Source organism: Anarhichas minor, unplaced genomic scaffold (genome assembly GCF_050575085.1).
Source record: "Anarhichas minor isolate MPS153535 unplaced genomic scaffold, ASM5057508v1 ptg000004l, whole genome shotgun sequence".
Classification (NCBI taxonomy): Eukaryota; Metazoa; Chordata; class Actinopteri; order Perciformes; family Anarhichadidae; genus Anarhichas; species Anarhichas minor.
In genome coordinates this window covers 7,786,619-7,857,287 of record NW_027466450.1, presented here as the reverse complement: position 1 = coordinate 7,857,287, position 70,669 = coordinate 7,786,619, and the positions used below count along the sequence as shown (strand labels likewise).

Below are 70,669 nucleotides of genomic sequence, written 5' to 3'. Positions count from 1 at the left end.
TCCATGTTTCAATAATCTTTTGTAATATTCTACTGTGACACATGTGTGACTTAATTGAATGTTACGCCCTATGACACACAAAGTCTGGACAGCTGGACTATATTTAGACTAGAATCCAGTCAAACCTTTTTATTTGGGGCTTAATGTGAGGATGGACAGCACAAATATTGATTTATTTACAATGTGTCTTTTTGCTTTTTCAAAGCATGCTCACAGTCAAAGCAGCTTAGACGATAATGTAATTCGGAAAGGCCTTTTATATGATATTCTAAACACCACACAATGTGTCCTCTTTCAGATAGACCTTCATTTCATGAAGAAGATCCCAGCAGGGGCCGAGGCGTGCAACGTGTTAGTGGGAGAGCTGGAATCTCTGAACAAGCCGGTGGTGGCATTTGTCCGCCTTTCACCGGCGGTCCTGCTCAGTGGGCTGGCTGAAGTCCCCATCGCCACAAGGTTACTGCAGGCTGATTCAACTAAAACCAGTTCAATGAGCTACTGCATACATATCTTTTATCTACCCAGCTGAACCCTGTTAGTTGGTTGTGATAGAGATTTGATTTGACAATGTGTTTTTGCCTTTAGGTTTCTGTTTATTCTTCTAGGGCCCTTGGGTAGAGGGGCTCAGTACCATGAGATTGGAAGGTCCATTGCAACACTGATGACAGATGAGGTAAGAATTCACTGAAAAACACCTTATTATCATGTTAGGATTCTGCAGGGGTCATTTATGTATTAATGTTTTGAAGAGTGTGGTTTGTTTTTGAATGTCAACCAGATGTCATACTCAGATTTTCTGCAGGCACTTTGCATAAATTCACAGTCCAGCAGAACTCAACAAATTCCCGAAGTGATGGAACATTTCTCAGCATGAAACACAGCTCAGAGCTTTTGTGACAAGCTTTTGGCGATTAGTCAGCCCTCATGTCCTCCTTTTTGTCTGGGATGTAGGCTGCTCTCCATCATTACTTAGGAGGAAAAGATGGGCTTTGACAAAATCCAAACTTTGTTGTATTCAGTAGATTCGATGACAATAGATCTTTTTTTTAATCTTTTTATTTTCTTAATGATTATTTTCGGTCTTTTTTGCCTTTATTAGATAGTATAGCCGAAGATAGACAGGAAAGGGCTTGTGGGCCTCTGCTAAGGACTCAGCCTTAGTTCATGGGGTGCTCACTTCTTCCATGTGAGATAACGGCCCCGGGGCTGTATATATATATATATATATATAGGGGAGAATCGTAAGTCAGTGATTAACACTAACTTGTGTCACAGTGAGCAGATCCTCTGTTTGTACCGTGTATTCTGCACATGTGCATATGTGTATATCTGTTCGGTTACAGTTAAGGTTGGCAGACATTCCTGCATTTGTATATCCATGAGTCTATAAAGTATACATATGTGTCTTGAGGGATGCCAAATACAGGGGGAGTCCTAATCAACCTTCCTTTATCTTTCTGTCTCCAGGTGTTCCATGATGTTGCTTATAAAGCTAAAGACCGAAATGATCTGATCGCTGGGATTGATGAATTCCTCGATCAAGTGACAGTCCTGCCTCCAGGAGAGTGGGACCCATCCATACGGATAGAACCGCCAAAGAATGTACCTTCTCAGGTTAGTAGGAATTGTGTTTGCAGGTTGCCTTCCTTTCCTCTCTTTCAGATTGTATGTGACTCTTAAGATTTTGTGCTTGAAAAAGAACCTAACTTGCTGTTGGTTGTTTGTTGAACAGGAGAAGAGGAAGAAAAGTAACATTTTGCCAAACGGATTAGTAGAGGGCGAAGAAGAAGTGGAGGAAGGTGGACACGGGGGTCCAGAACTGCAGCGTACTGGAAGGTAGTGTTTAAAAAAAAAGACGTGAATTCTAATCACCAGTAGAAAAGCATGAAGTCTTTATACAGAGGTGAAGAAATAACTAAGTGCCTCATACTATGCAGTGCTGTGGCAGTACAGCATGCAGCCCACTCACAACGCTCACTACTTTGTTGCAGAGAATCTATTTGCAGTTGAACTACTCAACCGCCAGAGCTTCACACAGCACTCAATTTATTTTGTTTTGTCACATATAGGGTTGTAAAGGCATACCGGTATCTAGGTATTTCACTGCATTGAAATGGACGGTTATCATACCGTGTACATTTGGTCTGTAGTTGTAGTCATAACGTGGTTTCCATAGAAACATCCTGCCTGCCTATTTGCAGCTAGACTATTGAACATTGGGAAGAAGGGAATGGAGGGAAAGCAAGTCAATAGAAAAGACAAAATAATAATAATGTTAGCACATTTTTTTAATAATACAGCTGTAATGTCAATTTCCTTTTTATATTTCCAGGTGGTTTGGTGGTCTTTTCCTAGACATCAAGCGCAAGGCACCCCACTACCTGTCCGACTACACTGATGCTTTTAGTTTACAGTGTATGGCCTCTTTCCTATTCCTCTACTGTGCCTGCATGTCTCCTGTCATCACCTTTGGAGGACTACTGGGCGAGGCAACAGAAGGACGCATAGTAACTCACACGCCCTTTCCTCTAGATGTTCACAGTGTTCTGCCAAGACTAGCTGTGCACTGCTGTGCACTGTACCAGCCTTGCATTACATGTTACTTGACGACAGTTGTAGTTCAATATGATAAAGATTTTTGAGGTAACTATCCACCAATAATCTCTCTGTCCTTTCCCATTCCCCAGAGTGCAATTGAGTCACTGTTTGGAGCCTCACTGACTGGAATAGCCTATTCCCTGTTTGCCGGGCAGCCCCTAACCATTCTGGGCAGCACTGGGCCGGTTCTTGTGTTTGAAAAGATATTGTTCAAATTCTGCAAGTATGTCTTCTATTCCTTTAACTACACACAGAAATGATCTCTTTAAATTATACTATTCATTTCATTTCGTTGTGATAACGACTTCATCAATCCACCCCATTAAAGATGATAAATAATCAATATATGATGTGGTTTGATCTCATTTCTGTCCCACAATGATTTTTTCCCCTTTATTCTGCACATAGGGAGTATGGCTTGTCCTACCTGTCTCTGAGAACCTGCATTGGTCTCTGGACAGCTATCCTCTGTATCATCCTGGTGGCTACAGATGCCAGTTCCCTCGTTTGTTACATCACACGTTTTACAGAGGAAGCCTTCGCCTCACTCATCTGCATCATCTTCATCTACGAGGCCTTGGAGAAACTTGTCCACCTGGGAGACCACTATCCCTTTAACAAGAACAACAACCTTGACAAACTCACCATGTACTCGTATGTATGGACACTTATTCTCACACACTATCCTGTGCAAAGTAATGAAAAAAAAGTAACTACTATTTACATGTCTTGGAGGTACTCTAAATCCCTGACAGATGAGGGATTATTCAGTCACCCAGATGTTCATTTGCCTCCACAGATGTTCATGCGTTGAGCCTTCTGACCCCAGCAATGCCACCCTGAAGTATTGGGAGATCACCAACGTCACTGCCTCAGAAATCTACTGGGAAGCACTGGAGACCAAGGTGATTTGGTTTAAGAAAGTAGAAATAAAGAAAGAATAAAAAAACACAAGTCTGTTGGTTATGGAGGTTTTATACGCACACTATAGCTGGAAATATTGAGTAACACAAAGACAAACTGAAAAGAATACTTTTCATTTAAGTGTTCCACCTTAAAGTGGCATTGCCCACCCATATGTAGGAAACTGAACAGAGCAGATTAAGGGCATGTTGGCTGGATTATATTGGATTACTCATTGCAAATCACTATAAAAGCAAAATTATTTGTACTCAGTTAAGTTTTTTGTTGACATGGTTGCTGATAAACCGCATTTGTGGAAACGTAGAGTCTGCTGATTCCTCTGAGTTGTTAATCAAATGATGAGTATGAATAACTCTGTCGTTGCAGGATTGTATTGAAAAGCGCGGGGAGTTTATGGGCAGCGCCTGCGGCCCTAATGGACCCTACGTTCCCGATGTCCTCTTCTGGTGTGTCCTTCTCTTCTTTTCCACCGTCCTCATGTCCGCCTTCCTCAAGGAGTTCAAGTTCAGCAATTACTTTCCCACAAAGGTACTATTTATCCCACATTATCATTACATTAGAGTGCATTATGATTCAAAACATGAGGGTAAAGCTACTACAGCTGTATAGTTACATAGTGCAGTGGTGCGCTCTAGTGGTCAAATGTAGATACTGCAAAATAGAAACAAGGACATTTGGAAATTAAGGAGTTCCATTTAATGTAACCCTTTTGTTTGCATTTATATTGAGTAAAATAGATACAACTTTCCTCTCTATTAGGTGAGGTCCATCATCAGTGACTTTGCTGTTTTCCTCACCATCCTAACCATGGTCTTAGTTGACTATGCCTTAGGGATCCCCTCTCCAAAACTAAAGGTTCCCAGTGTGTTTAAGGTGAGCTATAGTCCACAAAATAAGATTTCATCAACAAATTGCTGACAAACATCATCAAGCTACAAATTATGTCGAACCAACAACAACCTTTTTATTTTTTATTTTTCATCAGCCAACCAGAGATGATCGAGGTTGGTTCATCAACCCTCTGGGGCCCAACCCCTGGTGGACCACAATCATTACAGTGTTCCCAGCTCTGCTGTGCACCATCCTCATCTTCATGGACCAGCAGATCACAGCTGTCATCATCAACAGGAAGGAACACAAACTCAAGGTACTTTCCTGTCCCAACTTTGAACACTGGTTGCAGACCGCGTTGGTAAGATTGCTTTAACTGTACAGCAACTTGGCAACACGGTGACTTGAATTCAGCCTTTTCTGAACGTGCTTCCAAACTTCAACTTTATTTACTGGTGCTTTCCCCTGTCTCAGAAAGGCTGTGGGTACCACCTCGATCTGTTCATGGTGGGGGTGATGCTCGGCGTGTGCTCTCTGATGGGCTTGCCCTGGTTCGTAGCAGCCACCGTCCTCTCCATAAGCCACGTCAACAGCCTGAAGCTCGAGTCAGAGTGCTCCGCTCCGGGAGAGCAGCCCAAGTTCCTCGGCATCAGAGAGCAACGCTTTACTGGCCTCATGATCTTCACCCTCATGGGCTGCTCCGTCTTCATGACATCTGTGCTGAAGGTCACTGTCTTTTATTATTTGTGCATTTCCGTCTTTGTGCCATTATTCTTCCAGTATTATTCAGTGTGACTTAAAGTATCTCTCTGTAACTGTTGTACATATTTTTTGAGTGCATTATCTTCAAGATATTTAATATCTCTTGGTTAATTACTGATTGCAGTTACATTTTTCGTGTTACTGACGCAAAACTTTTGCTGTTCTTCAGTTCATTCCTATGCCTGTATTGTACGGAGTATTCCTTTACATGGGGGCATCTTCTCTCAGAGGCATTCAGGTAAAATGCTTTGAATTGCACTGTATTTAATCCATCATTTTCTGCTCACGTAATGTATCACGACATGAGGAAACGCAAGGATACGACCTACTCTGACTGGACTAAATATAACCAATGTTGAAATATAATTGTATCACACACATAACAGCACCGTTTTTTACGTTTAAGCTTTTCAGTCCTAACGCTCACACAAGGCAAGAAACAGTCGTCTGCGCTCCCAGAGTTACAATGTCATCACCATCTGAGCAGAATTTTAGTTGTGAATATGAATTTGTTTTTAGATTATCTGCATGGCTGAGATTAGACAGACAGTTGGCCAGTGTGGTTATATTTTAATTTGTAGATGCTTCTGTCGGATAATCTTTGTAGATAGTTCTCACTGAGGCACGATAGGGGAGCGCCTCCATATTGTCTGGCTGCCCAGATAAAAAGTGTTAATTGGCCTCTAGTGTGTTCCCAGCATTTACAGAACACCTGGCTGTTATTTAATTGCCCTGTTTAATTCTTACATTCTTCTCTTTGAAGTACTCTCTATTATTGGTTGTGAAAACTATATTTATATTAAGACAAACACTTTTTGAAAAAAAAAAATCTTTTGCACAGGTGTCGCTCCGTGCTTTTCAAGGGGATACAGCTTGTTGTAGTTATGCATCCAGCAGACGGAGAAACTTTTAGTTTGCTGTTTGCTGCTGGGCAGGCGGGGTATTGTCACTTTTAAAAAGCTTTTTTGTTTAAAAAGGCTGCCCAAACGATTACCTTTAAGATGCTAAACAGCTTCAGAGCTGGATGATATAATTCTCTGGGGGTTTGCCGCATTTAAGGAACCCTTACATGTGCATAGGTTGTGGTGATCCTTCTGGAATTATGCATTATTAAAATAGATTTACTATATGTATCTCTATCTATCTTATCCATCTATCTATGTCCAAGGAAATTTAAGATTTTTGTCATCATTTTCCTCTCCAGTTCTTTGATCGTCTGAGACTATTCGGCATGCCAGATAAGCACCAGCCGGACTTCATCTATCTACGTCATGTACCCTTGAGGAAGGTGCACCTCTTTACCATCATCCAGCTCAGCTGTTTGGTCCTGCTCTGGGTCATCAAGACCTCCAAAGCTGCTATTGTCTTTCCCATGATGGTGCGTAAACAATCACATTTTTGCATCTTTGCTTACTTGCATTGTTTAAAGTCACACCTTCTTCCTCTAGATCTATGACCGTACTTAAACAACATTTAAACTGATTTGTCCTTCATACATTCTGCCTTCAACAACTGCTTAGCACAGCACAGCATACTCCTTTATTAGGACACACAATTTTTGTGTGTCAATTCTGCAGGTGTTGGCTCTGGTGTTTATCAGGAAGCTGATGGACTGTTTCTTCACCAAGAGAGAGATGAGCTGGCTGGATGACCTCATGCCAGAGAGCAAGAAGAAGAAGATTGAGGACGCTGAAGAGGTTGCTATTATATACCAACAACTATCATAACATGCATGTCAATTTCATTTAATTTGATTAACATTTACATGCATTTGTCTTATTTGACCCTCAGGAGGAGGAGCAGAGTATACTGGCAGAAGATGAGGGAGTCGTGCAAGTGCCATTAGAAGAACACAAGTAAGTTATAATTTACTTGCAGTATAGGTTTTACAAGTACCATTTACACAGTTTTTTTTCTAAATGCTGTTTCATGTACAGTACATTTGAATCTGTTGAGTAAAGATGAGAGCGTAAATTGACATCTCTTTTTACAGGGGAATACCCATCATCAATATCACAGATGAAATGTCAAAAGGTTCTTTTGGAAATACTTGGACTGCCAACAGCTAAGATATTTTAGAAAGAATCAAGACCTCAAAACATTATGGTAAGACTTTTTGCATGGTTGAATATACAGTATACTTACTCATATCGTACAGTTGGTTTTGTGTTTACAGAGAAAATACATTAACAAAGTGTCTTATTACGAATTGCAGAAGACTTTTGGCTCAAATATCTTCAAAAACTAAAATAATGAAAATCTACTGTACCTTTAGATCTCAATAATAATTGTTCTACACTGTGTGGGCACTAATAAGCTCAGGTAAAAATGTTAGTAAGGACATTGTGCTACACAGTATTGTTTATCTACAATCTTGTCTGCCATCAGCTCATTAAAGGAGCTCACTACATGAGAGTATTAACAAAAGTCAGACACATCCTTTTCTTTTTACTCCAGTACGGTCTGTAGGTTAACTATTGTTTAGTTGAGTTGTTTAGGTTTTTGAATTTTAGATTTAAGGAACAGTTAGGCATTTTGGGAAATATGCATATTTACTTCCTTGTTGAGAGTTAGACAAGAAGATCGATAGCACCCTCATATCTGTACTGCAAATATGAAGCTACGACCAGCAGTCGGTTAGCTTAGCACAAAGACTGGAAACAGGGGGAACAGCTAGCCTGGCTCCTTCGAAAGGTAACAAAACCTTTTAGATTTAAAATTTTTACTCATAATATCAAATAAATTAGTCTAGTACATTCAGTATAATAATACAATGATATCTCTCTGGAAGGGGCCATTCTGCATGTAAGTTGTATTGATTATACAACTGTACTTGTATTCAAGTTTAATTTTGAATGCAGGCATTTTACTTGTAATGGAGTATTTTTACACTCTGATGTTATTACTTTTTCTTAAGTAAAGAATCGGAGTACTTGTTCCACCACTGTCGGTAACACATATTTTTTAAACGACAATATATGATTAATAAATATCTACTAATTACACATCTGTTTTTTCTTTCTTGATTTTCACAGTTACACTACTACAGTGTTTCACAGAACTGGTGTTTATGATGAGAAATGTAAGATGAAGAAAATGGAGGACAGTGCTGTGAGTCTTAGTCACTATCCCTTCTGTGCGCTCATAATCAAATCTGTATTTGTATATTGCAGTTAATCAATCCTTCACGTTTAGTCTTGTAAATCTATGTGTGTTCGGTAAGTGAATAACTGTGTTATCTGATGCTTCGGAAATATTCCGCCTCTTCGTGAACCAATGAAACCTTCCCTTTTCTCGTGCTGTCGGGTTGACTTTCTAAACCTAGAAACTGTTTTGCTACACCAAATGTTAACGACGGATGTAAAAGGTTTTGGAGGCTGTTTTCAAGTTTTTCTCGTTGAATAAATTTGTATTAATTTTGTTTGATACTTTGTATTTTGAAATATGATTATATTAACATTTATAGCGTAACATATCCTCGAATTCTTTATCTATTTGTATACGGATTCCCTGTAATTCCTAATGTTCTCTTTAGACATTGGATGTGAAAATTATTAAGATGTAGTTACTATTTCAGAAGCCGAAGGTCATTGTTGACCATTAACCATTAAAACATTCTGAAAAGCCATACATGAATACATAAATGTGTTAAAATTCCTATAACATGAAAAGCCAGTAAAATACACATTTCTGATGTCTGTTTATGGGACGGAGCCATTTTGAATCCAAATAATGGTTACGATGTACAGGAATGAGTGCTTTAATGTGATTGATAAAGGGCAATATACTCTTAAGAACCAGATGCAATAACACTTTCTGTCAGAATGTCCGTTCTGTATTTATTCGTCCATATTTATTTTGTGGACGAAAATGTTTGCCAGAGAATACCTGTATTCTTACAGAGACTTGCAGTATTTTGCCTCCAGGTGTCAGTGCATTGCTTATATTGTAAATGTAAATTAAAATTATCTCATTATTTGTTTTAATGTTTGTATAAAATTCAGTGAATCATGAATTAAAAAGCATCATCATCATAAATGCAATTTTGCTACACATCTGAGGATTACAATAAAGCTTTAATAGTGGTGTTTTAAAATAACTAGGGATGGGCTTATTTTTAAAAACACAATTTTATTATATATATATATCTTGTCAATGTTATTTTACCTTAATGAGCACTATTTGTCAGATCAGAATTGCTGGAATTCAGTGACATAGAAAAGAGCATATGAGCATGCGTTTGCTCAGTCTCTCTGAAAGCAGAATAGTATTCATACTCGCCTTCAGTGAATGTGCATTAAGTAATAATTTACTACTGGTACTCCGACTACTACTAACTAAGTAATAGTGATCTCATGTGTAAAGAACTGACGAAGACAATGATAAACACTTCTTTCAATAACAACACCACTAGCTTGTACATGTTGAGTAAAGGCTGCTGGGTCATGCAGCATGTAGATGTAGATGCACACTACCAGTTTGATGAAGCAGCTGTTGTTTTAAGAGATGCTGATCAAATGCATTGGTCTCAAATGGTAACTGTAATCTGGCTAATTTGATGGAATAAAGATTAATGCATGACGTAACTGAAGCCCCTTTCTGGATAAAAAACCCCACTAACATCTGGCTTCTGTCTGCAGTGGGAAAGTAACAGTTGGCATACAAATCTATAAATCATAATCCATTATATAATATAATATAATAATACATATATTTATAGTGACTGTAACATTGCTTAAAGGTGAGCAACGGTAATTCACAAGCCTGATGCATTAAATCATCTCTAGTTATTCAATAGTTATGCATAAGTTAAGCATGTTTTTCTCTTATTATGAAGTGCTTCAGAAACGTTTACCTTGCTCGAACAGTAACCACAAAACCTTTAACTTTAGACTCAAAGAGGATTTTTTTTATAGGCTCAAATCACATATCAGACTGTCAAATAATCGGGTAGCAGCACATGCTTGGTCACACACTGCATTGACGTAATTCCTGCATTGGGGATACCATGATAGAAACATCCAATATCATTGCTGCTAAGCATTAATGTCCAACCCTCAGAGATTTGGCCTGCAAATAGACTGAAGTGGGCAGAGGTTCTTGCAATCAGCAGCTGGTTTGAATGTGCGGTGGATGACAGCTTAGAGAGGTGGCACATCCCAAAGCATGTCAAGCTGCTGGCTCATGTGAATTCCTGTTTTTCTTCCAGGAGGAACTCAAGAGTGTCGACCCGGTCATTGTTCCCAACGAGTCTGAGCTGATTGACGTGATTTCATGTTCTTTCATTGAGCATTTAGCCCTCCTCGGTGTGCTGTCACAGCATGACTGGGTGATCCTCCTCCGGTGAACAGCTGACAGGTGACACGCATCATCCTGTTACCTGGTGGAAATCCCACAGCACATTTCTCCCAGGGTAGTGGCGTGTTTATTGATTTTTGTTCTGCCTCCACAAACAGAAAGATTAGGAGAGCATGAGTGGTGCCTGCTGTCAAAATGTAACACTGGTGGTAACTGGATAGTGACAATAGTTCATATATTCCCATTTACCAATTGAAAATGTTTTCTTTCAAATAACTATTCATTTTGAAGTTTTAGAATTATATTTTTGGTGAACATTTACAGGTGGATCCTGTGCCTAAAAGGTAATCTTCATGTATTCTCTGAGATTATATGTGTAGATGGACACGTACACAGTCAGACGTAGATCCTTGCCAAGAAGAGTGATCCTTGTCAAACCAATATTTCAAAAAGGGATTACATGTTTCTTTAAAGAGGGAACTCATAGATTGTACACATTTCTTTATTGAAAACTAAATATGACTTTTATCTGAATGATAAGAAAAGGTATCGAGATTATCTACAGATGAAATTAGCCAAGTTGCAATTCAGATCAATAATGTGATTGTAACATATTCTGACACATTTTATGTGAAAAGAAAGGGGAAAATTGCCAAAATCTGAAAAACATTATGGTTCAAATGCTTGATAAAATAAAATAGTCACACAGCATTTATGATTGAGACTTATTTCAAACATACTGTTCCTTTTGGCATTTTGACATTTCCTTCAACCACTGAAGGCCGACAGAGCTTCTTATTAGGGGAATTTAATAGCATGACCAGGGAAAAAAACTCTAGTACAGTTTGTGAGACATATAATAGCACAGAGTCAGTGTGAATCGTCGCATTATTTGGCAGCTGTTGGTTGAGTTTACTCTCTTCTGCCTCGGCCATTCTTCAACCAGGAGACAAACTCCTTGACTGCTTGGTCCTGCAGGTACGAGCTCACATCACTGGTGTAGGTGCCGTCTGCATGGCGTCTAAACAGGCTCCTGTAGAGACAGACACATCTAGATGATACAGTCACAATAACTGTTTGTACAATTGCGTTGTCTGATCCAATACCACAGGCATATAGCGATCTACAGTATTAATCAATTCAAGCAATGGTTTCCTTGTCATATTACAGACTTGAGCTATATTTGATATCATTTATGCTATGCCACCAAGTTGAAGTGATCCAGTAAGAAAAGGGCACACTCACCCATTCCTTTTTGAGTTCTTTAGCCACTGGACAAAGTCTTGTGCTCTTCTTGTCTCCAGATATTTACTGTAGTCGTTGGAAAATGTTCCCTCCGAATGTCTCTTCATGTTTGTGAGCTCAATGGGTTCGGCCAGCATGGGGTTTTCAGCCAATAGACTAGAAATGATGGAGATAATAAAGCTTTAGTTGACACAACTTCATCTCAAACACTCCCCTTCCTGTCATATAAACATCCATAAATGCTGACCATCCCTGCGCTTTTTTAGGGAGTTTAACTTGCTGGAGTTCTCACACCACAGCTGTTCATCCTGTTGCATCATTCTCATCCACCAATAACTACGCGTACATTTTAGAATCAGTAATAATATCTGTAAATTTGGATCTCGTTGATGCACTGATCCATGCTTGCGAAATGAAATGTTAAAATATTTGTCAATTAGGCTATGCGATACTTTTGTAAATTGAGTTTTGCATCAGCAACCATGACAGGGGGACACCACAATACAACTAAAATAAATACTAAATATTAAAATGCCAATACATGCTACAAGGAAGGCATTCAAATGAAACATATAAACATTATCTCACGTAACTCACCTAAAAGTTCCCCAACAGGTTATTTTAATAAAGAACAACAAATGACACATTATTTGGTCTATTTAACGCGGAGATCCTTTTCCTCTAATGTCAATAGCTGATACTTTGAAAGCAACATGTGGAGCTGTCAATGTAAAAGCAGTCTCATAGCATGAGAGTTCTTTGCCATTCTTGCTTTAGAAATGTTTGGCCCTCTTAACCAAAAAACAAAACACAAAAATAAAGATTATACAAAAAGAAAACAGATGAAATGTGGTGGTTGCTTTTCTGCTGTAACACTCTATTTTGTTCAAACCTGGTTGTTGCTCTCAAAAGATTTGGTGCATATTTTTGCAGCTCAGGATGGTGTCACCAAATACTCATGGCCAGACTTTGTAATCCTCTCGTAAAAGATCTTTGCTTTTCAGGCCAATGTGTGAGACAAAGATGAGAACATGGTCTTACATGGGGTTTTGGTCTGTGTCCTGGTCAGGCATCTGCCAGCTGCTTTGGATCACGATGAGGAGCAGGACTCCTGCCAAAGAGTGAGCGCTTTTCATCGTTTTAGCTTCTGAAAGATGAGCAGAGAAAGACACTGTGAGAATATTTCAATGCAGGATGAGAGAAATAAAATATAATGTAGACTATGTCTATATTTGAAAGGAGGAAGGTACAAATATTCTCACCTGTGCGACTTGCTGTCAAGCTTCTGCGAGAAGGATTGTAAAGTGCGCTGATTGGTGCCCTTCTTCCCTCTGAAGCTGTTTCATGGTCCCCCCCCTTGATCTGCCCAGTCTTATATAGTGGAGCTGAGGAGCATTCTCCCAGGTGACTCCCCCGTCACTGAAACATCAGCGTCCTCTATTACTCTCAACCCATTAGTCAGCTTCCCTCTCAGTCCACTGAATGTATTTGACTTTGTTTAAAGCAATCTGGGTGGTGAAAGCTGCCACTTTAGGTGTTGCAATCAAACATGACCTCCACCCTGACAAATAAAGACTGACAAATACTGGCGCCCATATGTGTTCCAATGACTTCCTCTTAAGTGTCATGAAACAAAAACTGAATATTTTGTTTTATCATGTACAGACAACAAAGCTATACATACATACTGTATACATATATACATATACATATATATAAATATTTATAATTTGTTTATTTTTATAAAAGTCATGTACTCCCCACATTAGTTGCCTGTAAGTAAGCATGCAGGAAAATGTATTGAGATAGACAAAATCTACATACCTTCATTATTTTTAGTAATGATATGCGGGAAAATAATCTGGACTAAGAATATACAAATAATGAATCAGTTTTATTTAAAACAATATTTATTTATTAGAACATGACTGCACACATTATAACACTCACACAACAAATCAGTTCCGAGCTATTTATCTATTGTATGATGTCATATTCACATAAAAGAATGTTTTCAAACATAAATGCATGCAATGGCTTTGTTTTGAATGTCCGAGATTTTGACAAAGGATCCCTAAATCCACATGAAATAAAAGTGCTCATTTGTGCGAGCATTTGAACACCCATTGCACATAAAAAACAAAAACAAATTCAAGTTCAACATGACACTTCATATCACGAAAATAAAAAAAATACACAAATTAGAAAAGGATGCTGTCACAGTCTTCACATTTATTTGGGAGGAATGAGGCATTTCTGCAGGAAGTGGCTCATGAGGGTGTATGTATGATAAAAGGCTGATCCTCTGAGAGCGTGGTCCCTGTCTGTGTACCACTGAAATGAATGCCAAATTCAGATTAGTGCATAGCTTCTACAATTCTGAATTCCAATATCAAATTATACTAATTTTAAACCATATATTTAAGACTGTGCATAATAACACATGGCCGTTCCCCCCCCCCCATTTGAAACTTTCATTAAATCAACACCATCAAGACCAATATTAGTCCCACTTCCCTGAGCCAATATTTACCATCGTCTCAAAGTCCACTTGGTTGTCCACCAGAGCTTTGGAGATCTGTGCTGCCTGCTGGAAATGGACATTGTCTACAGGAAAGACAGTGTTTTCACTACGTGAATGAACATCAAAGCTCAAGGCAAACAGGGTCCATTAGTGAAAGGCTTTACTGTGTTACCTGGTACACTGTTAAGAAACAGGGCTACCACATGCTCTAAAACGGAAAATACGAGTATTTTGATGAAACGTACCATCTGCTGTGCCGTGAACCAATAGATAGTCTACTGTTCTGAAGTTCATTGCTCTGGCGGTCACTGTGGAATTCTGTTAGATAAAATAGATATGTCACCATTAAAAACGTATGTCTCAAGATAGTATTGTGCAGTTTAAAAAGAGTATTGTGAAAGAGCTGACTTGGTAAAATGTACCTTGTAAGCGTCTGAATTCTCTGCGGGATCGCCCATGTAGCGTTCAGTGTACACTGCATCTGCAAAAAAACCCGAATTTAATATCACAATTATACAGCACATAGTATACAAATTACACGTATTCAACAGAAGAAAAGATTTATATGGAGATTTATATTGAGATTTGAATCCTTAGAGGGAAACTCTATTCTACACATCAAAGTCTGGCGACAGGTCTAGAGGAGTACTGCTGAATATGTGGAAATCTTTTATCATTCCAGAGGGAGCTCCATGAATTCTGGTAAACCGCCTCAAGTGATGTCACTTGAGTCAGTGTCAGTTGGGGCTGACGACTACGAGTTTTGGGGGGGGGGGGGGGGGGGGGGGGTCTGTTAGACTGCTTCTCATCTCAGCTTGAGGTACATTAACTAGCACTAGCAAAACACACCTAAATATCCAACCACATTGTCTGTGGTCAGGTTGCATTGCGGGTGTTTGGCAAAGGAGAAGAATGCATGGAATGAAAATGACGACATCTCTGGTGTTGTTGCATCGACTTTAATCCATTTTTTTGTGTCAACAGTGTGTCTGACGATGTTATGGAACTGCAATGGCAAATCAGTGGAGGACTCTCAAGTACACTGTAGAAATGATGTCAAATAAGGGAAATAGTTCTCTCAGAATAGATTGTAGAAATATATACTATAGTATGTATTAACACCAACCATAATATTCCCACTTGGCCACTGGGGCTACTGCTATTCCACATTTGAAGAGTCCAGTTCCAGCACCCAGGGCCATTGAGGTGACGTAGCCACCATATGACTGAAAGTCAGAATAGATTGGATTTAGTGAATGTAAAAACACTGAATAAGAACACAAGTATATGAGAAATACGAAGAGCAACAAGACAGTGCAACTCACCCAGCCCCATATTGCTATTCTGTCTTTGTCGATAAAACCCATGTTGATGAATTTCCTACAGCACGTAAATAATTTATTAGCAACAAAAACAATGAACGTATATTTGAGTGTCGGACCATCCACTACTTACTTTTAAATCTTTGTGAATAATATGACATAACTTTGCTCGTCAGAGAAGTACAGCCAACAAATGAGATCCCTTCACAGTGCATGCGATATAACATGAGGTGATTGACTGTTCAGACACACTTTACCTCACGGCTGCTATCTGATCCTCCACTTCGAACGTCCCGAGGCGTCTGTAGATTGCATGCATTATTTCATCACCTTGGTAACCGCTTCCCCTTCCATCAAAGCTGGCGACGATGATCCCGTTTGAACTGGAGAGGTACGTGTCCCAGTTCAGCTTAAAGCGGTAGTCCACCTCCTGACTGCAGGGGCCTCCGTACCTGCATAGGTCAGCAACGGCAGGTTTCTTCAAATGTTTACGAACGCTCACTGAATTATGTTGAGATGGAGCGCCCGAGGAGTATTGTTTACTTACACATCAATAAGAAGAGGATACTTTTTAGACTTCTTGAAATTTGGTGGTAACATCATTTGATACCAAAGATCTGGCGGGAAAAAAAAGTACACGCTGTACTACTCCAAAATCAGAGGGGGATCAACAACAAAACTCATATGAACCCATAAAACAAAGAACACTAAACAAGATTGAGTCATTTATACACCTTAATTTATAATATATCAAATAAATACAAAATAAATAAAAATGAAGCAGACACATAGCACTTCATTTGGGGGAACAGGGCCTAGTGAATACGGAGAAATTTAACCTTTTCACAATATGTTTTAAATATCATTATCATCAACCATTTTTGGACTCTGTAAGGTTTTCTGTTATTAATTAAATGCACTCATCTGTGTTTGGGTCCAAACCTGTTAAACCTGAAACCTGACATCTTCAAACACACTGGTAGGGATCTTTAAACATACACTGTATTGTCTCACCATATCCTGCAATCTTTAACGTGCCATGCTGCATTGTCGGCATTTGGAATTGTGACAGAATATTTTCCAGATCCTTGTTCTCTTCAAGAACGGAGAGCTCTGACAAAAAATAAAATAAAGTGAATATCAAAGATATTTCTACTTTTAAACCACAAACTGTTAATCTTTAAGATCTGCCACCTCTCTTGATACAACCTGACCAGAATCAGTGTGAAAAGTACAGAGCAGGTATCACCATAACACACTTTTGTATAACTGACACTGAAGGTTGACTTTCACTAAAAACACAAGATTTGAGAATATTTCTGTTATTTAGTTATGCTACAACAACAAAATATTAATAATAATGAAAAAAATAATCTGTGCACATTTGTACAGCACACAAAGTGAGATGATGATATGAATTGACTGTAAAATGTCTGCAATAAATAATTCAACAATGGGCTTATGGTTAGTAAGGATACGGACCTGCACCTGAGCCCCTGTTGTCCATCAGTGTGTAGAGGGGCAACCCGGGTCCTGGTAAAAACAAAAATAGAAAATGCAAACACAGTTTATCAAACATCAAGTCTTCTGTACCACTTTGGAAGTCTTTGCACAGATCATTGTTCACAGATGGTCCTTGCCACAGATGACCCCCCAACACCGTGAATGAGTTATTGCTTAAGAGAAGATGTGGATGGGTAACTGACCGTAGCAGTCCATTCGGTAGTAAGAGGCGTCAAAGCTGAAGTAAGCAGAGTTGTACTGACACCTGTCCTCACGCAGGTCACAGGTGAGACACTGAGGAGCAGAAGGGCTGCTTCCAATAATAACCCTGATAAAGAAATAACTCACGTCAGTTATGACGATCAAGTAATGCAAGTTCATCCTAATGTTGTAATGTCTATTGTGCTCTTGTTTATTCTTTATAGAATCCCAAAAATGCTTCGGCTAAAGTGTCTGCTAGTCTTCCTGGGGTCCAAGAATACATCGCAGAGATTAAAAGAATTCCTTACTTGTAAAGATTTCTCTTCACGGGGATTCCTTGGTACTCATTACTCACAAAATATCTGTAGAGAGGAATTTTACACGAGTCAGATTTACATGTATTTACTTTCTTATAAGTTTTGTGTAGTTTTGTGTACGGGATCATCACTCACATGGCATCTTTTGTTAACTTGGATATATAGATGACTTCCCACTTCCCAGAGGTGATAGGCGTCATTTTGCCCTTCACAAAAGGAGTGAATACAACCCTCAACACCAAAGACGTGATGAAAGCTACTGTGCAGTATATTTAGTATATGATATAATTGAAATATACTTACATCTTTCACAAGATGAATATGTTTGTAGCCCTGAGTGTCACTCATGATTTTGTAGAAACTGAGTTTATCATCAGCAAAGAAAAGAGGTAAGGGGACGTACTGAAAAAAAAAGGTGATATTTTACAGTCATACACCGAATCAAACAATTAATTCACAATCAATGGTGGCAACTTCCCGGAGACTTACACGGCCGACCCATCCTGTCTTGCTTGTTTGCTCAAATTTCTATAGAGAGCAGAGAAATTCATTGAAGTTAATTAGCGTTTCCTCAAGTGACCACGAAGTCAACACATTGGTCATGACAGCTACCTGTTTTTCTTGCCAGCTGCTTTCATCAAACTCATAGATCTGTACAACCACGTAATTCTGTTTCCTCGTGACCCACTGCACAGCGACGCGTTCGTCTGTAACCCAGGTCACTGAGCACAACATGTGATCTCTGCAGCAAAGGCAACAGAAAGTGACAAGGTAAGGCAGACCATGAGGATATTGTGTTTGCCTCTGTTTTCAACGACGTTTGATTTAATTGATGCTATGAAGTGAAGAATATACAGACCCAGAAGCAACAGAAGCGGGGGCGAACAGCTGTGTGCGGCGGGATGGATTTGTGGTATCAACCACAAACAGTTTCACCTTGGTAAGGGGAGATCCAGCCTGCACCCAAATACAGTAGCTTTTTTGTGAAATAATTACATGAGAGATAAATAAATTATGCACAATGTGCCCGTATAATGTGTTCAAATTAATAAAAGAAATATCGTGCCTTGCAAAAGTATTCACCTCCCATGGCGCTTTTCCTATTTTGCTGCATTACGAAGGTTCAAACTCCAGCGACACTTGTAGTATATAGAACAACGGCGGTGTTTAGCGCAACGTATTTCGACTTATGGCCTTCATCAGGGTAAATTTATTCAGAGAGGCAACAAATAGAGCAAAGATAACTCTGAAGTAGCTGGAAAGCTACACAAGAGAGATTGGAGTATCTGTCCATATAAGGACGACTGCAAAGCCTTTCGCTCTACAGAGATGGGCTTTATGGAAGAGTGGCCATAAAAAAGTAATGTCTTTGAGAAATAAACAATATGTTTGGTGTTAGCTAAAAGGCATGTGGGAACGTGTTCTCAATTCTGTTTCTTTATACAATGCTTTTTTTTCACATCTCCAATTTTTACTATTTTCTGTAGGTCTATTATTTAAAATCCAAATAACATTCATTTTAATTCCAGGTTGTAACGCAACAAAGTATGAAAAACCCCAAGGGGGGGGGGGGGGGGTGAATCCTTTTGAAAGGCACTGTAAATATTGAATCCCACCTTTGGGTATGGAACCGCCACTGTCTCCGGATACTGCTCCGCTCCATACCAAGGGAACTCAATTTTGTGAACGTTTGTATCATTAAACTCTGCATAAGCCAGACATTTTCCAGTTGTTGACCACCATATTGCCCCGTTTGACGCAAATACTTCCTCTGAAATCGTTGGAAGAAAATAAATCGGTAATCATCTTCCTTATAGAGACACAGATGCACACCTGAGGAAGAGTGAATGTTACTCACCCTCATACACCCAGTCAGGGACACCGTTGAGGATCTCATTCTTTTTCCCGTTGTGGGTTACTTGTATAGCTTCAGAAGTTACATCGGATTTGAAGAAAACATTGAAGTTTGAGACGTAAGCCTGCAAATCAAAATGTAGTTTTTGATTACATCCATGATACAAAATCCATACTCAGATTCATAACTTTACTTCATCAAGTACACTTTTTACAACAGTCTTACAGGACCTGATATTTATTTTGGAGTCCCATGTTGCGTCACATATCATGGCAACATAATTCAAAGCCAGTGATGTTGAAGCAGCTGTAACATTGTTTATTCCAACTGAATGTGACGGCAGGGCTGCCTGGAGTAAACTTACATATTTGTTTCCTTTTGGGGCGAAGGCAAAGTACTGCACAACAGTTGGAAGATTCACAGGCACAACAAATGTTCTGGAAAGACATATGAATATAATTTAGGGTGATACCAAATAAATCCCGACCTATTATTCTGTGTGTCCATCCATATAATGAGAAATGATGGACTGCATCACAATAAAACACTGCAACTTACGAACTCTCCCTGTCATAGATGGAGTAAGAGGCTGCGTATGAATGTCTCCATTTCTGTCGGAGTGCAAAACACAAAACTTAGTTTCAGACGTTTTCTATCAGGTATTTTTTTATGATGATTAAAGAGCGAACCTCTTGTAAAGTTGAAATATTGTAAAAACACACGTGCAAAGCTAGCCGGGGGACATTCACTGGGAGTTTCTCACCTTTGTGAAATTGCTTTCAAAAGCGATGTATCTATAATCACCTGACAACATGTAATCTGTGGCATCCACTTGAGCCTACAATGGTAACGATTAAGACACTATTAGTATAAAATATAGGTTATTCTGAATTATCATCGTGTTTATTGTTACAAAGTGTTCATATTGGAAAATACAAATATATTACAAAGGTTGAATTGCTCAAATAGAGTGACTCCTCATTTGTTTCAGCATTGTGGAGGAAGACATTCCCATCTCTTGTTTTATGCAGATACTCCTTGTCTGCAGATATAAAAGACAAGAAAAATGTTTGTACACAACATGAGTTATATATTGTCTTGCCCAAAAAGACCAACCTGTGTAATATATAGATTTACCTGATATCCAATACAAATTGTAGGAATTCCACCTAATGGTGTCATTGAAGTAATCTTCGAGGGTGAATAGCCTTTTGGGAGCATCATACTCTGAAATGATGCACATGCTGCATTAGGGCTGGTTGCCTATCACAATACCAGACATCCAGTGGGAGAAGAAGAATTCAGATCTCAAGTAAAAGTTGCAATACTGTGATTATAAAAGTACACGCAAAAGTCCTGCATTCAAAATCGTACTCAAGTAAAAATTGGCCTGCATCGAAATCAAAGTAAAACAACTCATCATACACAACAGCCCTTTTCAGAATGATGTACATTATATTTCTGGATTACATTTAGTGATGCATTAACGTGTACATCACTTCAATGTTGCAGCTGGAGAAGATGAGACTAATCTTTATATATATATAAGTATATATTTATATATACTTTACATACTGCTAGGTGGCTTAACCTACGATAAGTTAATTTATATTTTGTATTAAACTAAATTGCGCAAGTAACTAAAGTTATCAAGTAAATGTAGTGGAGTAAAAAGTACCATGATTGAAACATGATACATGATTGAAAGTAGCATAAAGTGAAAAATATTAAAATAAAGTAAAATACAGCACGTAGTTACATTCCGCCACTGTAGAAAAGTAAGATGTTGCTGTTAGAAATAAGAAATAAATAATAAAAAAAACTCATCCATCTGTACGTCACGCGGTGGCGCTATAACGTCCTGCAGCGTGCTGTTACTCTGCTGATCCATATAAGAGCCACTTATACATCATGTAATCGTTGTCTGTTCGTTCACAAGTTTGTTACTCAAACGAGACAAACGTATAAATAACAAATACACACATTTAGGCAGCAAAACAAAGCAAACAAAAACAAAAAAATGAAATCACCAAAACAAGAAATGAACCAATTAAAAAGCATTCATGTAATATTGTTTTACTATGCTGTATAAATACGTAGGATACTTGATTTCTTTCTTTCTTCAGTGTCACACACACCGTTTTTTGGTTATTTTCACACTGTTCCCAACACGCCTCACAAGAGAGAAAGGAAAGCACAGACGGGCCAGGCCTAAACGTCAACTTACTGCTGTAATAAACTGCTGAGATCGTTATTAACGTGATGACGACAACCGTCCCGATCACCCACCACAGCACCCTGCTGCTGCAGCCCTGTGAAAGGGGACACAAAAGTTGCAAAACCATCCTCCTCTTAAAATCACACAACACAAGCTGACGCTGCAGATTCTGGTTTTGTAGTCAGTTTATCCCAAACAGAATTCGCTGCACACTGTCCGCAGTAAGTGAGTTACATTTATCTACCAATGGTGCATTTAGGTTTTGACTTCTTACTAAGTTTTGAAGCTGATAAATCCATTTACTGACCATGACGCTGAAGAAGTCGCCGTGGAGCTCTTCAGTCTTTTAATAATCCTGGTCGACGATGTGAAGTTTAAAGTGACTTCTGCTGCCTGGTTAACATGCTCTCACAGCAACAAAAAAAAAACCCCCCCCGCAACAATGGTTTTAAACTAAATACGGCAACATGAGAAAAACAGAGCTCCGTCCTACTTTTAGTTGAAGCAAGGCTTCTCACACTTCCCGCTGCATTCCTGAGAGGAGTCCGACACCAGACAGACAGAGATGCCTCCCTGAAGTCTGCCTGCACAACTTTCCAAGAGCGCACAACTTGCTGGTATTTAGGAAGCGGCTTTTTCACCGTGGAGCAAGTCATTCCCTCAACAAATGAAGGGAGAAGTTGGCTAGAGGTAGAGATTTACAGTTGTGGAAAAAAAAAGAAACACAATAATGGTGTTGGACAAGTGTTTAGTGGGGGGGACAGTTTTTAATAAAAAGTGAATTCATTATTTAGAACATAAATGCAAATCAAAAATAAAAGGACACGTCAGACAAACACATGTTTTATAACTCAAGAACAACTTCATGATGGTGCCCGGGACGGACAATCAGATCACTCAGGTGTCTTTTTTGTTGGATGAAAACAATTCTTTGAAATAGTTCTAAAAATAGCCGCTGTGACTGGCTCAACATTTAGGATTTAATGGAAAATCACCAGCAGCACTTGTTTGTCTGCATGCGTGTTGACAGGTGGGCTCTGAGGGGCTATCACAGGCTTAGTGGCTCCTATCTCAGGAGACCACAGGAGTTTGTGAGAGGAAAATCCTATTTCCCTCAGTGATGCACACAATAGGCACATACATTCTAAGGTTGTTAAGAGTTTCTGCAGTAAATTCAACATATAGTATCCCATACACCGACAATTCTAATTCATGTTTTGCAGCACATGCTTAAACCCACAGCCATCAGAGACTCCAGTTATCACGACACTCGAAGGAAGCGTTGCATTTGCCAGTGAGATGGGTGAAGTAATTCATGCCGTGCAAGCCAAAGAGAATAACCGACGAGTCTACGTAGGTGTGATTCATTCAGCGTCGTCATCTTCGTCATCTAAGCTCTCCGCCACGCGGCTCGCTTGCTCGGCGTAGTCAAAGACGGGAAACTTGATGGGAAGCTCGCTCCACTTGGTGCATTTGCTGATCTTCTTTCCGTTGAAAGTCACCACAAAGTTTTTCACATGGAGGCAGGGGCAATCGATCCCTCGGTAGAGCATCATGGAACCCCATCTCTGCAACGCAAATCAGGGATGATAGGGTGGTATATGTGTACACCGAGTGAGCAAAGGCTTGTTCAAACGACAAAACAAATTAATTTAATTTGTGAGCTCAGCTGAAATATAATTTGGGAGGAAACTGGCAACCAGAGTAAGTATTAGTCAGTCCTAGCCTGAAGTAAAGAATAATTGGAATCATCTGGTTGTAGTTATCTCTCATGTGATCCACTGACTAATTTTCATTCCTACTGGACTGGTCTCATATCCAACATTTCTCTTGTTCTGTTTGAAGAGACAGCTGTACACCACTGGTCCCTCTGAATGTTCCATGCAGATTCATGGCTTCACATTGAATGGACGGACATGAACGTAGTATTGATTCTCTCATCTAACCTTCGGCAAGAAAGAAAATAAGTGCATTTCCCCAAATGTCCCATTAAAAAAAGAACATTTTTCATTTACCTGCCCGCAGTTCTTGCATGCTATGTAGTAATTCGTCTCATAATCCAGAAGTCGCTCTTGAAGACTAGGGTTTTCTCTCTTCGTGAAAAGTTGACTGTAAAAGAAAAGAAGTCCAAATTAAAATTGAATTTGGAGAGATTTGGACAGATTAGCTAAGCATGCAGGATATAATTCATGATGAGAGCATAACTACAGCTGTGGGAGACAGTTTATACATCACGGAATAATGTAAAAGTCGACTCTGAATTGTGATTCGTACCTGAACTCTGGTGTAACATTGACTCTGTGCATGTTTTCGATGATCTGGATGTCATCGCCTGTGCAGACGTGTGTGGGGCAGCTTCGGCAGCTAAACTTCACTTCATACTTCTCATCCTGCATGCGTTTCTGCTTCTTCTTAGACATTCTCACCTTCTCCTCCATTATAGCCTGAAACTGGAACTCGTAGATCTGATAAAAAAAAAGAATAAAAAACATCACCCGGAGTGGTCCTATTGGAATGTAGCTTTCAGTTTAAAAACAGTCTGAAGAGAACGTACCCGTTTGTCATAGTCCGCTTGATTTAAGGCTCTGATTTTGGTAATGGCTTTGTTCATCATGTTAATGCGGTACTCATTGACACACTCCTTTTCGGCCACCCCAGAGTTCTTCACCTCAACCAGAGTGTAACTGCTGTCCTCAGCTCTTCCTCTGCCTTGAGCCTGCAAAAAGGTCAATGGCAGTCAATGGTAAACAACCACTTTAATGTCTTCCTGTAATACATATGTATAATGGTGCCTTCATTACTGGACAGATAAGTTATAATCGTTAACTCACACCACAGGTCATTTGACAAGAGACATCACTGACCTGAATCATAGCAATCTCATTGGTCACAAGGCCGTAGCGGATAACAAAGTTGCACGCCGCTATGTCCAAACCCTCCTCTGCAACAGTGGTAGCAATCAGCACGTTGACTTCACCGTTGCGGAATTTGTTCAGCACGTCCCTTTGCTCTGTCTGATAAATGACGCAATTGAGGTTAGTTGTGATTGTGATTTTTTTTAAGTTTGCAGGTTGCTAGAGGCAGATGTGCTGCAGTTTTGTGTGATGTGCACTCACATTGGTCATTGGTTTAACAACACTCTGGTCTCCTCCTCCGATCACATGAGAGGCTTTCACTCCAATGTCAGCAAACTTGGGGTTTTCCTGAATCCACTGACTTAGAGCAATGGCGCTGCGACGTGTTTTGGTGAAAATGATCCCTCTGGCCGCCTCCCTGCTGCTGAACTCGTGCAGAATTTTACTTCTCAGTTTCGACAGGCTGTCATTTTCATACTCTGGCTTCTCTGCGAGTCTCTGCAGTTCTTCCTTGTTCTCTGCAAGGCATCGGATTTCAAAGCATTGTGGTAAATTCTTAGTATCATTTTGAAGTTAAAGGAACAGTTTGGGGGAAAAACGTTTATTCAAAAGCCAAATTGAAAAAAACTATGTGTGGATGTTAAGGTTCCTAAAAATAAGTCTTGTTATTGCCGTTGGCTTAGCAGGCAGACCTGTGGAAACTTACACATGAAACCACGACTTGCTAGTTTCACACTTTGGTTTTTGTACAGATTAAACAAACAAGATATAATGAGTTAGGTTAGTGGATTTTGTTACCTTTGGACACAACCAGACTAGCTGTTTCCTTATGTTTCCAGTCTTTATGCTAGGCTAAGCTAGCCAGCACCAAGCCTTATATTTACAGATATCAGAGTTGATCTAACTCCAGGCTAGAAAGCATAATACGCTTATTTCCCAAAATGTGGGAAGTAAGCAAGTATTGACTTAAAATGCAACAAGACATTAACAGTATTGATAACAAGTCACAATACCTTTGAACAAATTGAAGAGGAATCTCTCAGTATCTGTGATTTTTATGTCATTCTCCTCGTCTGGAGTTGTTTTCCTCTTTATCTCCTCCTCGTGGTATTTGTTCAGGAAACTGAAGGAATCACGCATGCGGATGGTGTTGCTGAGATTCAGGCCCTCGCTGTACTGTCGAAGGTGCTCAGAGCAAACCCGCACTTTCTGATTTTCCTCCGTTGCAGCTGGAATTAATTGAGACACGTTTTAGATCCAAGAAGCCAGGTGGCTTGTTATAAAAAGGAAAGCAAGACAAAGGGCTTGTATCCCTGAAGAGGAGCATTAAAAAAATGGTGCTCACCTATTCGCTCTTTTTGAACAACCCACTGTTCATAATTCTGAGAGCCAAGGTCAGATGTGGGGCTCAGCTCGGCATGTGCATGAATGTCATTCATGATGTTCTTGATTACATCACCAAAGGGATCCTGAAGAGGACACAAACATATAACACTCTTTAAAGCCGTTCCTTAGAGAGAGAAACTGTATCAACAAGCTACCATGAGGTCATCTCCTGTTAAACAAATGTACCTCTCTTCTGTCTTCAATAGTTTGAATCAGTTTCCTCGGTTCCCTTTGGTACTGCCCAAGGTCCGTCGTCATGATTTTGTAAGCGTCCAAGTTTGCACAAATCTATGAAAGAGACACATATTGACATATTTTCGTTGGAATAAATCAAAATCAGACATCTCCATGTTAGTGACGCACACTATTTCTACAAAATCTCTGCATGTCAGACACAGTTGAGCCGAAGCCAAAAGGCTGTTTTTAATTTTTGACTTTTGTGGCGCTAGGAAACTTTATGGCTGTGTGGAACATTTGAAGCAGCTTGGCTGGATAAACAGGATCCTCGCTGACTGAGGCAGAGACAGTGAAACTGGAGTGTGAAACTCAAAGAAAGTAAGTGTGGACACAACAGCTTACTCATCTCTTCTGTGATTCTTATGGCCATGGCCTCTGGTGTTATAGCAGTTTGCCAGGTGTACCTAATATGTGCTCTGTGCTTTTGTCGACATGGGTGTGGACAGCAAGCTGAGAATAGTACTTACGCGCAGTATGTGGTCCTCAGCGGCCTTCATTTTCGTGGCACCCCCGACACCCGGTGAGGCAGTCAGGCCCAGGATCTGAGGGAGGGGCATGGGCTCCTTCTGCTCTTTCTTCAGCCTTGTGTTCTTGAGCTTTTGCGTCAGATAGCGCATCATTATGTGGTTGTAGACCTCTCCTTTCTGAGTGTGGTGACACTCATCTATGACGATCAGTGACAGATCTACGTGAAGAGAAGACAGCCAAACATATAAATGCATTGTATTGTACAGTATGTCACACAAAGAAGTCTAGTTGTAAAAAGCAACATGGAGGATTACAAAAAGAGATTCTTTAGAGATTCATTTGTTTGGCAAGATTACTGCTTGCTTTGTCAAAACAATAACATTTCTGCGAGTCTCACTGTAGCATTACCATCCAGGGACTACAATTTTCTCAACCAAAGCAGTGCCATTTATATGACATTTATTTGTGTTTCTTAAATAAATAGAGGTGTTTTTAACTCACAGATCATAACATCTGTCTGTGAGAGAGATCCTCCCACACATACCAGCACTTTTCTAGGAACCTGACTCAGCAGTTTCAGCCACACAATAACATATGCTGGAAAACGCTTAAAAAAAAGAAGCTTTAACTCATTACTTATTTTTTTTCTATTTAGCAAAAGTCACAGTGAGGTGAATTATAATCATTCACACGAAAAAGTTTAACCAGTACAAATTTGTCCCCGGAGGAAAAAGAGAAGGGAGGAGTGGCAGCTTGATGTACTGTGTGTGATAGAAGGTCTCATGTGAATTTGATCAGCCGCACACTGATGGCTTGAACAGACGTGTGGCCTGGAAGGCAGGAGATAGGAAAAAAAAAGAAAAAGGACACGCTCTCAGGCGTTTCAACAAACAGCATATGTTCCACTGAGGTGGCTATTCCACCTTGGACTGGTGAGTGCCAACAATAGTGAACAGCAGAGCCGGAAGACTTTGACAAGATCCTGTCAGGCATCATCAGGGGAGGTGTTATGAGTCCTCTGGGTGGCTTTCTATTCCAAAACCTGTCAGTGTCTGTGGTTTAAGCCTGAACAGATTTTAACTAAAGGTTTTAGGAAGCCTTTAAAAAATAAAACATAAGGTTGTTTTGACCTTATTTCAATTTTGATTCTGGTCTTTTTTTAAATATTTTGATCAGGTTTACTAAAACCAAAGGAAACGACTGCGCCAAGGAAACGTTTTTCACATTCTCGTGTCAGATCCTTCAAGCTTTTGTAAAATCACATTGTAAAACCATACCGCTCAAGTTCACCCCTTCGTCGTCTCCTTTGTTAGACCTCTCCAAGAAATTCTCCAGGATCTGGGCTGTGCAGATGATGACGTCATTTTTCTTCACAATCTCTGTGAATGAGATTTTGAGCTGGCAGTCTCCGCTGACTCTCTCCACTTTATACGTGTGCTTCAAAAATGGCAAGAACTCTGCAGAGTAATGCTGCTCAACAAGAGGAACCTGCAGGACACAAGAGCACATTCAGTGTTGTGAAATACCTGCCTCGCTTCTATTAATACACCTTTGAGGGTGTGTTCAACACATCGGTGTTTTTTAACATTAGTTGTGCCATGATTTAAAAGATATGTGATTCATCAGGGTGAGTTACCCTCTCTACTGCAGGGAAGTGACATGGCAAGTTATTATTCTGTTCTTTCCGGAGTTGAAGAGTGAACCAGTCTAAGTCACTATACGATCACTATTTCTCAAGCTGTTTTAAAACTCAACTAAATAGTTTTATATCTGACGAAACTTTAATCCAAAATGGATTAAGTAGAGGTCTTTTCCAGTGCAGGGCAAATCCCACGCATGCCAAATGGAACCAAAGTGCAGGGGAAAGTCTAAACCGTACGGCATGTAATTTGTGGTGAGCTGACCCACATGTCCAAATTGACTGAAAGATAGAATGTTTTCTTTGGATTTGAAAAAGCGGATAAGTAGGTCAGCGTAGTGGTGCGAAGCCAAACTGTTTCAAGTCAGGTTGTTGTACCTTGTTCACCAGGACGACCACTTTCCCTGAACGCCCCCCTGTCCTCCTGTGGTCCAGATGTTTTTTGGTAATGTAAACTGCAACTCTGGTTTTACCACTTCCTGTCGGGAGGCATATGATGATGTTTTTCCCCTCCAAGGCAGGTCTAGCGACGTCCATCTGATAATCTCGAAGAACAATATCAGCTTTTTCTGGGACTCCAGCCGCTGCTACTGAATCTGTAATGCAGAGCAGAGCCCCTCAGACACACAAACCTTCTTGTCTAGGTCAGCAACCCACAATTACAGGCATCACAAGCAGGAAATAACTGTGCTTGTCATTGTTTGAGGTTTTGGTCCTGTGGTGGACAGGATGGTTTTCTTAAAGCTGCTATCAAAAATGCAAAACACACTCTATGCATATGCACTGATTTCATGGTATACGTTCTTCTTTTAAAACATAAACACTGAGCATTCAGACTTTGCCCTTTCATTGTTAACCCACCTGATTTTAAACTACACAGAACACGGATAAAACCCCATGCCTTATGTACAGTAGTCAATATGCGAACACTCTATGAATCATTTCAGTCAAATCATGTTTGCTTAGTCTAAACCATAAAGTTCAAAGATTCAAAGAACTGTGCCAAAAGCAGGCCAGCAGATATCATTGTTCACATCTATAATCTGGCCTTTTACTCATTAGCAATATAAAATGGGAAGTCTCATTTAAAGGGGAATATTATTACAATTTAACTGCCTCAAATCTTTCAAAAATAATCAAACTCCAGATGATGTACAGTGTTTCCGTGCACAAGCTAACATCTGCTTGCATTTATTTCCCTGCTCTTGAGGTCGATTGTGGCAGCATTTTGTCTTATTTTCCTGTTTGCAAGGACAGAAGACTTTGTGATTCACTTCAGTCAGACTTGAAGTCGCTGGCGGGCTATGACTCATTGGCTCTGTCTAGGCAGGGGATACAACATGCACCATGTGCATACACCCCCCTCTCTGCTACCTTGAACTAGAGGTACTACGTTTCCTCCCAGTTATGAGTTCAATCCCCTGGAAAGCTTTTTTTTCCCTCCGTGCAGACAGCTTTTAATTTTCCCTCTCATACTGGGTATGCCAGAGGTTAAAGTGCTGTTTCAAGGAACTAAATCGAAGTAAATACATGTCTGTGCCGATGGCGAGATAAGGCTTAAGAGACCATAAGAAGTAAACAGTGGCCTGTGAGGCCCCCTGTATTTTTACGAGCAGTTCCCTGACGCTGAACTTATTAGAGCGGGAAAGTCAACAATCAGCTACGTTTAATATCGTTCCAAAAAGAACAGAAAATCCACAGGCTTATTTTTCAGTTTGATTCAGTGCAGTGAAATGAATTGAAGAAGAACCACAAATCAATCTGCACATGGAACAATCTTACATGTAATCCTTTCTGTTTAATCCATGCAACCTGGGCCAACCAGTCAGGCTAATGTCATTACTCATGTTAATGAGACAGACTGTACTGTAACCTCTTATTAGGACAATAAAAGACACTTCCTCCATTTCTTCATATCATGTAATTATTTCCACCGCCTGATTAGTTCACGCCGCTCTACTTTTGTTGATTATCCCTAAAGCACTCATTTATTATGCAAACACAATGTCGGAGAGGCACTTTAAACGAGCACGGTGCGGTGAGGGATGATGCAGTCGCTTTGATTGCTTTTGAGACAATCAAAGTCTATATGTGTAATGGAAGGCCCCACTCCACAGCGACTTGAAGGCAACTTTTCCTTTACATTACTTTACAATGCGCGAATATAGCAGCATGTGGTTTTCATTTGAAGCGCTGGCTTTGTCCTCTTTGACCTATATGTGGTCCATCATTGTACACACATGGTACTTATCCTTTGGCGGTAAGCAGCCTGAAATGTTCCACTTACAGCACGTTCCAAACACACTCATTCTGCTTTTATGGTACTACAGGGCATCTACACATCCAGCGTACATTTTTTCTCTCACTATGACTTGAGTTTTGTTTTTGCGCGTGTGGGACCAGAACCAGCTTTTTAGATCGCTACCATACTTTGAATCCTTAAAAAACATAAACAGTATCAACAACTGTAGGGTGAGTGATGGTGGATCAGTCCCACCTGGTTGTGAGGGCTTCGAGCTTTTTGGCACTTGACTGGATTCAGTGGGAGCTCCTTCGTACAGGTCTGAAAAGAGAGTTAACGTTCTAGTTTATTACAAATGCAATGAAATGCATCTATCCTGGCTCTCTCAGCCCTTAAAACTATAAAAGAAAAAAAGACTACGCTTATACTGAGATATCAACTAAGGTATACAAATCACAGTCGGTAAAGGCAGGAGGTACATCTCAGACTTGTTCACCAAAATTACCACAGGGAAGATTTCCCCTCTCACCCCTGGTGGTAACAATGCAGATAGTTTCAGATGGAGATGTCTGCTGCCTCTCAATAAAACAAAGGAGGTAGATTGAATTGTGTGGGTGGTCCTTGAGGCATTGATAACTTACATTTGAATTTTGTTTACAAGGAGCAATGTCCTAGTTACTCATGATAATCCACAGACCTGGTTATGGACCAGAGATGATATATGTGACTCTTGTGTTTTATTATCTACTAAAGAAACAATTTGCATGAACATGTCCATATAAAACCTTTGCAAATGAAAATGATCTACACGGTCAGACACCCGGGTAACGGGTAAATGACAAAAATGTGTGTTTTGTGATTTGGGTAAACTGAAACATAAACTGCTACTACTGGACAGTATGAATGTCCAAATTAATTTATTTCACTTAGCTTATTTAATTTAAAGACTACTGAATCAGGGCTTCTGCCAGTTGTTATCACTGACATCTAAAGATAATATATTTTTCACTGATTGTTGGACAAAGGTGTTCTGCAAGACCTGCTTCTCCTTCCTCCGCATAGCTGATGTCCATTAACTGCAGGCTATCACCGCCTTCAGCTGCTGCTGGAGCTTCACTTTCCATAGGTTCATCTTTCACTGAAGGCAGTTTCTCCCCGGAGCCTAGTGAGAAATAATCAAATCACACTTTGGCAGTTAATTTAATTAGTAAGTAAGTAGGTACTAAATATGTTTATCTAATTAATAATCAAAACACAGATACTTCATTGATGACATTACATGCACTGGGTGTGTGCTCCTGTAATGTGAGTCACCTTTCTTGTTAGAGTCAGGTGACCCTCCAGTCAGCTCGTACAGGTGCTGGTGTTCAGTTTCACGCAGAACCTCGAGAAAGACAGAGAACCATCCTGGTCGACCTCTCACGATACAACTGAGAAGTTCACGGGCTCCACTCCTGTTTCCTTGGGTTGTCGTTGCAGTTTTAATCTACAGCATGAGCATAATAATTGACTGGTTTTGTGCTATCAGAATTGAGATACTGTGCTGTGCAAAACAGATGAAAACGGCCTACATTTGACTGCCATCTTGTGGCCAATCACTGCAAATACATCTACTGGGACATGGGGTTTAAAAAGTGGAACTGGAAAAACTATACACACTGAAGTTTGTTTACAGACTACATGTGATAACCATTTTCTGCTATACATTTACAGTGGGTGCATGATGTGAGACTTTGATTACCCTCCAGGTGCTACTCAGTTCCAGATTAAAATATGATCGGTGTACTTACAATCTCAACGTCATCCTTGGTGAGGAGGCATTTGGAGGAACAGTGAAGGGACACAACGTCAGTCTTCATGTCCACAAGACTTGGAGAGAGCAATTGAATGAGCTTGACACAGTAATCATTATCGGCCTCCACTTCAGGTTCTGGGGGATTGACCTGCATGTATTCCGCTGCAGATTCACAACCTGCATGTAACAACGCGTCAACGAATGCCCTGAACCAGCCATGGGCATGTGGCTTCTTTAGAACAGCGGAGATCAGGAGATCCGTGGCCACCATATTGCCATCGGTCCTCGCCTTCTGTCTGATCTGCTCCTTTTGGGCGGTTTCGATAAACTGTATATGATCCAGAACCCGATCGACCACAACACGCTCTCGCAACCTCGGCCTGTAGTCTTCAATGAGACGCTCATAATTGATATCATCGTTATCCGAAGCCATTACGAATCAGCGTGATCGATAGCGCGCTGTATAGCCTCGACAGGGTCGCTCCAGCGTCCCTAAAAAAACGATGATTCACTGTATCAAGGAAATGAAAAGGTTTCACTTTCGTTTCTCCCTAAACCTCATGGATTAAACTGTCGTGAAACTGATTTCAAAATGGACACAAACATGTTGTTTATTACATGATCTACAAATGGAAAAATGTGATATACACAAATATTAATAATTAAAAATAATATTCGGTATTCACAAATGCGTGTTCCAATCTAATACCAAGCGATTTGAACACTTGTAAAACAGTTATGCAAATGCACACATTAAACTTCACCGATCTGATAAATCCCCTTCGAAAAGCTTACACATGTCTGAAATATTTGTGATATTTTTATTTATGGATTTCTAGATCGTTTAACGTGTGCGCACGGATCGCCTGATATATATACGGATCAGGTTACATTAACTGTCTCTTGCGTAAAGTTTAAAGACTATTTTCACGGTGTGCGGCTCCGCGCATATCCACAAATGCATGCTGCGTTTAGGTGCTAGTGGGAAACTGGGACATCTGGCTATTTTTGGTACGTCAACGACCATGTAATCAAATTCACTGAACTGAACTGGCCACCAAGTGTCAGCATTGTCACATAATACGTTTCAATAACAGGTCTTTGCATAGGACCTACAAACATTAGCCTGCAACTGACTGAGGTATTTAAAGCTGTTTTTGTATTTTAACAGTGACCTATAAGAACTGACTTTCGCACTCAGCTGTTTATAGCTGCGTTGCATTTGTTAATATGTATTGATACATTAGTACAACATGTTGTTCGGAACTTTGTTTAAACGTGAGTAGAAGTAAATTTAGTTAAAGGCCCAACACACCAATTGTCCTTTCACACAGGTGTTTTTAGTTGTGGCTGATTAAAATCCTTTGATTTTCTTTTCCCTCACTATCATTTAGCACCTGCAAAGGCGGGACAGCTTTACCATTGTATCATTGGTACATTGACTCACTATAGGTGACCTGACCTCATATTAATTTGTGTTTGCATTGTTACACCTTTATGGACTTAAAAAGAGAAATATGACACAACTAGAAGTGTGTTTTCATTTATTGCTCCCACAGCTTCAAAACAAACATATCTACTACTGTTTTGCTAATGAGTTTCTCATATAATTTACTCAGTTAAAAAAAAGAAAAATATATATATATTTTTTAACACCTTGCAATGTGATGTATTTATCTTCTAACAATTGTCTAACAATATTTTAAATTTAATGTACATTGCCAACAAAAACAGTACAGGAAAACGATATGCTTCATTGATGTTATGGTTAGTTATACATGAAGATGCTGACTTAGCATTTGGATTGGTTGTATAGGCACAAAACCCTCTCTGGGGCCTGTTTATGCGCAAGTACTAACTTTCCATGTGTTCCCCTTCCCCTCTCTCCCCCAACCCACCCTTTAAGTGCATCCTAAAAAGAGACAAATACTCTGACATCATTTTATATTGTAATGTGCTACTTTGGGCTCATAAACAGTGCAAAACAGTAAATATATAAATAGAAAACACATGCACTGCCATGTAGAAATACCTACATCATACTTGTTTGTCAGAGTCCTAGTTCTGAGATAACAGCAGAATACAGACTACTTAAATCTGCATGTTATGATAACTACCTGGACAAGCATGTATGGTGCGTTCTGTTGGCTTAATGTCGTGCAGTCGGTACACGTCAGTGTTGCACAGTAATAATGCACATTGTTTTAAGAAGAAAATGACAGTATACTTGATACTGTGCTATATATTGCAGTGAAATTTTCCACAACCCCTGAGTCACACTTCAGAGAAGACGGGCATACAACTAAGGAAAAGAAAACTGTTCTCACACCTTTGTAATAATGCTGTATTGTTCTAATAGCTGCAGAAAACCGTATACAGGCCCTCTAAGTGGTAGAGGTTTTAACACACACAGGCTTTATACTCAAACAGGCTCTAACAGGACTTTCCAGGTTCCTCAGTGACTGTTAAGGGTGTTCATGTGGCCACTATCCCAGCAGAGGAAATTCACCGTATGTGTTCTGACCTATGGCCTTGTCAGCGCCTCAGAGTCAGGTGCCAGGCCAACACTTCAGCTGGAGGAAGAATGGCTATGTCACCATTTTCCTGTTGTGACAAAGTCCCCTTCTCGTGCTTTACGTAATCATGCAGTACATGTATGATGGCAATGAGGACACAAAAGTAGTGCAGGGCCAAAGATTTGGCTCACATTCCTTGCTTCCAAGTCTCAGGTTGGACTTGAAAACTGTTTGGACGACCTGGTGACAGAGGTGGGCCACCTCTCGCCAACAACTACAAATTTAAGTCGAGGTCTCCATCTCTACTTCCTTTATTTACACTAACTGGAGTACAGGAAGCTTAGCAATCAATTGCATTTCCCTGTCTCATAGGGCCACTTTGGCAGTGAGTGGTAAAGTAGCTGCTCTCCGTTGACACTCAGCTTATCGGGAGATAATCTTTCCCTCTTCTGACTACAGAAACGAAAGGGTGGGAAAAGGCCTGAAAAGGTTGTTGGCAAATACTTGTCCAAATAAATTATTGCTGTTAACTATGCAGAAGGCATCAACTAATTCCATCAGTCGATGGACAAAAACTCTCCTGGTAGTGTTTGTCCTGGAACCCCAGATCTCTGCTCAATACAGTTGGGTGATCTGGGTGTTTGGCTTTTTACTGCCCCCCTCCCTTGCTTTTACTTGTAAGGAAGGATTGGTGGCTGACATTTGTCACCTTGTTTGTCAGGTGACTTACTTTTGTCTTTTTCTTGGCCTACGCTTTCTGTGTGGTGCTGCTGTCACCCACACCTGCTCTGCAGGACCAGGAAGGACTTTGAGTGTTTTTTGAGTGTCTCTACCAGTTTTTGGTCTCTCTCTGAGTGTTGTCAATCATGTTCAGCTCCTACAGGAATTCATATCTGGGGATGACGAGGAGCAGTTGGCTTGACATCTCTATCTCTCTTTCTGGGGTCCACGAATCAAGTGAAAACCCGATTTGATACAGTACATGTGGTGTTCGCTATGGCTGACTCACTTGCCCACTCAGTCTAGCCCAGTGTGACCAATTGTGTGTTGGGACATAACATGTTGAGTCACGAGCAGTGGTACAGAGTCCATTAGAGCCCATTAGAGAACAAAGCTGGTTGAAAAAGAAAGTCGATTAGGTGTTGTAGTGCTAGTTCTATCACAACCAGGTGGAGTTCTGCTTTAACCAGCATTCCTGCCGATTACGTTGAACTTAGTTAGGAAGCTGGCGACTTAGTTAATGGGGAAGTTCTGTCCTTCTAGAGTCCATCAGAGAGCTTCTGTGTTAATATAACTACTGTTACAATATGTAACCATTGTTATTACACTGATAACTGCAGTAAACAGTTGAACACACTGTTAACTGCAGCAACAGTATTTCATCCACATGCATAATGAAAAAAACAAACATCTTACTACTATTACCAAGCCAATGCAAATGAACAATACAGATGTCTGTGCCAGCATGCCAATAAAAAGCCGCTACTTAAAAAGTAATTACGGCAATCCAACCCAGATATTAGAACACCGTGCTGCTGGAAGGTTTATGGCCCTGGGAACTCTGAGTCTGAGACAGGTTTATTGAGTCCAGTGGTGTTCAGGTTGGAGTCAGAAGGGGCTGGGGAGGAAGAGGAGGAGGTGGAAGAGGTTTCAGTTGGAAGAAGGATCAGTGCAGACTGTTGATGCCCTGTGATCTGTTGTTGCGGCTCTGTGTGTCTTTGTACAAGCAACGCTGTAAGGCTGCCCTCGATGGGGGCATTCACGTTGGCCAAGCTCGACAGAGAGTCTTTGGATTCCTGAATGGTCCTCTCCAGTTTGTGGTTGGGGCCCTAAGAAGAAAAGTGGCAGAATATAAAATAAAAAAATTGTCATTTATCATTTTGATGGTAATTGTGAAGTTATAAATTCCAGAAAAAAGGCAATTATTGATGGATAAAAAAAAAAAAACTAAATAAAAACTACTGTATTTAAAATTTAGCCTGTATTGACTCCCATATGGGTAAGGCTTATGTCATCCAGACAATTGAGATGGTGTCAGACAGTGGCTCAGATTTGTTCCTCTGATTGTTCAGACTTTCTGGCCGACACTGTGGCATACCTACCAATCATTCAAAACAGGTTGCAGCTAAGCAATAAGAAACAGTGGGAGCTTGTCAGATTATACAGACTGCCTCATCGTCTCCTTCAACACCACTGATGACTTGGTGAGAATGTGATTGGTGATTGTAAAAGCCAGCTGATGCATTGCTTCCCTGCTCTGCCAGAAAAAAATGCAATGCTTCATGAACATATGTGCAAAAATACCTTATTGTGTGGGGAAAAAAATTGTCTCTACCTCTTTCCTTACTTGAGTTCCTGTATGGCTGAAAAAATGGCTTGCAGTCAGTGCAACCGGCTGAACCTTTACAGCAGGTCTGTGATAGTCTGGACTGGCAGTCACAGTGCTGTAGGCTGGAGGTCCCAGCGTTGGTTGTCTTTGCAGCAGCTGCAGGATGGTCTGAATATCTGTCATCAGCTGAGACTCCAGCCTCAAAAAGAGCAGAAAAAAGAAAGATGATCACAGTGGAGATGAAGTCTGATCATGCAATGGCTGAAAACGAATCCAGCTGTACTTCCCTGCATACACTACATTGAGCTTCTGCTCCACAGTGGACAAATGAAGAGATGATAAAGGAGTGGAAACACGTTCTGCCAGAATAGTAAACGGAAGACACTGCTCATGCTAGGTGTGATAATGAGCTCTCTGTGGGAGGTGTGAATTCAGCGTTTACTGTGGAAATGACTATACCACACACATTTGGTAAATCTAATTATGAGTAGATTTCATCCAAGCTCTATATTTAGAGCGTCAGGCAAAACTGGGTAATGCTAAATAACCTTATATAATAATTAATAATAATAATAATAATTAATAATAATAATTCAAATTTACATGGGCAATGTCATGTCTTAAGTCTCTATTGTGTCTCTGTGCTGCCCTATTGTAACAAGGCAGCATTTGTTTATAGGTTATGACTGATGAGGGATAAAGCAGCCACACTGTGCTACAACAACATTTTTTTCCTGTCATATCCTTTCAGACCAGTCAAAGCCACAAAAGCACAAAATGACAGAAAAGTGCTGCTCCTCCTGCAGCTAGTTAGCATTGGTGGGAAAAAAAACAAGGTCAGGTAGAGTGCATTGGATAAAATGTATGTTTTTTCAGCGAAATAAAATGAGCCAGCCCGGTATTTCCCGCACCCTGATGCCGTTTCTTGTTCTCTGTCATTATTCCAGCTAAAAATACCACCTGCTGTTCATTTGTGTGTCTATTTCAGGTGGCCTGCAGACTGCAGGTGTGTTGTTAAAACTATGGCCAGTGTAGTTCTCCGCTACAGAAAATAATGACACTAAAATGCAATGTATTCACTCTGGAAAGGTAGCTTGCATGCTCATCTATTGTTTAAATTACAGGGAGTTTAGCTCGAGAGTGGCTTTTGTTTCACACATACTCTGTTCTCAGTCATCAGTTTTAGATTCTGAGTACTACAAACTCTGCAAAATGTTGTAACCAACCATTCTCAAGTTTAATTAGTTCCGGTTCTGCAGCGGTACTGTACATTATCCTGCTTCCAGTAAATCCAGCCTCCCACTCTGAGTCCGACAACGGCTCCTGCCAGCTAGTTGTCTTCGTCCACCCACTCATGCACATTGCAATTGAACTACACGTCGCCAGTGGTTGAAGAGTGTGGCTTACTTTTTGCAGTGTAGGAGGTGACAACTTTAAAATATAAGGCACACTATTATCATGAAGTCACTAACTGAAAATTGAATGGCAGGATAATTGATAAGAATAACCATGAATTGTATTATTTCTTCAAAATATGAACAATTAGAATTATCGCATTCTTGTTGTATTTCTCTGCCAACCAGTTAACTTGCAGTTTACATCTATGTCTGTCCAAACTGTCCTCACTTCATTGTGTGAAATTGTCATAATTAGCACATTCATTCTTGAGTTATGGCCAAAAACGTGTTTTGTGAAGTCACAGTTACCTTCGTTCATCAAATTTGGAACAGTTTACCCTCAAGTCTAAGTGGACGTTGGTGCAAAATTATTATTAATTAATTCATAATTAATTAATGATTATTGTGAATGCTCTGTTTAATAAATGTAAATGAATAATGTCTTGTTAGGGATGACAGTTTTAACAGCTAGCACCTACGTGATGTCCTATGTGCTCCAGGCACTGTGGATATTTGATGCTTTGAGTGACTTTTTCTCTCCTGCTGACCCACCAAAAAAGCTTTCCTCTCTGTTTTCCAGCGTCTCCTGATCTACAAATTAAGCACTGGGTAAATCTATGATAAAGAAAAAAAGTAAAGCACTTTCTGTGCTGGTGACAAAAAGAAACCATTTAGACCATAAAAGAAAAAAATCATACACTGGTTTATAAACTGGTAAAGTTTACATTCTGGTGTAATTCACCGTTTATTTGTTCATGTGTTACACGAGGATCAACACCCTATATGCTGACTTTGAAAATGTGTACCTGTTTAAGTGGTCTTGAAGCTGACCTAAGCGCTGTTCCACCTCTCCATACGTGATCTCGCTGGTAGAATTATCGTCCTCTCTCAGGTCCTGGAACTGTGCTGACTCATCCAGGTAGTCCGTAGGCTTCTTACAGGCCCATTTATCACAGCACAGATCTGGAGAGCCAAACCAACACACATGCTTTACATCCCCACATGTGGGTCAGAACAATGTCATTACTAAACAAACCCCCCCCCCCCCCCACTAAATTAGAACGTAATTAATCTCTACATGAGAGCTACGGGTAGGTTTTTTGTTGTAATCCATCAAACTCGTGAACTGGGAGAATCAACGCAATGTTTTCCAGTAGCAAACCAACCCTGTTGTTATCTCTGCCGGGCACCTGTTAGTATTCAGCTTGCTGTCCAATGATACAGTATGTGTTCAGCCTCTTTTGTGATTTCAAACACACACGTTCTGTGATTACACTATCTGCTGCAGCAGTCTGTGCAGGTGGCTGGACCCTTGTAGGATGCTGTGTGTGCCCTGACCATGGATGGCACTTACCATTGCCCCTATGCAGCCTTATGTTCTGTATCCGTCTAACAGTAGAGATTAACAATATCTTCAGTCTGTCACTCAGTTTTCTGTTCTCAGTCAGTCTTATCAGTGGGATGTGCTTTGCCCATACAAACTCCTGCAATTTCTATATCAGGTTTGTCAGTTACTGTAAAGTATTTTATATATCTGCGGCAGACTCCTTGGAGAAAAGAAAGAAGACTGTACATTTGTAATTTCCTCTTTCTGTATTCTGTATTTCTGTTTCATTCGTGCGAGTGAGGTTGCAACTTAATATCAAGCATACTGGTTTACTAAACGACATGTATCATTATTGCAAATGGTCTTTAAAGCCCTATAAAGCTGTAAACATTGGGCACCTGAAGCTCCCACAACAAAGTGTTTTGGTGTAAGACAAGCCTTTAAAATGATGGATATATCACTCAAACTAGCCTTGGAAGCCTCGGAAGATCTCAGCCACCTCAACACATTTGCTCCAACCATTTCATGAGAGTTTCTATTACAGCAACAAGGACATAATCCCACACTGGCTTCCCATCGTCATGCCTTTCGCCCTACACCACCCAGGAACCCCTAGCAACACTTCTCCACGAGTACTTGTCAAAACAGTAAAGTTTACATTAATAAAATACTCATCAGTAAAACAAAAATGTATTACCTTCAAAGGATGGTCTTCTCTCCACGTTTTCTCTGACAACGAGATTTGATTCCAGGACTGGGGCGTTGGGTGGAGAGGTACAAAGGACTTCTGAACTCCTCTTTAGGCACGAGTTGGACTCCCTCTCCCTACTCAAGTCTTCAACCACTTCCCTGCTTTCCCCTGTAGAACGGCAATCAACAGGAGTCAGTGGAATAGCACTGCTCTGTATTCCATGTGGAGTAGATGCTCCTAGGGAGCTCCACTCAGTTAACAATAACAAAGAACACATTTGCAACCACAAGGGGCTGTACTGGAGATGTGCATATTAGTTTCCACTTACCTTTAGATACATCCGGTGTGAAGGAGATCCTTCTTTTAATGCTCTTACTGCCCTCGCCATCTGAATCACCGCAATGGGAGCTTGAGGGCTGCAACAATGTGAGTATTAGAATCTATTAATTAATACAATTAGTTGACAACATTGATAGATTTTGAATTGTTGCAAGATAAATAAAATCCAAAATTATAATATAAATATCATACTTTTAAGAATATTTGTGAAGATCCATATTCATGACAATGTGAATAGCATCAATTGAACGTGGCTCCCTGAACAACAATGCAATATCATCTACCTTTGGAGACTCGTCTCTGAGGTTGAAGGTAAGCTCAAGGTTGTTGAAGAAATAGTCGGCAAACTCTGGGTACATGTCGATCACCTCTAGCAGATCTTCTCTCTGAATGGTGCTCAGGTCACAGTAACTCAGAGCTCGCACATCAGCATTGGACTTCCCAGGCTTGGCCAACAGACAGATCATTTCTCCAAAGATGTCATTTTTTCCTGGTATCAACACACACAGAGACAATAAATCTTCTCCAAAGGTTTACTGGGATAGGGAACATGTCAGTGTAACCTGCTTTTATATCTACAGGTAGCAATATAGAGAATAACTTGTGTCTTGTTTTCTTTAGGGATGTATCTCGCTATTCCCAAGGTTCTCACTAAAGGGCACAGACGTGTTTGTTTTTGTGGATAATAAAAATCAAACGGTCTTCCCTCTCTGTATAGATGTTCTCCCAGGGCTGTGCATCAGTTGTCTTTCTATCTTTGATCCATTATTTATGCTCAAAGCAACTTTGATGTGGAGGGAGAGGAGGTTTTGACTGGGATTGACACACTTGTGTACTTCAAAGGAAGAATGTGTGCCGATAACGGCAATCACATAATGAAGCCAATTCTTAAGCAAACTTCTAGGAAGTCAAGTAGTGTACCACCGGAGTTTCTCCTGCTTAAATAAGGGTCAATTTAGCAAAGGACGACAGGTCCGGTTTAAAGCCCATGATGAAAAATGCCTTTGTTGGTGCCGGGGTTCACTATATGCCAACACTGTAAGCAGGGATTCAGCAGAATGAGATATGATACGTTGGCTGCCAGTGTGCCTATCACAGCACGCACCAAACACCTTTCTGCCACAGAGCACAGCCTCACACAGAGTGGTTTATCTCTCCCCCACATGCAGCTCTCAGCACAAAGATTTAATTCATCAGTGCCTGGATGGAGGTGTAAGAGACTAATTCCTCACCTGAGGAACAATGCTGTCAGCCTTGTTGGACTCATTACTAGAGGAAAATGCTTTAGGGCCATCGGCTGACCACTACCTTGTTAGGAGCAGTTTGGAGCAAAATTATGCTGATGGAGCATTATGTTTGTATCAATTATAAAGGGGCCGATCTACGAGATCAGTGACTTTACCAGTGTTTTTGTTAATTATGGATTTTGTGTGATGCAGCAGTTTTTGCTAAGCTTAAACCCCATTCTGTCAGTTGCAGATTTGGAAAGCATTCATCTCATCGCAAGTTTAATCCAGGCTTGGCGTGCAGCACCTGGTTGTGGTTCACCCATGAAGTAAAAGATAAATACTCATCATTCTAATAAGAGTAGTGTATATTCAGTACCACTACATTGCTTGGGAAATTGTATTTCACATTTAAAGCTGGCAAATATTTTAGTCAATTTAGTCTGCCCTTTTTTTACAATCACCATTTTGCAGATTTAGATCATTTCCCTGTGCTGTCAAAAAAGTGGCAGCTAATTCACCATGTTCTTTGAAATCGCCAAACAACCTTTCATGGAGCAACTTAATAGAAATGTCAAACTCACAAACCTGTCACATGAACAGCCTTATTGCCCAGAGAACAGACAGGCACACCTTGCCCTTCTTGTCAAAACGTGTGAACACAATGTGGTTCAGCTGCTGCAATAACCTGAAAGCGATTCAGTTGACGGTGTAAGATACAAGATACGGAATATCTAGATTGCCTCTCAACAGCTCTCAACATGGCGATGCCTATGCCGGCTGCTCGTAGCTAGCGGTGCTAACAGGGAAAAAACAGTAGAAACTATGGCAAACGTGCTGATAGAGCGAAGCAAGGAGAACCACGACTAACAACACCCATAGAGGGAGAGTGACTTCATTCTCTGCTCAGGTAGATATTACTCCACCACACAGCTCACAGTTGTGTGCTGCTAATGCTCAGAATGTCGTATATTGCTCCTTTGATTCTTTGATGTGCACACAAGTCATACAAGTCATGCTGCGCCTCCTTTAACTGTGTTGAACTAGCGTGTGTCCATTAGGAAACTGCACTGTATATTCTTTCCTCAACTTATGACCGCAGCATCTCTATATATCTGAAAATATCAAGCATCCTGGGCGGAGTAGGATGTTAGCTCAATCAATAATTCAAATGTTTCAATCAATCAGAATAAACTACATAATTAATACCCTTCACAAAAAGCCAAAGATTGAAGCTAACTTTGAATACCTTTCATACAAAATGTAAACACAGATATTTTAATTCAACAAAATGTCAAAAACAACCATAGTATATATTCTACCTAAATTGTAAAATATTGATAGCACTAACTAAATTTACTTATGCAAACTCACACAACTAGCACTGAGGTCAGAATAATATAATTTTTGAACTCCCATTTCCTCTTTCAAGCTCAGACAAAAGCAGAGGAATAAGGGTTTTTGTCTCTGTCTCAACAGGTTTGATGCTGCCACTCAACACACAATCAGCTGGCAGATCTTCAATACAACAGGGAGGTGACTTTTGCAGTTATTCACTAGAGAGTGTCACTAGATTCCTGATGCTGATGATGGAAACTGGCAAAAGGTCAAAGAAAAACAATCTTAGCTCAAAGGAGATGAATAAATCCACTAATAACTTATTCAGCTTTCATAGGAAGGCCATAACAATATCTTATTAATTTAGTGTTGCCCATTATCATACTTCACATAAGCAACAAGGCATTGTATTTACCCAGGATGGCTACCACAATGTCATCTTTCAGGATCTCAATAGATCCGCGGGACAGAAAGTAGAGAGAGGTGAGCACATCACCACTGTGGACCAGAGTGTCTCCAGGAGGGGCATGAGTGGTTTTGAAGTGCATGGCCAAGGCCCTCAGGCAGCCTTTGGAGGCTCCTTGGAACGCTTTGCAGTCTTCAAGAAGACTCTTGTTGAGGTGAAGGCAGATATCTGCCTGCAGGCACTCAGGAAAACCTTTTAAGACCTGTGATGCAGAGAAAATTGGTGAGTCAAAATGCACAAAATATTGAGTTTGATAATCTCAAAGAGATTGTTCTGCGAGCCAGTGGGAAGCTGTGAGCAGCAAATGTGTTAAGATGAATGTACTTTTACTAAGATAAGTTGTAATTTAGCTTGACAATAGCACAGAGATAAGGACATATGAGGGAAACAAATGTGGAGAGTTATAGACCCATTAAACAGTCATACAGAGTATTGGAAGACCAAGCTCAAATGTAATAGGACACTATAGTGTTTCTTAATCAAGACGCATTCATATTAATTATATCAAGATGTAACAATTTCTGATTTCATACCAAATGTCATATGTAAAAATAACCAAAAAGCCCCACACTGCCTACTCAGTTTTGTCTTTGTCTCTTTCTTTTCTGGTAACACATCATATTAGGGAAAAATGTATTGTGTGATATAATGCGAGCAACAAAGAAGCGACTATTTTTATACCCTCAATTCAATTATAGAAGCCATGAATTAAACAGACTTTTGATGTATGCATCCACCTTAAAGGAAATAATTGACTGCATAACATTATTCATTTTACAGAACTTGTTAAAGTAGAAAAACAGACTTCTCTGACCAGTAACCACATTTAATAATCACAACTTTTATGCTTTATCCCACTATATGCTATGTATTATATATTATATGATGGATGAGGAGCCAATATATGGGATTGTAAAGCCTTAATTAGTAAGTAGGCACTTAATCTTGGGATATTGCCTTAAATACCTAAACTTATATTTCTTGAATCGATCGACTATATCTACTTGAACATTAAAAGTAATAAAAAAGCAAAACATTAACACATGCATTGTTGAGGAATATAGTACCGTATTTTCCGCACTATAAAGCGCACCGGATTATAAGGCGCACCTTCAATGAATGGCCTATTTTAGAACTGTTTTTATATATAGGGCGCATCGGATTATAAGTCGCATAGAATAGAATAGCGTCGTAAGCGTGTCTCTTGAAAGGTGCCATTTTGGGGTCTTTATACACACAAGTGGTGTTGGACTAGGAGTAAGCACAGTACCGGTGTTTACCGCGGTGCGGCTTTGTAGTTTACCAGTCGTACTGAAACATTTTGACAGAGCGCCGTGTACAACCAGTATGGATCAACCAATTAACCAATTGATCCATATATAAGGCGCTCCGGATTACAAGGCGCACTGTCGTTTTTTGAGAAAATGAAAGGCTTTTAAGTGCGCCTTATAGTGCGGAAAATACGGTAGTTGCCTGCAAAAGTTACTGATACGGTTATTGCAATTACAATTTCAGATGGAATTAAAACAAGACAAAATGCCATTTCAGTGCATGCTACTCCCCTCGCATAATTCGCTCTAAAATATGATTAATTTGCTTTAGGATATGAAATATACTATAATAATTGGATGATTTCACACAAATCATGCATACTGCAAGTGATGGCATTTCTTATATTGACACTGTCTGGATAATGGGGTTGTTATTTTAAACAGTGACATGAAAATGACAAGAAATAAAAACATGTACCTCCTGCTCTTACCAATGTAGGGATGTTAATCCAAATGAAAAGCAGACAAGAGAAAGAACGCTCTTTTAGAATCTTGCATATTCAGCATTTATAATATCATTAAGATCAGTTAATTTTGCTGGGCGTGCTATCCAGTTAAAATAACAGTTAGATGTGGTGATCCCTTTTACTTACCGTGTTCATATCAATGCCGTTGGTGTAGGCCCAGGAGTGTTGGAAGTACTCTTCCAGCCGCTGCCTCAGTGGGTTGGGGATCTGATGGAAGCGAATGAACTCCCTGACCCGTAACATTTGAGCATGATATCGGGCCGTACTCGAGTATAACCTCTGGATAATGGCAGAGACATTTCCAAAAATACTGGCATACATGAGGGCTGAAATACAAACAATGATCAATAAAAGAGGTAAGTTAGATACCTGTTGTCTAGTCAAGCCAAATCAAGTCATATCATAGTAATATCATAAATCACTAATTTGCCTGTCTGCTGCACAAAATCCGTGCAGCATACAATCATCTGTGCTTAGACCCTCGATTCTGATAAAGAAAAACTATAACTGGGAAACAGGTGAAACCTCAGGAAGGACAACAAAGGAGGGATCCTTCTCCCAGGATGGACATACATGCAATAGATCTAATCAAAATGAAGTTCATGACTTTAGTCCACTTCAAGTGCTGCGCCAGATAAAAGCAGAATAAAGTTATGCTGAAATAAAATTTAAAAAAAAGACCAAAACATACTCACAGCCAATCAACATGACACAGATGGAAAAGATCTTCTCTGAGTTGGTGTTTGGGGAAACATTTCCAAAGCCCACGCTGGTCAGACTGCTGAAGGTGAAGTAAAGTGCTGTGACATACTTGTCCTTGATAGAGGGACCAGAGTTCGGGTCGCTGTAGTTGTATCTCTTTCCTATAGACACGCCCAGATTGTCTAGCCAGCCAATCTTGTGCTCCAAGTAGGGCTTCTCCACGTTGCCAATGGCGTACCATATACAGGCTAGCCAATGGGCAATGAGGGCGAAGATGCACATGAGCAGCATGAGGACTGCCGCACCGTACTCAGAGTAGCGGTCCAGCTTCCTCGCTACACGCACCAAACGCAGGAGCCTAGCTGTCTTCAGCAGGCCAATCAGAGTGGTGGTCTAAACAAAAAGTACAGCAGGGCATTTTATTAGTAATAGCAGTAGTAGTTTGAATGTTAATATGTCAAACTAACTGAACAAAAGTTCTGTATTATAATACAGTATTATAATAATACTGTATTGTAAAACATTATTATTATAATAAATGTATCTGGTTTCAATATGGGACATTTCATTTGTCATGCAATTATCAAGAAACAACCTTATTTGCTGCATATCTACCACAGGCACATCTTCTGACATGCTCTGTCAACAACAAATCTAAAGCAGTGATAAATCCAGAGGGTCACGTCACAAACTGAGGTAATGAGTTTCTGTAACAAGGAAAAAAGACAAAGACTCCCTTGTGGCAACTCCCCACAGCTCTTTGGCGAAAGGCAAATGAACACAGATGCTAAGATACCAGCAGCACACAGATAAATCCTCATTTATTCAACACCGAACGGGCAGTAACACTCTCTCAGCGGCTCCCTGGGAGTTTGTTGGTGCTTCTGTGTCATCAAGAAAGGTTTAAGCAGCACTAACTACCATTCCCATTGGAACGGTCATTTATCTACCTGACAATTAGTGAATGTCTAATGTCTGCACACTCTCCTTTTTAACCACTATAGCATCGCCTTCAATCTTGATTTTCTTAAAAAATAAAAAACATTTTTTTTAAAAGCTGACATTTTTCTCATTCCGTTTCTTTTCCTGAATGAAGTTAAAGTTGTTTAACGATAGCTCCACTACTTTTGAATCTTACTTGCACTTCCACAACTGTTTCTATCTGGGTTAACAGTATACAAAGTCAGTTGTTCTTTCAAAACCTGTCTTCAAATGTTCGTTTAAAAATGAGCCAACAACCATTCTCTTTGTTGTGCTTTAAATTATATCTCTCTATTGGTTATAATGGTGCCATACGCAGGGATTTTTATTCTGTTTTCTTTGGTAGTTGCTTCATGACTAAAATTCATTTTAAAAGCCTTTAAAATCACGCATTGGTTGAGCCAACAGGCAAAGTGCACTCGACAATCAAATAGCAGTTCAATTAAGTCTAAAATGTATCTGAACAAGCAATTTCATACTGAAACACAGCTGCACAGCACTACAACCCTCCCTCCCCTCTTCTCTCCCCGTTCCTCTCTAATGGGTACAAGATTTAGGAGGTTCAAGTTGGGACAAAGCACTCAACTTCTTTCCGACCACATTCACAGTGAAACAGCTTGAAATAAATCTTTTTTTTTTTTTTAATTTCTATTATAATCATTATCATTATTAACAAAACACTACATGGTGTCAATTTTGCATAATTCCTCTCACAGTATGTTCAATCTTGTGGGAAGACAAATATATTCTCTGCTCCAATCAAAAGGTTCACTTTAGCGCTTGTAGGTTAAAACCGTCTCGTTAAGCTGCTAAATTAAACGAGCTTTGTGAAAACCATCTGCCACTGTCTCAGCTTCTTATTTTTTGAATGAGAATGCCGTTGAGTGGGACGTTGCATGTTCAGTCTGAAAATGATGAAGACCCCGCTGGTTAGCTGCAACTGCAAGCAATGTATCGGCATGTTATCACAGTGACATGCTATTTATTATTATTCATTATAATGTTATCGTTTGCATTGATTTCCCAGACGCAAAAGATTATATGTTTTACTTGCAACTTTTTGAGAAGATTTGCCAGAACTGTTTTGTGATTTCTTTGTTACAGTACACTGTCTTGTGGGGGAAACAAACGTCCATTTTCTTTCTGTTTTGTTGTGATTCACTGAACTGACTCAGTAGCAGCCGCCCTGGCTGAAAAGATGATTATGGTTTGTAATCAGGAGCTTTTCTGGTGTAATGGAGTGCCTACAAAGCACGGTAAAGCACTGAAGTAGATCTAGAGCCTGAGGGGACATATCCTACCAACAAACAAGCCAGCAGGCCTGGCAGCCAGCCTACCAATGGCCATCTCACATCTGCACGTAAGCTGTGCACACAGCCCTGTTGGCCTGCTCCTCTCATAAATGCATCATTGATTGCCATTTGGTAAGCTATTAATCCGTGTAAATGGATTCTAGAATGAGGACCATTCAAAAAAAAAAAAAAAAGAGAAAAAAGTATGAAAAAAACATGCAATTTAAAGTAATCCTTTCAAAGCCGAGGCAGAAAGATTCAGGCTTTAATAGTGGCCCAGGGGCACAAGTCTGGACTTAGTAAATGGATAACAGGGCAAGCATGGCCGGGTTGATGTGCAGCAAAGCTCCCAGAGGGAGAAAAAAAAAAACCAGGTAAGAAATATATGCTTTAGAGATAACATACCTCATCTGATCCTGAGCCAAAGATAAGAAGGTCAAAGGGGATTGCCGCCACCATGTCTATAAGGAACCAGCCTTTAAAGTAATGGATTGCTATCTTAGCTGGATCGCTGACGACCTCCTCGTTCACGTTTACGTAAGTGGTCCTGAAGTTGATGAGGATGTCGATGATGAACATGATGTCCACCATTAAATCCACTACATTAAGAGGGCTGCAGGAGTATCCACATTGCCGCCTCTTCTGTTCCTCTGTGTCATTGAGAAGAAAAGCAGCAGAGTAGGGAGTGAGGATTGCTGTGTAGATGACCAGCAGCAGGATCAGCCAGTCCCACACAGCTTTGAAGGGGCTGTAGTGAAGGATGGTGAACTTGTCAATGCGGGCTGTCTGGAGTTTGTACTCTGGTAGGACATCAGCTCCGAGTGACAGGACCTGCGGGAGTGGTAAGAGAGGGTCAGGACAGTAAGGGAAACCACCTGATTACGCCACTCCAACTTTACATGTCACTTATTAAATGTATTGTGGATGAACATCTTAATTGAACAGGATCACTGAAAAATGTATTTTCTGTCACCTGTCTAAATTGATGTTGATGGTGTTTTTCTTTGCTGATAATCCTTCTGATAATTGAATTAAAGACACCTTCATACTTAATTCTTATGATCCTAATTGCTGAAGCCCACCAGGTAATTTAGCCAGCTCAAAGCCTTCAAGAAAACTCATTCAACAGCAACTGTGACACACAAAGGTAAGTGCTCTGCAGTCAAACAGTATTAGGTAAAGGCAGCCACTCCAGGATGACAAGTAGATAGCCTATGTCCCAACTCCATAAATAATTTGACTGCCACTTACTTCTTCCACATTCTTGGGAAACAGTTTAAGTACTTTACTGTCTGAATGATAAATTGGAGAAGAGCTGTATAAACTGTGCTGATATATATTTTTATACATATATTTTGGTCAACAAAAATCACTTATTTCCCCATGTGAATGAACTCTGACTGGAGGATAAATTATTCAGTGTGCTCAGGAAGGCCAAGCTGTCCCCTGTTTTTGGCTTAATAAGCAGTGGCAGACAAAGAGAGAGGACAGAAAATAGTGCAGGAGTTAGGATGAGGGCGGCGGGTCCCTCTATTAATTTCAGCACATTCCCCTATCCTCAACACATGAATTATGGATTTTCCCATGCTAGCAGTCAGGAAATAGATGCAGTGTTCACGTCTCAGCGGTGTTTCAAAACTCCAAACTAATGTCAGCAGGGAGGGAGAGTGTTTTACTCTCATCCTACCAACATAATAAACATACAAGGACTATCGATTGGGGGCCCACATTATTATTCTATCTTATGAAAGTGACAGTTAATTTGCATATTGTATAAGACAAAAATAGAGAGAGCACATCAGGAAATCTATGTCTGCTGCATCTGTGTCTGTCTCCTTCAAAATGACTGACAGAACACCCCTGTTAGTGTGGGATAGTTTAACATGCACTAGGTTAATAAACAATTACATCTATCAAAAATGCTTTTCCATTGCTTTTGACTGGGGTCCCCAAGGACCCAAATACATCGGTATAAAAAAGGGTGGTTGAAGAAGCACTAATTAAAACGTCTAATCATGTTGATGATTTGTCTTTATTTATGAATGATTAAATATTAGGTTCGTGGGCCTCTCTTGTGCTTGGTCGTTGCTAACATTGCCCAAAAGTAGCTGTATTGTTTTTCTGTTTTAGTGACACTTTCACAAAGTTTTCGTGGCTATTTATACCAAACAAAATTATTCGTCAGGATGATTCAAGCTATTCAATGACTTTTGACTTTCTATTGAATGTATAATCCGGTGAAACATAGGCATCCATTAATCAAAATTGGGTTGGATGCCTGCATTCTTAGCTGTCCTTGGCGAGCTGGCATCAGCTGTGCTGCTGGTCTTGTCAACAGGGAATTGTGCGACTAGATATCCCCTGTGACAGGAAGTGTTACTCCTGCTGCATTGTCCTTGAGCAAGAATCCATACAGAAGGCACGCAAGTAAAATGATGAATTATTTTACGAGGGATCAGTGGGATGTCCTTTGTCTCCCTTCCTCAAACAACTACTCTTAGCTGATGTTGATGAGTATGAATTTTCCCATTTTTCCCTCAATATTATCTTCACTTTCTCTGCAGCTAGGAATGCCCTTCACTCGTGTCCTTAATGTCTCTCCTCCACTGTTGACCTGGATGGGCAGTATGCAGTCATGTGTTACCTCGGTGAACCATGGGGTCACCGGCTGCTTTTTTTGAAGTTTTCACCAGCAAGCTGTAATATGTGCTGTGTATCAGAGTACCACGCTATCCAACAACCCACCTTCGAGGTACTCCATCAAATGACTACATTTGGAGTCAGTGCAGTGATGAAGACATAATCCCTTTGCCAGCTACCACCCATCAAACACAGCCAATTGTGTTCTTTGAAATACAGAACCAAGGATTATTGAGAATCAAACCCCAGGTCTTGTGATGGTGGCTGAAGAGTTTGCCTATATGGTTCAGAAGGTACTGCAGTATCAAACAAAGTGGAAAATACTGACTCACCTGCGTGACTTTTTCTGTGACATTGTGGGTTCTGTCTTTGACCTTCGGTGCTATGATGGTTGTCTCGGGTGTTGGCGGGGAATGAGCCTTCTTATCAGTCCCCTCAGAGAAGTTGAGTGCAATCAGAGGGATCTTGTGGATGGTGCTATACCTATTGATGTTAGAATCAGAGGTAGAGCCAAGCAGGCTGGACTTCACATGATTAAAAGCGCCTGGTGGTTGAGAACAAATGACAGTCACATTAGTACCATTGGTAATCTTATCCTGTACACAATACTTCAAATGTATACTTTGATAGGATTTCACATTTTTCAGCAACAACCCAAGCTGTCTGCTCACTTGATGTAGTGAGCGGAGCTTAAGCAAATACAGTTAATACATTAGAGAATATTGTTTTTTAGACTTAATAAATATTAAAAAGGATGCTTCACCTTATTTCTATGTTTTGGTAATAGGGTGACATCATGATACTTTGTAGATACTGTAGATGCATTGGTGTAGCCGTACAGTAGCAGCCGACTATACTTACACAGTACCATTGACTATTATATTCTGGCATCAGCTGATAGTGGAGGAGCTACAGGGAATGTTTAGCTACTTTATCTACAAATGGAAAATGCACTCCAGCTCAGCTAGCTTATGTTGGTAAGAATAAGGTGGGATACCGAGGACTATACTTGGGTGTGAATTAGATCCAATTAAATATTTAATGAGGAACTGGTATTTCATTTAGAGACATAAGCTTTTAAATTTCACATATTCCTAAAAGCAAAGTTTTGAAAAACTGTGCTTCTGTTTTCATCACAGGTTACACATCAACACACGTGTTAACAGTATGGCGGACTGGAGACACATCTCTAGCTAAAATTACTTTTTACGACATTTGTGGCTGTTGAGTAAAGAGTAAGTGTTTCTGTAACGTAACATAACATAGTGTTGGTACATGGCTATGCAATTATTCAGGATTTTACCACAGATACTGTATAATTAACAGCTGGCGTAGTTTGGAAGAATAGCTAGTCAGCAGAACTACTACGTTATCACATAATACAAGCATACATTCATGCAGGTTAGTCTAAAAGCAATGCTTTGATTAGCGCATGATGAGAGCAGCTATATGAGGCTGATGTGACAAAATCACAACGTTGTTTTAAGAAAACATAATTTCACATAATTAAGTGGAGTCAGCCCACTTAACTGATCCAGCAAAAGTGGATCTATGAAGAGCATTTTTGCTGATTGCCTTTCTTGAAAGTCATGCTCCAGAACAGCAGAGTCATGGTTCATCAGCAAAATACATGATTAGCTGTGACATTGTCAAAGGGAGCATTTTGTTGACAGAGTAACTAAAGAATAAACCTTTTAATAAACATATATATATATATATTTAATAAAAAATAAGAGTAAAAATAAGTACAGTGTGTCTATCTACAAATGTTGTCTCTTAAATATGACTTTTGAAGACTAAATCTGACCCAAGTGTCATATGGTTGAATTAACACTGGTCTGCATTCTAATGCAAACTCAATCATAATGGGATGGATGGGCCAGTTAGGCGCTTTACACAAATTGCTGCTGGAGCTGTAAGCTCTACTTATATATTGCAGTTCTGTACATACCGTCACTGGTATGACGATCCTTGAATAGGCTTTTGGAATTTGAGCTGTAGACCTCCATTTCATGGACAGATGAGGCTCGCCTCATGCTGTTGATGCTGCCTCTGGGGAAGGTGTTTGAGAGGGTGGTGGAAGATTGGTGTGGCTCTGTTTGGTACAGCTTCTCCCAGATGTGTTTAGGTGATGAATGGCCAAGTGGTTCAGGGCCGACACTAGCCTGGGAAGAGTGGTGGCTTGAGCCTATGAGGCCATGCGTGTCATTGGTCTCAATGGGACTGCAAATGCTCTTGGTGGGTGAAGGGAAGCTCCGCAGGGCTACTGAGCCCTCATTCTCTTTGGGCGGGTCCACCATCACAGCATCTGGGTCCTCTTGCGGAAGCGATTGTTTGGTATTCATTAGGCTCAAAGCGGCATGGCGGAAGCGGAAGAATCTACTTCTCCCTAAAAAGTGAGAAACATTATGAGAAAGCTTGTTAAGCTTTCAGTGTACAGCACCGGAAAATAAAAACATCCCATAGTCATTTTTTTACATAATGAAAGCCATGATTGGATAACAGGTTTATGCTGCCTACAAGACATGAGGCAAAACGGAAACTGACACATAAAAAATGTAATTTAGAACTGATAAAATGCTCAATTCATAGACCCATTTTCATCAATTGCAAAGGTCATGAAATTGGAACCAGGAGAACCAAACTCCTTTTTCTGACTGAAGGATAATCGATTATTACCAAAGTATAATTAATTAGCAAAGTAATATCATTATTAAAGTTCTTTTGGTATGTCGGCTTCCCCCTTCAGCGACAACAGTAATAAGAAAAAAGTACATGGAGGCCCAAACGTGGAGAACGTCAGGTTCTGAAACATGTCCACTCATAAGAGATGAACAGATTTTGGCTCTGGTTTCTAATGTCTGCAGGCCTTTAATGCAAATTAATCTTTAATAAGACATCCATGCTGTGTTTGTCCCCAGACAGACAGGGGATCACATTTCTGTAATCTTTTTGGAACTTAAGCTTCATGTCTTTTAATTAACAAAACAATGTTCAGCAGAATATTTTATTGTCTAGCGTTAAACATTTGCCATGCTAGCAGATCAGTGCAGTAAACTATGAAAATTAAGACCGATCAAAACAGATGTGCTTTTGACAAATCATCTCCTTTCAGTGCAGATTGCACAATCAATTTATTATGCCTCACCAAATTCTTGTATAGAAACCACATTTCCACAAGGGACACAGTAGCCAATGTTAATGACCTCTTGGGACAGTTTTGGCTCATTAACAATAGCAGGAGGAAAGAAAGTGAAAAGTGAACCCTGCCTCACTCGCGAGGCACCCATCTCTCAGCAGCCTCCTTACATAACGTCATTGCCATTTGTTTCCATTCCCTGGCCAAATGTGCTGATGTTACAACTATAGCAGCTTACAATAGAGCCATGACACTCGACAAGTTTCCTGAGAAGGAACATAATAACATCCTGAGCTGGCAAGAGATATGGACAACCTTCCTGTCTCTTCTCTGCAGGGAGACTGTCATCAATGCTCTTGACTGTTGCTCTGGCTGAATGTTTATATAATCCCTGAATAACATATTATAGTATGGAAAAGTCTAGCGCCATCGAACCTTATTAGATGCAGTTTGTTGTTGGAGCGGTTTAAGTAAATCACGGTAGTATCAATGACCACAACCGAACCCTTCGACAATGACATCACCATTAACACACATACAGTACCCCCTAAATAAATAAACAAATGGTACTACACACAGATGAAAATGTTTTATCATACTATAAAAACTTACAGTAGCCAAACTTTACTTTTAGATACAGATAATAAGAGCTGGGAAATAAATGTGGAATTATGAAACAATATTCTCCTAAATTGAATAAAAGTAACATATTTATTTATTGAACTATATTGACTCATTTATACATTTATTTGTATAGTTATTGTCTCATTTAATTATGTAATATGTAAGGATTAGGCCATATGATAGGCATATTTATTTATTTCATGGGCACATTTATTTATTAGATGATATAGGTGAGAGCTTCTCACAGGATTTTTCATTCAGAAAAACAGAGCAGTTTTTTTTCTTTGAAAACTTTTATCTGAATTCTAAGACAATAATCTTGTTAATTTAGAAAAACAGGGCACAATGTGTCCCATTTTGTTTATAATGAGCCTGCTGAAACTTGTATTTGGGTTTATGGTCATGAGAGTGGACAAGTATGTATATTAGTGTGTTTCTTGGTTGTGTTGATTGGACACTCCATCTACTCACTGTTTGTATTGAATGACTGCCCAGCCTTGCTTCTTTGTGTGTTGCTCTGGAGTTTTTGCTAGATCTTGCTGTTTTGACAAAAGCCATTTTTTTCCTGAAAAATCAGCAGCTTACAACGCTGTCCTTACATCTCCTTTGAGGTGGTTTAAACTATTTCACACCTTAATTCATGGGACTCTGGTGGCACACACATAACTGCCATGTGACTTAAACAGCTCACATGTCGCCTTAATGACACCTCATATGACTCTTAAGTGTGAATCATCCAAAGACGTCTTCCTACTTGGGACTCCCCACTGATTAGACTGATTGCATCCCTTGGTTGAGTGATGAAATGTCTTCAAGAATAAAACAGCAACTCCAGCTGCCTGATTTAGGACTTCTTAATACTCCATTACCAAACGTAAAGGGGCGAGGATGAGAATAAGCATCTCCAAATCCATTTTACTCTGCTGGAAAACAGTGGATTTTGTGCTTTGAGCTGTGAGCAAGTTTGCTGCTTCAAGTGAAGGAGTTAAAGTATCTCAGGGTCTTGTTCACAAGAGAAAGAATGATGGTGCGTAAGATTAACAAGACAATCAATGCGACATTGGCAGTGACATGGTCTTTTGTGCTGAAAAAGCTGAGCTGAGCCTCAAGGTGAAGTTCATGATTTAGCAGTTGATTTATTTTCCAGCCCTCAGCTATAGTCACGAGTATGAGATTGTGGATACAACCAGCCAACATAACTTCCCTTCACAGGGAGCATGTGCTCACCCTTAGGGATAAGATGAGGAGCTTAAACATCTGTAAAGGGCCAGGAGTGGACCTTCATATTGACAGAAACTGGCTCGGCTGGGCCTCTATTTTAAAGTTAATATATTCTAATGTTGTTGATTGAACAGTGGAAAGAAGTCTCTGTGCACCGAACAGTGTATCTTTCTGCTGAGCAATTTGTAAGTACAGTATATTGTCTCAGGTTTTGGGCCTTACAGGCATATTGAAGTTGCTGAATGGTGTGTTCTAGATGGCAGCTCAGGGAAAGAGGGATTACTCTCTTCCAGGCTCAATATTGTGGTAGTTGATACCTGCGGGCTTTTTGCCTGCTGTCAACAGCAGATCATAATTAGCTCCCCAATGTCCAAAAATCACTTCTAATAGACCGCTACACCAAAATGTATGGCTAGGCTTTTTGGGAATGTTCTCCCTGATCGTTTCAGGTAAAGTACTAAACAATAACTGAATTTATTTTTGATAGCAGGGACATGTCCAAGTCATTCCTTGAAACGGTCATGTCATTGTGCCTGACAACCTGCCAGTGTCAATTATCTAGTTATGGTCTAAATGCTGTTGAATACATGCGTTTTTCATACACATCTTAAGAAACACTGAATATGTTGTGAAAATAAAAAAGACAATACAGTATTTTCACATAATATAGTACGATAGTATGCAGCGCCAAAGCTAAATCATTAGCATGAGTCTTTCGTCAAACCCAATATAGCGTAAAAATTACACTTTTATGCCCTGGCGCTATCTAAGGACTGCTCAAAGATAAAGACAATAGTAAGGTCATACTTAAAGTGTGATGTGTGCATGTAGTCAAGACTCTTTCTAATCAAAAGTCACATCATATTGTTTTCTACCCCATCTACTCACAGGTCCCCTCACTGTAGCACGGTCACAAGCAATCAACTCTGATTAGCAATGTTAGCAACGGGCAACGGACACAGGCACTCGCTCACACATTAGAAACCACACGCATGTATGCACGCACGCACACACACACATATACATGCATGCACAAAATAACGTACATGCATACACACAGTGCAGCACAAGTGAAATGCCAGTGCCCTGGATGAATTCATGCTGAGGGAAGTGGATAGCTGAGCTCCGGTCAGAGAGGAGCTGGAACGTCTCACTGACATTTACACCTACTGACACACATCCAAAAATAAATGCTATATATTTGGTGTTCTCCTAAGACATGAAACAAATATATAACGATCAATAATTAAACATTTTCAACAAGATAAGGTTATGTAAGTAGACTGCTCATACATGGTGCATTCCATCAGTGTAAACTGCATTGTACTGGCAACTTAAATAATGCATATTTTTGTGGAATAATAATAGAAGCTGGCAACAATTTTTGGAGGAGCATCTCAGGGAACGGAATAAAAATCTCTAGTGCTTAATTAGTGTCTAACAGATGTAGAGTCCTATTTTTATAGAACTTTATTTTGTTATTTTTTTTAGGAATAGTGCCATTTCACAAAATGGGCACAGGTTTAATTTGAAGGAAAATAAAGAGAAAATGTGACAAATGAATGACAAATGCAATGCATCATTTTTTGGTGCGGCATCATTACATTACATTACATTACAGTCATTTAGCAGACGCTTTTATCCAAAGCGACTTACAATTCAGAGTCTATCACATTTCTACACCGTAGGCACAACTACGGGAGTAATTTTTGGGGTTAAGTGTCTTGCTCAAGGACACATCGACACGCGACTAGCAGAGCCAGAGCCGGGGTTCGAACCGCCGACCCTCTAATTGAAAGACGGCCCTGTTATCCACTTAGCCACAATCGCCCTCATATCATGACTTTTTTTTAGCTTTGATCATGAAAGACGTTTTTACCTAGAAAATACTGGTGTGGGATGAAAATGAAATTTCAACTAATAAAAATACCACAGCAACAAAGACAAAATAATGGTCCCATTTCTATTTTTATAGTCCCTCTCTGTAGCAATGCTTTTTCAGGTGCATTTATATCATAGTAAGGAGGGAATAGTATATCAAATACTCACTTTGATCTGACTTTGTAGGGGACGTTGGGCTTATCTTCTCTGTGGAGTGGTCACTTTCCTCATCCGCGATGAAATCAAAATTTAAGATAAACATCATCACCATGCCCTCTTCATTTTTCACAGGGATTACGTGAATGTTACACTGGAAGTCAGACCCTGAAAGAGAAACAAAGTGTCAAAAAGTAGAATCATTCATTATCCTTTTGCCAGTCACCTCTAAGAGGGTAAGTCCAAAGATGTCTTTATTCAACCTAAAACTATAGAAAAAAAACAACCCAAGGGAAAATGTATCAACAAGTACTATTGCAATCAGGCAAGTCATTTTAGCAGCCATTCTATAGAATGTTAATTAAACAGAAATCTAAAAATGACTAACACCTCCCTCTGGTTTCACATAAATGTTGGGAAAACAGGGGAGAAGTTGAACCGATTTAAAGGTCAATGCCTGCATGTCAGAGCAAACGAAATAGTAGCGAGAGATAAAATAATTGAGCCCAGGGGTGGTTAAACAAAGTATATTTGTGTGTGAGTTCATGTGTGCTGCATGTGCCATATACATGCACTACAAGTATTTTAATTAGCAAGACGTAGGATGAAAATGACTAAGCTTAGCAGGACTTGGACAAATGTAATGCGAGAGCCCCAGCATGGTGCAGACTGCAGGGTTTAGTAGAATAGATCAAACAGGCAGCACAGATTACAGCCAATTTAGAGAATTGCAATGTGCTCATAGGAACAATCACTCACACCGAACATTGTGTGAGGTGGAGCAGAAAACAATCCATGATCTAAACTTAGTCTTGAGCCCTGAATGCACCAATTTATCAGCTGAACTGGTTATAGCTGAGAGTGGAAGCTATTGATGCCTGAGAGCACAACTGCCCACCAATGAAACTAGCTACTCACTGGACCCTAAACAAGAACACAATAGCTCCCATACAACCAGCTTGACATACAATATTACAGTGACCATGTCTGGTGCGGGAGAAAGCTATCTTGAAATGAATCAGCACACTATGGAATTAATGTATCTAATACTAACTGCAACTCTATATAGGTCCGTCTGTCCTTCTGTCTGGCTTGTTGTGTTGCTCCTACTCACAGAGGACACATATTACCAGTGTTCCCTGTAATCTCTGCATGGCTCACAGACACCCTGCCAGCAGCATTCATTAGCAGTAGACTTGCTGTCCGACTAAATATAACAATCTCGGTCTGCCTCAACATGCCAGACTTGTGTTGGAAGGATTTCTGCATCAAATCACAGAAGTGATGCTGCATTTTGTCACCACTGACAATATGATAATGTAATTTCAAGAGAATGGAAAACATAAAAAATGAACAGTATTTGAGAAATCAGGTAGAATTCAATGTTTCAACAGTATCATGTGAATTAATGTGAATACATAGTACAGCATGTGTATGTGGTGTATGTGTATATTAAGTCCAGCAGGTCTATACTCCATACATCTTGTCATGGGCACATGGTTAAGTTATGCTGTAAAGTAGAAGAGCAGTGCTTAGAGAGATGGATAGCTGTGAGTCCGTCCCCAGAAGATCCCCTTTTCAGAAAAAGCACTTTCCTTCATTTCCCAGAAATCCTTCACTTAATTAGACATTGTCCCGTATACAGTATAAAAGGGAGCCTTTTTGGTTTTGAGTGAGAGATTTATTCAGTATCGACTTTTAATTATCTGATAAAGGCTGCAGGAATTAATATTGTTAGTGATAAATCCTTAAAATCTTCCCTTGATAAATGTTCGCTCAATGATGTTATTTTTGGGGCATTTTTCCTTTATTTAAAAGTGGATACTGGAGGGGCGACAGTAAATCAGGGAATGGCATGCAACAAGGGTTCAAGGCAGGAATTGAGATTAGTTTTGAGTACAAGTTTACACGAACAGCATCGCATATTGACTGTATTTCTAATGTCATAATTCTAACCACATATTCTTTGCTTTTCAACCAGAATGTGCAAATGACATATTTCCCAACATATGTTGTTGTTAATATAGTTAGCAACAACATTTGGCAATGTTGTCCAGTGTTGCGACACTGAACTAAAGGGGATACAGTATATTAGTGAATGAATGGGTGGACGAAATAGCCAAAATCTTCCTCTATGAAAGATTACGTCATAAACTGATAGATCGGCAACATAATTGCATGAAAATATGACACCCTTTTGTTACTGTAACCTGATGTGTTCCACCCTTTTCAATTAATTAAAAACATTAATGATGTCTTTGTTTCCTGCTCTTGTCTTGTCTAAGGGGGAGTTTGATGTGATACTATGAAATTTCGATGTGTGATTTCATTTTACAGGCTATACTTGTATGTATGTATGTATGTTCAAAAATAAGTCCATGTCCATTGAGACCTTATTACTGAGCCACTCATATATATAAGATAAACATATTATATGTGGTCTTTTTCGGGCTGTGCCCAGCCGAGCACTATGTGTTAAGGCCCGGCCACAAGACCTTCTGGTGACGAGCTTCCCTCCTAAGTCTGACTCCAGAAGGGGGCCCTGGTTTTCCTTTTTTCGGGTGAGGTGCTTCAACTCTAAATAACACAGGGAACTCTTCAATTTTCTGAATTGAGCAATAACCCATGCATTGCATATTCATTTCTTAACTTTACTGAATGCAGCCATGATCATAGAACAATTTTAATATTTTTTTGTGAATGAAATGCTGCAAAAAAATATGAAATAATAAGCTCCTAAATCACCCATCTGAAAAACAAGATAATAGGAGTAATACACTATACGAATATTTGTATTACATGATTACAGAGATCTAGTGTACATAGAACTATGCTCTGTCTACAGCCAAGATGGTGAATTCAGCAGAAATATTTCTGGGCTAGAGTTTAGCTGACCAGATGGGAAAACAATGGCCGTGCTTAAAGGCTAAGCCATGGGGGTCCCCTCTCATCTGGTCTCCTGCTGAATGTCACCTCTACCAAAAATGGATCAAAGGAAAGGCTTCTTTATAACTGATATGTTATATTAGCAGACTGTGCAGCGCAACATTTGATTATGTTCTCATCACAACATCATTTATGATTTTGTAAACTTACGTATTTGCAGACGTTAATCTTATCCTGGTAAACAAAGGGAACTTTTTGTGAATAAAACAAGGAGCGCTTTTCTTTCCTCCAGCTAAAATCCGTGGTGGTATGTCATATGACCAGCAGAGCTATTCATGACCTGAAGAAAGACGGTCCCAGCCATTGAGTTTGGGAACAACTGTGTTATTCATCTTCTTTTTTACTTCCAACAAAGTTCAAGAGCCTATTGATATTTTGGTGGGAAAATAATGTAAACCCAAAGCTTTTATTATTCATTGTTCTTATTCCAAGAAACCGTAGTCAGTTTATTCATTAGTATTACTAACTGAGATCCATAGCATTCCATGATGAATGTTGTGTGTATTCAAAATAGTGTTATTGACATGTACATCAAGACTTATGAGAGCCTGAACCAAATGTCATTGCCTAACATTATGTTATGATACAATTAAAACCAAACTATGCATTTCAAGTAAAGCCATACAATGCTATGTGAATAAAAACAGATGGAACGGATCCTATCTGTGATGCTACCTCCTGTTGACTGACTAACTGCCTTGGCAGACGTAACTTTTCAGCTAGAGCAGCATGATGAACAAAACTCATGAGAAGCTATGGTCTTTTTCAAATTCATAGGGAAATTACAATTGTAAAAGAAGCTATGTACTGTATAATGTACGACTATGACCACAACATGTACTGGAGATATAAACCATCATGAATCATAGTGCATTTCAAACTCAGTCATGTTACTTAAAGTTGTACCACCTTACCCGTAAAAGGGACGTATCAGGGCCCCCTTTTGGAGCCAGACTTAGGAGGGGAGCTTGTCTGCAGGAGGTCTGGTGGCCGGGCCTTATAACACGTAGTGCTCGGCCGGGCAGAGCCCAAAAAATCTACATGGAGTCGCCGCCCTGTGGGCCCACAACTCGCAACGATAGGCATTGACCAAAACCTAGGTGTGCCCACCCCTGGCATTGCAGACTGGCTCTAGGGATGTGGAACGTCACCTCTCTGTTGGGGATAGTACTGGAGCTGGTGCAGGAGGTGGAGCAATAAACTAGGTAAAGTTGGGCTCACCTCCGCATAGCACAAACTCTGAAACTCTGAAACCAAACTCCTGGAGAGAGGCTGGACTCTGGCCTTTTCTGGAGTTGCCCAGGCTGAGAGGTGCCGGGCGGGTGTGGGGATACTCATGAGCCCCCAGCTGAGCGCTGCTGTGTTTGAGTTCTCCCCGGGGAACAAGAGGGTCACCTACATGTGACTGTGAGTCGCTGAGAAGAATCTCTGACTGTTGTTTGTGCTTATGCACTAAACACCAGCTCAGAGTACCCAGCCTTCTTGAAGTTACTGGGTAGCATAGTGCAAAGGGCACTGACGGGGGACTCTATAGTTCTGCTGAGAGACTTCATTGCTCATGTGGGCAGTGATGGCAGGGGAGGCTACCGGACAGACCCGGTAAACCAATGTCTAGCTCCCTTCAAATTTGTCGCGCATCCCGGGGAATGGTGGATTGCGCCCCCCAAGTTAGGAGTAAGTCCCTGCCCCAAGTGAGGGAGTTCTAGTATCTTGGGGTCTTGTTCACAAGTGAGGGTAAAATGGAGCAAGAGATGGACACGTGGTTCTGTGTGGCGTCAGCACAGATAAGAGCATTGAATGGGACCATTGTGGTGAAGAGGGAGCTACGCCCGAATGCAAAGCTCTCGATTTTACCAGTCAATCTATGTTCTGTCCTTTACATGTATGCGCATAAAGACAATGGACAACAGGTTCTGAGCATAGACTCGATAAGATATGAATGTAGTCTCCATGATGTCAACCATAGGTTTCTGAAGAGGTGTTGTGAAGCTCAAAGCTCTCCAGCCGTCGCCATCTTGGCTGTGACGACACAGCCTAACTAAAAATGTGAAAAGAGCTGGATCGCTAATACAGCAGAAGAGACAGCTAGCGACCTGAGATGGCACCCACCTATTACTCAAAAGGGCAAAACCCTTAACCTGTGTTGCTGAGATCTGGGGTGAAGGTGGGAGCAGTCCTGGACCAGTGGAATGTTCTTACGTCGAGGTGGACTGTCGTGTTTTTATATGCATGTCTTCATTGGGGTGTTTACAGTGGTCCTTTACATTTAAAAGGGTTGCAAATCTGATTTCAAAAAAATTGTAGCACACCATAGTCAGTCTTAATCAAATAAAATGTAAATTCCCAACGACAAAATTGTGGCTATAAATGCTGAGTTGCTAGTAACTTTGGAAGCCACAGTGGTTTTTGATGAAAAAATGCAATGTCAAGCCCTGAACATGTTGTATCCAACATCAAACTTTGTTTTGTGTTGTAACTCTGTTGTCTTCTGTACAACGTGTGACATTTCTACATGTGTCTATGTCTTTTCAAATTGGTGAATTGTTTTAAATTTGCTTATATTTTATTTATTTGCAGCGCTCTATTTCCCTAAATGTGACATATCTTGTCAAATTGGTGATGGTGATGGAGTGTTTTCTCCATGTGCATGTGCTTTTAACTCTATCTCCACTGTACCATCTAACAAGCTCTTTGGAATCCTCTCTCAACCTTTACATTTGACAAGATTAACTTCTGAGCCCATTAAATATATAGATGTGAGCTGTAGTGTACAGTATGTGTGCTACTGAAAACTACTGAACATTTGGGTTTCAGGCTATCCAACCTTAATCTTCTACATCAGTCAACAAGACAACATAATGTCTTTCAAACTTGGCCGTAGCTGCTGGACATGGTTAACATCATTGTACAGTAGAGCGAGTGAAATGAATTCCCTGACCTTTAGGTAGAGTGTTACCCTGTGAGCCAAGAAATGTTATTACCACCTGCTTGAATGAATGGACAGTGTATTAAGACTAGCTCCCTTTTCATGATGGAAATTTCATTACTGTAGAATCTATTTCCATCATCAATTATTTAAACATTGCTGCTTAATCAAGTGATCCTTTGGACATTCTCACAATAACGACTCACAGGTCAGACAGAGTTTTGGTGAAACTGTTAGATGTCTTAAAGATAAATAAATACGTACAGTAGTACTGGTTTTATTCATGTAGAAGTGCAAGTACCACTATACATTTTTTAAATCTTATTTCAAGAAGCGAAGCTATTTTTTAAACCCTGTTATTCAATTCATGTATTGAGGTTTCATATTAATCTGCATCAGCTGATCTGCTCTTGGGAAAAACATGACTGTTGAGCGCTGATTTTTGTCTTTGCATCTTTCAACCGAACTATTATCCACAACTGGAGCTTTTAAACAGTACAGCCGCAGACTACTGCCTGGTAGTACGTCTTGTATAATGAAATCTGACATGTTTCTTGTTTAGGGCTATTCTGCTTAAGCCAATACGCAACGTTACTGGGGCATAGCCAATCGGCACTAGGGCATGTAGGGAGAGGCCATGCAAGCTAACCCTTTGTTTAGAGTCCTTGGGCCTCGTGGCAACATCTCGCCTCTGCGAGAGTGCTGTAAGCTACACAGCATGGCCTAATTTCATCTTCAATCAGTGTCTCAAAAGCCATCAGGGATAACTAGCAGCTCCGGCTCAAACTACATTTGATTTGTGTTTACATTTATCAATTCATGATGTATCGCTCTGTGATCTTTTATTCTGTTTAATATGGCGCAAATGTTGGCAGATTGAATGCAATGGATGCTAAAATAAAATTTAAGTTGGCATACAGTGACTGATTAAGAAAAACACAGATGGTATGGAGAGGATTCTTAGATTACCACCTCCAGTACAAGCATCCCATGAGATAAAAATAGCCGTGGATGAACATTCCTGTCCAATGCAAAGTTAGACCTGTACTCATATGGTGTTCAATGCTCCATCTGCTCCTCCTTGCTAAACCTGTTTCACATTGTAATTAAAAGGTAATTAAGCAATGGCAGCAAACCGTCCATTAAAATAAATATGCAAATGTCTCTCTAATAACACCGTATCCATGTCATCCCTTTAAAATGAGTATAAATTATAACATGTTATCTACACTTTCCATTGCACAAAGATGGAAATCCCCACAGGGCTTTTTTTAATTTGCAACATCTAGCTGGACAAGCTGATTTCAATCTACCAGATGAAACATGATGAGGAAAGCTCTGTATGTGTTTCACCTCATACTGCGAGACACCAAAGAGGGCTGAGCGTGATGAAAAATGGATGTGTTCTTTTGAAGCGTGGTTACCCAAGAGTCCTGCAGCACACCTAGTGCACCGTAGGCACCCCTGCCACTATACCCTCAGCAGGGGTACACGGCCCTTCAGTCCCCTCAGTGGGGAGTCACCTATGAAACCCTGCACCCACGCAAACCACATGTCCCAGATCATTCAGCACGGTTAGCTAAGCTGCCACTGTTATATAGCAATTATCCATTTAACTTCTCTCTGCACGGTGTCAGCTTCCTTTTGTTAAGACTCATTCAGGTACAAAGTATTATTACACCCTCTGGTATAGGATAGCTTTACAAAGCCATCAAGGGAAAGCATTTATCTCATTGATTATGTATCATCGCTGGAGGAGGACTATGTGTGTGGTATCTTCTCTCACAACCCGACTTGGTTGTTCACATAGAGGGGAACACAAAATTAAATTGTCCTCATGCTGAAGGCCTTTGCCGCACTCCCACGGTCCCCATTGTTCCACTACTTTTTAATGTTTAAGCATGTAAGCAGCTTAACTTTTTGCCTTTTCAGTGAAAAAAGACAAAGCTTTGTTGCTCCTGATGTCACACGGCTTCCTCAAATCTCAAACTTATTTTTTTTTTCCCACTGTAGTTATTGATGGCAGAGGAAAAACAAACTACACTATGTCTTTTTGGAATTACTCAAAAGACTAAAGCATTTAGGCATGTCTATAGATCATAATTCAGCGAGTGTTTAGAGTGACTGCATCCTCTGTGTGAAAAATCAGGGAGAAATAGAATAGGGAATAGTGGTAACATATCTGAGCTGATTTTTTAAACTCTATTTTTAAACATCCCTGTGTGATTTGGGACGTACAGTAGGTGCATGGAAAAATGGAAGGGGTTTAATACAAGGGATTAAGTGATTTGCATGAGGACTGATAACTTGAAATACAGTTAGGAGAGGAGACACGGAATACTTTCAACCCATCAGCTTCAATTTGTAGAGCGACTTGAATCAATATGGCCATCCCTCTCAAGGATGACATGCGTCTTTCATTCCCACATAGCAGTGGGAGCATGCGGATTGTGTCCCTCCATACCAGTTTAATGCATTTACCCTGGAAGCTGCTCATCCCCAGTCACTGCAATGTCAGCCTTCACATCTATATTCATGAGCACACATGCTCACTGTAAATTCCTCTGAGGAGAATTAGGAGTTGTGTCTTGAAAGCTGCGATGCACACCGGGGAGGATTGTGAAGAGACGGAGCAAAGATTATGTCGGAAGGTTTCTGTAGCTCTCATCCGCCACAATTTAAACATTACATGCACACGATGCTTCGATTGAGTACAGCATATGCACGTAAGATGGGAGACTAAATTAAGTTGCTTTAAAATCCTGCTTGTCAAAAACCAAGCTGCTCATGCCCTCACAAACAAACCCTGGAGTGTTTTGTGTAATTGTCTTGCAGGTTTCTGAAACAATCTATTTTAGCAGTGTAGCAGCTGGCTCTTGGTTTCTTCCTGATTAGCAAAAAAAAACAAAAAACACATCAAACAAAGAGTTGTACATGGCAGCTGATGGCAGATCAAACATGTATCCATGGCCTAGAATCTAATCAAACCCACAATTAAAAATGAAAGCCCTGGCTCCTTATGATTAAATAAAATATTACGTCTCGTATTTTCTGGCTTAGACTCCTCATATACAGTATGACTTGGAAGTTATCTCAGAGAACAAAATATGAGTTAACAATAACACGCATACAAACACAAATGTTGGCCTGTGTTGGTGCAAATGCTGACAAAAAATGAACATTTAAAAAAGCTCTATAAAGTGATGCTCTATAGGAGGAGTTCTTTTGGATTGACTCTGTACAGCTATGTCAGGTTGACCATAAAAACCTCATGTGAGGGCATGGCAGGAGGTGGTCAATCCTGGGATTTATGCCACTGAGCGGTAACATCGTATTAATACTCTCTGACTCAGGATTCCTATCTCATCAGTGCACCATTCATGCTGACACTAGGATTTGCCAAAAAGGAATGACAAACACCGGTCTAGCATTAAAAGGAAAGCATGTTTTATGCAAAACTGACAATGCTGTAGTCTACCACATGTACAGCAATTTACAGATTAGAGGATTGATCCGCTGTCTACTAAGGCTGCTGTACAACTTTGCTGCAAACCACAATATGGCTAAATGCGTCATGGATCTCTAAATACACTGTGAATGTGTTTAAATTAGAAAAGTATTAAGCCGATGTATTTTTGATAAATTTAGAGAACATCGTGAACTTTACAGGACAGCAGGTGAGCTCTGTCTCACTACCACCATTCCTCACTCTGTCCATCAAAGCACACAAGCTGCTTTATGCTATTTCTACGTTCAATGCAAAACATCCACACCATCATTTTGGCAGCCAGACTTTTTTTTGTCATCCAGGCACATGATGCTGTGAATCATGGCGGGTGCCAAAAATATATATCCATAATACTACCGTTGTGTTTTTACACGTTTGGACATGGAGCTTTTGCCTATTATACACCTCTTCTGTAATGCATATAACCAAACACTAATAACATGCCATTTCCACACCACACCACCACAACCATTTTCTAATGTGTTATTGTTTAAAGGTGGATGTTATATGCGGCACATGTTGTTTTCTGTTTGGATGATATGGTGATTATTTGCTCTACAAGGTCATTATTTTTAAATCCGTATGCATAAACCTGCTGATGTATGAGGAGGATCAAAGTTAGTCTATATGTATCGGTTTACTTTCACCAAATACGACATGAATACTTCTGGCTTAAATTTACACAAGGAGTTATTTTAGAGCCAACTGCCAACCCCTTTTTCCTCTATCAGGGGTAATGTCTGAATCTGAAACACATCTTGTAACTGACTCTGGCTGGTTGGTAACAGGCTGACAGGCCACATCAGGGAGTGATGGACATAGTGAGGAGCTGCAGTAGGTGCTTTCTCAGGAGCAACACGCAACAAAAGACCCTTTACTGTCGTACCAGGTTACTTACTCACCATCCTTACGGTAGTAGGTGATCTCCACCTTGCGCTCCTCGGACCCAAACACAGCCTGGGCCACCTGGCTTATGGCCTCCTTGTCCGTCAGGTTGCCGTGGAGGAAGTCGCAGGTGCATGGCTTCTGCATGATGTCCGGTCTCGAGAAGCCCGTCATCTCACAGAAACCGTCGTTGCAGTATATAATCGCACAGTTCTCCACCCTGGCGTTGGCTATCACAAATTTCCGGTCTGCATGTAAAGAAAAAGTATGCAATGAGTGCTGCTGTGGTAAATCTGACCTCAGAGCAACATGGGGTCAGCTAATGTAAAAGCAATTAGCAATGAAGTTGATTAAGTTAACTGCCACTGTATAGAAAAAAAAAGCAATGATGATGATCAACATTCAGCCAAGGTCTTTGGTTTGCATTCCATATGAAAGAAAGTCTGGCAAAAAAAAAAAAATGCTTTTATCCCCATAAAAAACGTTTTTATTCCCATAAAATGTTTTTAATGGGAATAGTTATTTCTCCACAAAATATGTTTTCATTCATCATTTCTACCGTAAGGTTAATTTGTTAAAAGATATTTTTTTGAAGTATATCAGGTAGTATTAATTGTAAATCAAGAAAATACTTACTCTCTCCCTCGAATTTCCGAATAATCATTCCAAGGAATGTGTTTTGTGGCGCAACGTGACCTCTTCTCACAGGCATGTTTACAAAAAGAATATCCCACGATCTCCAGTAAAAAGCGCCTTTACAAGTAAATCCCAAAGTTACAGATGTTGGCTCTTTGTGACGTTCTCTTTACCAGAGACCATGCTCGACGCGAGCACTCCCTCCACCTAGAATTTACCTTCCCACTTCTCCGAGGAGTTCTTTAGCCCGCTTGTATGCCGGAGCATGTGAATGCCTCCTCGCCGAAACGCACGGAATCGGGGGGGGATTGCTCGAGTTATATTCTGTTCGCAAAGCATTTCGCGTTGAGGATGGATGCGATCCTGCCGTCCTCTGTGGTGCTCTGCTGGGCGCATTCAGCGGGCTGTGGCTGATATGCCGAGGGGAGTGACGTTGTTCCCATGGGACTTAGTTCCCTCCACCTCGGGAGAAGATAAACCCCAGCCTCGTGCACCGAGACCAAGCATTATCGTAACATACGCACTTATTAGTAATTTATGCCATACAATAGACTGCCTTGAAAAACACGTGTAATTTAATTTAGCCTACTGACAGCGCACTTTCAGAGCACAGAGATTAAGTACACTGTGTTCTTGTGGTTTCATACTATAAAAGCTCTGCTTAACCCTATATCATATACTCTCGTGAATGTATTTAATGTGCGAAGTTATATATCTACGCACGCGTTATGGTTTTTAAGCATTAATATGTAGGCTTTAATTTTGGTCTACATTTACTTCCACACAATACAGTCTAGTACACTGACTTACTGAAGAGCATGCTGGAACATATGTGCTTTAGTTGTACTATTCTATCTATGTCTGGTAAACAACGAAAGTAAACAACGAGTTACTTATTATTAAAGGAATGGTGCAGCATTTTTGGAATCTCGTTCCAAAAACGAGTGTGAACCAACAATTCACTGTTTTACCGGGGGTAAGGCTATATGTTCTATTTATTAGGCTGGAGGGGGACGCCCAGTCTCTTTTATCGGTCACTGCTTTAGAACTTCCGGTGGATTTTAAATGCCAGGCTTTATGCTAAGCTAACTAGCTGTTGGCTGTAGTTCTGCATTGTACTGACAGACATGACATATCAAGCTTCTCATCTAACTCTCAGTAAGCAGATTTCCTAAAATGTTGGTTAGTTAGTTAGTTTCAAAACTCAAAAGTTCTAAATTATTTGTTTGTATAAAATAAAGTTAAAGAGGTATAGGGAACACTTAAACATGTTTAAGCCATCAAGCTTGTTTTCAGCTTGGTTGGTGTAATTTCGCTCAAAAAGCCATCTACTGTTTTGAATCAGCCCTGATCTTGCAAAAGCATTTCTGACATAGTCGACTAGTTAGGACAAATCTGCATCATGACATAAAAGAATGTTAACGCCCTTTAATCGGCACCGCTTCATCTATACCCACTTCATCTATCGTTTTGCTTTTTCCGCGC

At 40.1% G+C, this 70,669-nt stretch overlaps 5 protein-coding genes across 6 annotated transcripts in view; 1 reads left to right on the top strand and 4 right to left on the bottom strand.

The window, feature by feature from the left end:
- Positions 1 to 7,184, top strand: part of LOC142971434 (sodium-driven chloride bicarbonate exchanger-like) — a 24,209-nt gene extending 17,025 nt beyond the window's left edge. The window contains exons 16-32 of the mRNA XM_076111946.1: positions 299 to 456; positions 586 to 673; positions 1,468 to 1,614; positions 1,733 to 1,836; positions 2,333 to 2,507; positions 2,688 to 2,821; positions 3,007 to 3,252; positions 3,398 to 3,503; positions 3,889 to 4,050; positions 4,282 to 4,395; positions 4,508 to 4,669; positions 4,828 to 5,079; positions 5,285 to 5,353; positions 6,320 to 6,493; positions 6,693 to 6,812; positions 6,907 to 6,971; positions 7,109 to 7,184. Of these exons, the coding sequence (XP_075968061.1) occupies positions 299 to 456; positions 586 to 673; positions 1,468 to 1,614; positions 1,733 to 1,836; positions 2,333 to 2,507; positions 2,688 to 2,821; positions 3,007 to 3,252; positions 3,398 to 3,503; positions 3,889 to 4,050; positions 4,282 to 4,395; positions 4,508 to 4,669; positions 4,828 to 5,079; positions 5,285 to 5,353; positions 6,320 to 6,493; positions 6,693 to 6,812; positions 6,907 to 6,971; positions 7,109 to 7,184 (2,352 nt within the window). The remainder of the gene's footprint in view (positions 1 to 298; positions 457 to 585; positions 674 to 1,467; positions 1,615 to 1,732; positions 1,837 to 2,332; positions 2,508 to 2,687; positions 2,822 to 3,006; positions 3,253 to 3,397; positions 3,504 to 3,888; positions 4,051 to 4,281; positions 4,396 to 4,507; positions 4,670 to 4,827; positions 5,080 to 5,284; positions 5,354 to 6,319; positions 6,494 to 6,692; positions 6,813 to 6,906; positions 6,972 to 7,108) is intronic.
- Positions 7,185 to 11,325: 4,141 nt separating this feature from the next.
- Positions 11,326 to 12,794, bottom strand: gcgb (glucagon b). Its single transcript, XM_076103910.1, has 3 exons — positions 12,700 to 12,794; positions 11,659 to 11,814; positions 11,326 to 11,446 (listed from the first exon to the last, which is right to left on the bottom strand). Exons 1-3 carry the CDS (start codon positions 12,792 to 12,794, stop codon positions 11,326 to 11,328), a joined length of 372 nt encoding a protein of 123 aa, XP_075960025.1.
- Positions 12,795 to 13,555: 761 nt separating this feature from the next.
- On the bottom strand, positions 13,556 to 22,212 carry fap (fibroblast activation protein, alpha). Of its 2 annotated transcripts, XM_076108041.1 has the most exons (26): positions 21,906 to 22,212; positions 21,608 to 21,692; positions 20,518 to 20,607; positions 20,328 to 20,422; positions 20,144 to 20,218; positions 19,939 to 19,991; positions 19,745 to 19,817; positions 19,384 to 19,504; positions 19,142 to 19,296; positions 18,385 to 18,482; positions 18,138 to 18,267; positions 18,015 to 18,053; positions 17,829 to 17,927; positions 17,661 to 17,731; positions 17,517 to 17,570; positions 17,211 to 17,335; positions 16,987 to 17,037; positions 16,519 to 16,617; positions 16,052 to 16,121; positions 15,762 to 15,956; positions 15,508 to 15,562; positions 15,309 to 15,408; positions 14,605 to 14,663; positions 14,428 to 14,500; positions 14,192 to 14,265; positions 13,556 to 13,992 (listed from the first exon to the last, which is right to left on the bottom strand). In XM_076108041.1, the coding sequence occupies exons 1-26, from the start codon at positions 21,906 to 21,908 to the stop codon at positions 13,891 to 13,893; spliced, it is 2,244 nt and encodes a 747-aa protein (XP_075964156.1). In that variant the 5' UTR covers positions 21,909 to 22,212; the 3' UTR covers positions 13,556 to 13,890. The 2 variants fall into 2 exon arrangements, with proteins under 2 accessions (XP_075964156.1, XP_075964148.1); XM_076108033.1 differs by having other exon boundaries at positions 21,608 to 22,212.
- Positions 22,213 to 22,345: 133 nt separating this feature from the next.
- Positions 22,346 to 32,744, bottom strand: ifih1 (interferon induced with helicase C domain 1). The gene is made up of 16 exons (XM_076108024.1): positions 32,216 to 32,744; positions 31,740 to 31,911; positions 31,465 to 31,587; positions 30,681 to 30,746; positions 28,562 to 28,779; positions 27,822 to 28,032; positions 26,544 to 26,761; positions 26,026 to 26,127; positions 25,799 to 25,922; positions 25,467 to 25,682; positions 24,715 to 24,971; positions 24,463 to 24,612; positions 24,153 to 24,314; positions 23,873 to 24,063; positions 23,614 to 23,707; positions 22,346 to 23,166 (listed from the first exon to the last, which is right to left on the bottom strand). The coding sequence occupies exons 1-16, from the start codon at positions 32,651 to 32,653 to the stop codon at positions 22,963 to 22,965; spliced, it is 2,946 nt and encodes a 981-aa protein (XP_075964139.1). The 5' UTR covers positions 32,654 to 32,744; the 3' UTR covers positions 22,346 to 22,962.
- A 2,992-nt stretch (positions 32,745 to 35,736) lies between these two features.
- kcnh7 (potassium voltage-gated channel subfamily H member 7) lies at positions 35,737 to 69,397 on the bottom strand. Its single transcript, XM_076108016.1, has 16 exons — positions 69,185 to 69,397; positions 68,566 to 68,796; positions 58,292 to 58,451; positions 53,214 to 53,641; positions 51,595 to 51,806; positions 49,028 to 49,453; positions 46,343 to 46,742; positions 45,774 to 45,973; positions 45,599 to 45,601; positions 43,799 to 44,051; positions 41,104 to 41,309; positions 40,809 to 40,896; positions 40,487 to 40,648; positions 39,269 to 39,425; positions 37,084 to 37,264; positions 35,737 to 36,565 (listed from the first exon to the last, which is right to left on the bottom strand). The coding sequence occupies exons 1-16, from the start codon at positions 69,258 to 69,260 to the stop codon at positions 36,281 to 36,283; spliced, it is 3,468 nt and encodes a 1,155-aa protein (XP_075964131.1). The 5' UTR covers positions 69,261 to 69,397; the 3' UTR covers positions 35,737 to 36,280.
- Between the last annotated feature and the right edge of the window lie 1,272 nt (positions 69,398 to 70,669).

Bases quoted from the DNA above. Each gene is read 5' to 3' on its own strand.
- gcgb (XM_076103910.1), bottom strand. From the start codon at position 12,794: ATGAAAAGCGCTCACTCTTTGGCAGGAGTCCTGCTCCTCATCGTGATC. The intron at 11,815-12,699 runs GTAAGACCATGT...CATCATTTCTAG, and splicing joins GACACAGACCAAAACCCCAT to TCTATTGGCTGAAAACCCCA. The intron at 11,447-11,658 runs GTGAGTGTGCCC...CTGTCTCTACAG, and splicing joins AAGAACTCAAAAAGGAATGG to GAGCCTGTTTAGACGCCATG.
- fap (XM_076108033.1), bottom strand. From the start codon at position 21,725: ATGGTTTTGCAACTTTTGTGTCCCCTTTCACAGGGCTGCAGCAGCAGG. The intron at 19,818-19,938 runs GTAAGTTGCAGT...ATGTCTTTCCAG, and splicing joins ATCTATGACAGGGAGAGTTC to AACATTTGTTGTGCCTGTGA. The intron at 14,266-14,427 runs GTACGTTTCATC...TCTTTCCTGTAG, and splicing joins GGTTCACGGCACAGCAGATG to ACAATGTCCATTTCCAGCAG.
- ifih1 (XM_076108024.1), bottom strand. From the start codon at position 32,653: ATGGCTTCGGATAACGATGATATCAATTATGAGCGTCTCATTGAAGAC. The intron at 28,033-28,561 runs GTACAACAACCT...TGTGTCCTGCAG, and splicing joins TGGTCGTCCTGGTGAACAAG to GTTCCTCTTGTTGAGCAGCA. The intron at 24,972-25,466 runs GTATTGTGACTT...GATGCCTTGCAG, and splicing joins CCTCTTCAATTTGTTCAAAG to AGAACAAGGAAGAACTGCAG.
- kcnh7 (XM_076108016.1), bottom strand. From the start codon at position 69,260: ATGCCTGTGAGAAGAGGTCACGTTGCGCCACAAAACACATTCCTTGGA. The intron at 53,642-58,291 runs GTATTTGATATA...AGGGAGAAGTAG, and splicing joins ACAAAGTCAGATCAAAGTGA to ATTCTTCCGCTTCCGCCATG. The intron at 39,426-40,486 runs GTAATACATTTT...TTGGCTCTCCAG, and splicing joins GAGAAGACCATCCTTTGAAG to ATCTGTGCTGTGATAAATGG.